Raw genomic sequence first — 72,089 nt, 5'->3', positions numbered from 1 at the left:
AAAATCCTTGCTATAATCATTGAACTATTATTATTTCCCCATTTAAAAACATTAGATGTGTATTGTTACTATTAGAAATGAAAAAGCTTTCTTGCCAGTGTGACTACATATTATTGCAATTCACCACATAACCCTGCTTCGACAATTTTTACTATATGTGTACGGTTCCCAACATGCCATCAAACACAAGCCCTAGCACAAGCCAGAGAAGATGCAGGTCATCCCAGATCATGTGTGGGAGTCCTGTGTAGTTTCCTGAAACTGGGGTGTTGTAATTCTGTGTTCATTAGATGGAATAATAAAAGAGCAGTCAACTATTAGTCTTCTGACTACTGGAGAGAACAAAATCCACATTCTGTACAATAAGTGAAATCCAGAGATTCCTGGAAACCACAGCAAGGTCATGTGAAACGCTGCGAGGGGCCTGATGGTATATATGTTGGCAGGCAGCACCTGAACATGTGGAAATTCAACTCTTCAGGCAAGAGGAGGAAGCAGAGCCATTCGTACAAAACAGGCTATTAGTCTATTGCCTTATAAATCTAAATTTTCACAGAAAGAGACACAAAATCCCATGTTAATACAAACAGATACTGTGCTCAAAAGACAATTACCTCGTAAAGAAACTGAGTGCCATCTGCAAATACTGTTATTGCAAATACTTACAATGTTCACAAATCGCATGGCCGACTATTGGACTTCTTTTACAGCCCACCAAACTGTGAAGTGTTGGCTATTAAAGCATTTAAATCCGGCGATTGTGTGGCAATACAACCTCGTGACAAATCAACGTTCCACTTACCATGCATGGCTGAAATGTGGAAAGTGTCTGGGATGGCGATGGAGATAAACCATTCTGACAAATCTGTAGCACATTAACTTGGTGTCTGAGGCTGCGGGAGTCCTTCCAAGACACGGGAGATGTTTGCACTCTATATGTTAAGAGAAAGGTCAACCGCTGTGGAATAAAAACAGTGTGAGGTCCACACGACAGAGCACAACCACAGAGATCGCCGCAAGTCTGCAGCAGCTTCGCGATGGCCAATACAAATGTATTTTCACTATAAATGGAAATTGGCTACACAACGGTGGACTGTGGGCCAAAATCATGTGTATTTTGTTATTTTTTCTTGACAGTCCATTGGGGGAAATGTGGAAAGTGACATCCTATCAGTACAACTTGGTATTGGTGGTGCATGGCGCATGGTGGGGTCTTGCGATCTTCATTTGCACAGTCTACAAAGTGATGTGTGGTTCAAATCATATGGAGGCTATTTTTGGTACACATTGGGGGGGATCATCATAAATAGTCCCATTAATCACCCAGTCTTGATTGTATGAGGTGACACTTCATAGCCTTCATTTGTGGGTGTTTTGGACTATTTTGTAATAGCGCATATATAATGATTACTAAATACATGCATACATTCAAAGCCCTGTGCTAGTTTTGTTTCTCTCTCTCTTTTTTCACTAATTTCCATTTAAACGTGGTACTTTTATCTCACCGATAGGAACCCCTTAATAAAGTTAGAAAATGTAATAATATTACAATGCCATCGCCAAACCAAATACTCGCTACACCAACTGTGCTTAGAATAATAGGTAGAAATGACAAGGTTTCAAGCTCACTCTCTTCCAGACCCCCCCAGCGCACCACCTAAGTTGTGGTTTCGGTAACAGGCCCTGGAACATCAACTTTCTCCTTTGAAGCCAGGTGGAAACCTAAGGATGATGTGGCCGTGGAAGGAACTACATGCTGAAAAAAAATACAGTTTTGCCTTTAGTTTAATACAATGTTACAGCGTTTGTAACTGACAACATTGCACCTATGCCAAGACTGGCAACTCTGCACCACTGGGACTCGCTCCAGCAAACTCGATGCTTGCATGACTCACCTTGTGCCCTTGCTGTTGGGGTGACCCGCGGAGGACTCATATTTTTGGAGGATCTTACTGTGTGCCTTGGCTCCTACAGTTCATGTCAATAAGGAACCATCCAAATGAACCAATGGTTTAAAAAAAAAGTATTATTACTGAAGAGACAAATTTGGAGCCATTCCTATGAACAAGACATGCCAACTTATTTGATATGGTTTGGAACTGTGGCAAAAAGCTGTACGTGAAATTAGCATTAATGATCACTTAACAGAAAGGAGGAAAAGCAAACGAAAGTTTCTATTAACCTGGAGATATTTTTACAAGCGACGTTCGTGCACCCGCCTGTGCTTTGTTTTTAAACAAGGCTGTGAAGTGCTTTATGTAATAGCTAGAGACCTTAAGTAGGATGTTAAGAAGTTAAAAAACATTACAGCAGCCCAAGCGCTGGCAGTGGACCAAGATGCACCTGCACATTCAATTACTCCGCACGCATTGCGATCTGCAATCGTCTAGACGCCCCACACCTGCTTTTCATTAATCTCCAATAGCCCGGCCGGATACCAGTGTTTAACATGACAGCATGAACCTCAAATTTGCAACACCTTCCTTCTCGCTGTAGGCACACGTCGCCCGGCCACATTATTAGGATCTGCGCCTTACAGTTCTTTGGTTGCAAAGTTCATGGCATAGCAGGGGTGCAGGCCAGTGCCAGCTGCCCTACAACACGCCGTAAAAAGCTCTGCATTCGATTGTGGTCGAGGATCGCATGCCATTTCTGACACGTCCGCAGCTGAAGGTTTTGTAAAGAATGGATTCTTATTCAGGAGGAATGTCTTTGAGGGGTCTGTCGGAGGGAGTTTCCTTTGCTGCAGCGTTCCACGCTCGACACAAGCCTAATGAAGACTAAGCAATCTTCATAATTCGATTACTTCAGTGGTGTTACAATACTGAAGACCAAACGTCACATTGTATTCGCCAATAAACCAAATTGTATAATTAAGGATGTAGAATTCTTACTGCCACTCATTACAGGCATTGGACGAATGCGTTTGTGGAATATGGTGTTTATGTGAATATGGTGGTCGCGTCAATGTTGTCTTCTACTAGAGGACATACTGCAGTGTCCTCTTGTTATGTAATTGGTCTTTTCATGCCTTTGCTCATATACTTGCACTTTTTCTTGTGGCAGAAAAAGCAGTTTTTGTTTTTCGCTTTGTTTTGAAATGTACAAACCAGAAGGATCATTTCCAAAATGGCAGGGCCAGGCTGGGACACCCTCGACTTGCCACTCTGTAACCATGAAACAGACGATTACATCACAATAACAAGGATAACCCCACACTCTTTTAACCTGGAACTTTATCACCGATTATTTGCTCCACAGCAGAGGGCGCAGCCCAACGATGAAAGACATCTTCTTATGTTCTTTCTTCCGTGTGTGGAGCTATTCCCATGAAAGTTATAAAAGAAGAAGAAAGCAAAAGATATGCTGAGTTTTGAAAATAAATATGAGTAATGATTTGTTTGAAACCAAGTATAGAATGACATGAAAATGTAATCATCATTTTTAAAAAGCTTCTGTCCTGGAAGTCTTGTCAGTCTTTTTCAAAAGCTGGATCGGCTTCACAGAGAGACAACATTTTCCTGAAGTGGACAAAGCCCTGAAAACGTTCTCACCACGAGGCTTGATCACAGCTTGCATTTAATTGTGGCCTATTATTGCCCGTGTAACAGGAGAACCCGCGAGGACCTCCGCAGGCTCTTTGAACGCCACCTGCACATCAGCAATACAAATGCTTTTCTTTATTTCCTCCTTTGAGGTCTTTCGAGATCCTTTTAATGTTTAAAAACATCTGCAGCTCATTGACACTCTTTGCACGGAGTTGATTTTGCATCGGTCAGCTTGTGCCGAGACTCAAACTAAAACAAAGGAATTTGGTATTGTCTCAAATGTAGTGGTCAGGTAAAGTACCCTAATGCTGGAGGGGTGTGTATAATGTGAGAGTGATACTTGGAATCAGGAGACAGCTGCACTTCTATTAGTTCGACATATTTAGTTTCTTTTCTTTTTCTTTTGGGCTATTGGCTTTTTATTTTCTTGTTATACACCAATTTGGATTTCCATTTTTAATGTCCTGTTTCGCACCACTTCAAAACCTTGTTCTAGCACCAAAGAGTTGATGAGAAGAAACACACAGCTACATGAAATGGCAACAACATGAAACTGCTAGATCTGGTGCAGCAGCCCATTTCTCTTGATCTTTTCCTCTACTTTGAGCTAAGGTTTTAAAGGTGTCATGTAGACACAACGAGTCTATATGTGGTGCTGAGAAAAATGAAACATTGCCTCAGAGACGGTTTTATAACTGACAGTTAAATGCTGTATGTATTTATGCATTTGAAATGAAAATAGACTGTGTTAACTATACACTTGTCTTAAGGATGTATTAAAAACAAGAGAAGAGTGTAACTTCAGAGAAGTTCAGAGACTAAAACAGCACAAACAATATACTAAAAATGTTTAAAAATACAGGATATTCTCACATTAATAAAGGGATTCACATCACAATTACTTTCCTTCACATGTGTATGTGTTTTTGTATATATAATATGTGTGTGTGTGTATATATATATATATATATATGTTTTTTTTTTCCTTTTCTTTAAAACAAAGCGGTCCTTTTCCACAGCTGACACACTCTCCCGTGTAACATACTCTCCGGAAACACACAAGTGCTCACGTAAATGCACGGTACCCTTTTCATCGCCACCTCGCCTCCACTGTCCCCGGCACAAAAGACACTGTTTCCAACCTTTCAGAGTCGATCTTGGATGGGAATCAAAAATGTCACTCTTGACCTTTGGAGGTTGCGCAGTAACGAAAGACTAGGTGTAAAATTATAATGGCTTTAACAGACAAGTATTCAAGTAATGCCAAAACACCAGGAGAAGTGTTAAAATCCCTCATAATAAACGTCTATTACTGTAATTGAAGCAACACTCACTTTGGCCGCCTGGATGCTTAGCATATCAAAAGCCTCGCACTGATAGAAACCAGCAGAGGAATTCGGTCCTGCCCTTTCTTTTCAGTGGCACTGACCTTATAAACTCGGGTGTAAAATGACCCCATTGATAGACACTGTTTAATCTCCTGCTCCAGATATCTCGCTGGTTGAAAGTATTGCTGATGACAGGTGAAGCAGTGATCACACTTGAAGCTGCAAACCCCCCTGGCAGCTCAGGTACAATGCTGACCAAATAAAGGGGGTCTTAACTAAATTATTTCAGTACCTGCAGGACAAATGTACTGTACCTGAAATATGGAAGCTTTCTGACATTAAACCTGTGCCCAAGAAGGCCGGGGCAGCTTAATGAATGAATTCAGACCAATTGCACTTACTTCCAACTTATGTAATACAATGGAAAGAGTCCTAGTGTAACGCCTCACCTGTTCTGTGGCAAGCTGTCTTGACCCTTGTCAGATTGCGTATAGAAGGAATAGGAGTGCAGATGTTGCAATTTTTACACTTTTAATGTAGCAAAACACTTAATGCAGCCAAAGACATATGCTAGAGCATAGAGCTAGAGCTAAAGCATTTAGATTTTAGCTTTTAATACAATGACATTGCACATTCTTTTGCAAAGGTTATATGATCTGGGGGTCAATAGTGGCTTTATTTTTTGGATAAGAGATTTTCTCTCAAATTGGCTGCAGAGAGTCTGTATTAATGGAAATGTATCGGAGCAGCTCATCATCATAGCCCACAGGGCTATGTTTTGTCACCGGTTTTATTTTCTGTATACACAAATGAATTTAGGATCCAAGATCAATGCCACAGCTTATATAAATATGCTGATGACGTGGTCCTAGTTGACCTTTTAAGGAGGGAGATACATCAAGTGAAAGTGAATACCTGAACCATGCTAATGCATTACAAATATGGTGCCAAGAAAGTGCATTAGAAATAAATGAGGGGAAAACAAAAGAGTTAGTAATTTGTGCTAAACAAGACCTTGTGGTACAGCCCGAGATGATTAATGGCCAACCTGTTGAAATTGTAGACCATTTGAAATATCTAGGCACTTTCCTAGATATAAGATTTATATTTTTGGAGAATACTGACTATATCTTTAAAGAATGTATGCAATGCCTCTACCTACATAGGAAACTGAATAGCTTTGGGGTGAGTCAGAATATTCTAGAGATGGTATATAAATCCCTGATTGAGAGTGTATTGTCATTTAACATCATTGACTGGTACGGGATCCTTAGCCAGAAAAATAGGAGTAAGCAAAAAAGTGCAGAGGCCACAATGTCAGTTAGGAGATCTATATGCACTGAGAACTAGGAAGAAGGCCCAGAGGAGTCTGGATGCTGACTCGCATCACTTGTTCTCAGAGTTTCAGATGTTACCTTTTTTATCGATTGAGACCAAAGACAAATTTCCACCTTGTGTGGACAATAAAGTGTTATTGTATTGTATTGTATTGTATTGTATTATAAAGTCAGCTGTGACCTTGAAAAGATAATTCCAGTTTATTTTAATATTCGTTTCAGGCTCCCGTTATCAAAGAAGTTTCCAACTGTAAGCAATGTGGAGGAACGAAGGGGAAAGCTTTCTTTAATCTCGACGAGACTGGGATGTAATCTGTTGATGTCATCTTTATGGTTCATTCCATGTACGAAGGCTCTACAGTACATGTAAGTGCGTGAGACAAAGTTTAGGGGGTCCCTCGTCTTGTTTACTTCTTGGAATGATGGAAAACTCTAGATGTTGGTGTATTTGAACTTGAAACTGAAATCCCACACAGAGGATCAGCTCAGGATATATTGGCCATTGGAGAACCAGACAATGCAGAGTAGTACCAGCTGGTGCACATATATGCGGAAATAGTTTTCCAAAAATGTATTAACAAAAGAATAGCCCATTTCGTTATTTGATGGGTTGCTTGAGTATTAGCACTGCTGAGTTCCAGTACACCACAACATATATTTTCATTTTTTAATCCTGGGATCCTCCTGCAGATTTCTCCACTTCTTCATTGTGAACGCAGGCCCCACAATGATGGATCGTCCCAGTGGCTGAGGTGGCAGCGGCTCTTTGTGACAGCCTCTGGTGGGAAAAGTCTCTCTGTCTAGATTCAGGTGAGACACATGAACAAGGGGAGGAGGTGAAGCCAGCATATGAGTGCTGCTGGACCGCAAGGGCTGCTTACTGTCCCACCTCTGTCACTTTCTGTTTTCCTATCTGACATGTTTATGTAACACTGTGTGAATTCTGACAAATACCTGACAATCCCAAGTAAAGAAGAAACTGTAGGAGCTGACAGACCCAATTAAACGAAGACAGAGTCCAAACACAGCTGGAAATGGAAAAATATAGAGAAAAATCAAACCCTCTGAAATTATTTCATTTTACAAACATATTGTGCTTATATGATCTCTTCCCTGAGCCCCTTCCCTGAGCCTGATGTGTCTTAACATGACAAATCAAGTGTTTTTTGTTTGATTATTTCACCTTATTTCATTTTCAATTAGCATTGCCTTGTCTGGATGTGACAGGATGTGTGGCTGACCAAACCTGATCAAACTCCACCATGGGACATTTTCCACGAGTGCTGGGGAACATTACCAGGAAAAGGAAAAAAATAGTGTTACACTGCAGGGAGCTGGCACTTGGAGAGTATCGAGTCCTGGTCCCTCAGTCGTGCCAGCAACCACTTTGCCAAAAGGTCCAAACCCACTGGCAAGGTGGTAATTGTGGGCTAGAAGCTGCTTGGACCCACACCAAGGCCATGCATATCACAATACTCAGTTTACATCACACCCACTGGAAATATGCTCTTGCCACACCCCATCTCCCCTCCATTCAGCTAAACACGCATGGGATGGCCTTCAGATGTTTCTATTCAACATGGTGCAGTTGGACGTATGCGTATATACTGTATGTATGTTATTCAGTGGAGTGACTGTGTAAACCTTGTGTACATTAAGATTCAAATGGAAATCTGCACAATACTGACTGAAGGTGTGCTTCTGTTATCCATTTGTTCCTCTCACCGGCTTTCTGCTTCCGATGTGTAGTTGTGTGTGTGTGTGTGTGTGTGTTGCAGTGAAATCCTGAAGGGACAGTGCTAGGAAGTCATTTGAGAACTCTTGGATGAGGCATTAAACTGACTCCCTATGGTCAATAAAAATCCCAGGGACCTTTTTGGAAGTGTAGGCTTTCTCATTCTGGCTAGGGGACCAATGCACATGTAGCCTGAATAAATACACGGGTAGCCAGAAGTAATAACAGTGTGTGAAATTCAAGGACAACCAGCTGAGGAGACCCACCGATCCCAGATCCCCATTTGGGACATGCTTGTGTAAGACTACCTTGCAGGGTCTGAGTTCATACAGCGGCATCTTCAAATCCTGCATGTTTGTATGAATTAGACAGGCAGGGAACTTGTTTAATAAATGAAATGTTTTGGACAGTCACACGTATGACAATAAGGGCAATGATTGAATGGCATTGAATGGTTGATTGTATTCTCCACATTGAAGCAGCAGCTCACTGTAACGATTACGGCAATCCCTTGTTTTAATAACTCAATAAAATTTGCATTGCTACATGACTTATTGACTTGGTAAATCGCTCAAGGGCTCTTTCTTTGCAGCAATATTGTCCCTGTCTTTCACCAGCTCTCCGAACATAACCAACATTGTTTCAAAGGAAAACAACAGGCAGACGAGGAATTCATCTCTGTTCAGCTCCACGGCAGATTCGAGTCCTGTCTGAACAAGTTGCACAACTTTCACTGATTATGGCTGAAACTTTCACCAACTGTAAACTGTGTTGCACCACCGGTACAGTGAAGGCACTGGGATTTGATGAGAGGTTATTACTTTGATGAATGAGCCTGCGATTTATCTAACCATGACCTTTCTAGTCAATTCAGAATGACTGTGTCTGTGTCTATCATACAGAATGACATTGTCAACTCATTCCTGAGCTGGCACTGCTGTTTATTGATTTGGAAGACTATAAAATTAAGTCTTTATTCATAAAACATCCAGTAGTAGCTAAGATCCAAACTGTATAACAATCTATGTATCTGCAGCTGGGCAAGCAATTGATAACAACATCAATTATTTAATTAAGACTATATGCATGTATTTTACTTGCTTTCGTAGTGTTGAAATAGATCGGATATTGTTCCTCCAGACCAAAAGGGCAGTCCTAACCTTATTCCTGTTAGCAGGGCAGAACTATTGAAAATGTATTTTTCAATGCATGTAAAGAATACCGACTCTATTTAATTACTTATTTGCATATTTATTTGTGTATTTAAACAAATGACATTACAAAACAGTAATGGTTGCTGTCCGGTTGTCAGGTTGTAAGACTTCTGGTGTCCCACCTCTGTGATGCTGCTCTGCCGTTCTTTGCTCAAGCCAGACCCCTCGTTTCAGTTTCTCAGTGCCGATCTCTGGGGGAGGGGTCTTCCAGAAACCTACCGCAGGCCCCAGTTTCAATTTCCTCCCTCTGTTGATTTGCAAAGCCCTACTTATTGTCACTGTAAAGAAGCATTTCAACTTTCCCACCCTCTCTTCTCAATATCCCCCCCATTCTCCGATTGTGGCTTAAGCCCGACTTGTACCGCAGCCAGCCTGTTGACTGCTGCAAAGTCAACGGATTAACTCCCCCCTAATCTTAAGGGGTTGGATTCAGCCAACAATTAAGCAAATTCTCACAAGATGTAGTCCTCTGCGTCTCTCCTTTTCTCCATCTCCTTTTTTTTCTTCTTTTTCTTGGTGGGGGGGGGGCCATAGAGTCCACACAGAGCCTCCCATTCAGACGCCAAGCCCCTCTTGCCGAGTCCTCTGTGGCCGATTTTGTAAGCACTTTTCTGCTTAACACGGAGTGGCCTTTTCTCCTCTCATTTTAATTAGGTGGGCAAACACTGTTCACAAAACCCGTCAGGGTGGGAATCTCAGCGCGGTGCACCATCCTGCATTTGCCATCAGGATTACAACTCGCATTTACGCGCATCTCTTTGCAGAAGCAAGCGGGGCGCTTGTTTCATGTAGTGAGCATTTTATTAATGAGTTCACTTCCTAATCCCCCCCTAGTCCGTTGCCTAAACATGGTTACCTGCTTGGTGCGGAGGAAGAAAAACAAGGCCAGGGCGAGAAGTTAAGCACTTACATTGATTGCTGTCTTCACGGGCCCCAGCCTTTTACAGCGAGTGGGGGATTGAGAATATACTTGGATGTTTTCTATAAGAGGGCACGGCCGACACAGGGCAAGAGGTTGCGCTCTGTGAGTTGTGGAGCCGAGGCTAAGTAAGTCAATGTGAAGATATAGGGCATTGAAGCAGGACTTTTACACACTCCTGGTTGTTCATCATCTCCTGGTTAAACTCATTCTCTGCTTCTGTTTGCTGTGCAGGCATATAAACACATATAGTATGAACAGATTTTGGGCATAGGCATGAATGTGAGGATTTGAAAATGCTCTGCTTCTAGCACGTCCCATGAAGGGTTTGTTTTGCAATCTCTTCCTCCTAGTGACAGACTTTTAGAAAGAGAAAAATGGGGGGTAGTTTTTGTTTCAGTTTTTATGAGCGTCAGATGATAGGGGGTCAGGAGGTTTGTGTTTAAGTTAATGCGTGTTATAGAAATAAAACCCCTCGGCTTTCATTAGCCAGAATAGAGTAACCTTAAACGGAAAAGGGACATAAATATCTGTGCAAGTTAGTGACACATTTAAATGAAAAAACACTCATAAATACAGAGAACACGGCGATGTACTGAAATCCCGTCGTCCAGAGTGGATTTCCAATTCAATTTCCTTCACCGTTACGAGCCTGTCTCCAATTAAATGTTAAAAATGTTGACTCAGCATTTTCAGTCAGAGGGGGGCATTTTTAAACGCATTAGTGTCCCAGTAAATACATACATCTGAAATGCTTTTCTGGCATACATTTGCTTCTGAAACCAGACACTAAGCCTCCAGATGATCAGACCAGAGATGAGCTGTACATTTAGATTTACCTGTCAAAAACAATATACTTTTAACCCTGTGTTAATGATGGCTAAATTCCGTCGTCATCCCCCCCCACCCCCAGGGCTTCTCAAATCTGGAATGTCTTCGCTGACAGTGCTCGTATTGCCTGACAGCCAGGGTCCTTAAAAGCTTTACCTTGATGTCATCTGAAACCCAATTTTAATCAGGACTATTTATTGTGTGCAGTGACAGATTACATTCCATTTGTCTGTTTCTTAATTTCCTCGAAAGATACCCTTAAATAGACCTGTAGTTTGCATAATGGAAAGCCGTAGGATGGGGACACACTGCAGAATTTATGGACCTAGTGAAATGAACACCGCACCGCTTTCAGGGCTTGATTTATTTGCCTTTAGCTGCAAATGTACATCACGTTCAGGAATGGACTGATTTGAACTGAACCAACGCTGCAAAAAGGAATAATAATCATTATAACAGAAAAGAAAAAACAAACCAGCGAGACACAGGCTGATCGTCCCAGGAGTGAGTGTTATTTAGTGTGACACACTCTACATTGCTCAGAACACAACAGCCAGCACAACCAGGAGACGCAATGTTCAACAACTGTCCCGAGAAATGTGCTGAAGCCCACAAGAGCAAATTCACATCCTTGAAGTTCAGTTGCTGGGGCTCAATGAACAAGAAATCTCAGCCGTCCGTAGCCCTGTGTGCCGATCACTCTACTGGCTTTGGATCCTGTTCACATTCCAGCCCCCCTGGCCTCCTCCAGTCTACAGCACATAATTCAATTCAGACAGGAAAACAGTGGTGTAACGGTGCTGCGATGTTGTGCGTTTTGTTGACCTTAGTTGCACACATTCAGAGGACACATTTTTTTGACAGAGAAGGCGTACTCTCTTAATCTCGCATGCATCTATAATACAGAATGGGCAGTGCAGTGTTCTTGTTGTTGAGAGAGTTACTGTTACTGCCTTAAAAGGCCAGGTTTAGACTAGAAACCTGAGAATGAGCATATGCCAATTGTAACCTAATTTCACCAGAGACATAACAACGTGAATGCACTCCGACAAGATGGACGCGTTCAGGAGGCTAGGAGGCTTTTAAAGCTACAGGTGTGCCAATGTAATCTGTTTTCTCCAAGGAATTCATAGACTCCCAGCAGTTTACAACTTTTAATAGTCTTCCTTAATAAAATGCATTTTATTTCGAATGCATTGTCCATAGTCACTTTACTTCACTGTTTACTCCCATTATAGTTTTTTTTTCCACCATTTATGTCTTCTCAGATTGTTTTGACTATTTATTTTTTCTGAAACAGGTTTTTCTATTTAATCCAATGGTCCAAAGAGATTTGATATAGGGTGTTTGTTTCTTTTGACCATGCTGAACAAATACAAACTCTCCTCAAATCCACCGCCTGTAAATTACAAACCCACTTCTCGAAGTACTCGTGTTATGAGATTGCCAGGGTTGGTCGGTGACTTGAAGTTTGGATTTACTGGAGTTTAAAACTAAAGTTTGGGAGGAGAAAAGTCCCAATCTTGCATCACTGTTGCTCCCAGCACAACCAATTAGATGCATACAAACACACAAGCGTAAATACCATATAATTGTGCCACAACCATATTTTTGTAACAAGAAAACATTGACCTGTTACTGTTGTGAATCAGTTTCATCTACTACCATATGTACCTCAGCATGTAATAAAGCAACATGATGAGGGCATTTGGCTTTATGAGCTAGAATTGAAACTAGCTGTATATCTTTTCACTGCGAAATAAGAGAGTTGAATGTCATTTTTGTGAGATTTTCCATCTAGACCTCCCTATCAACAACTTGTCTGAACCGTACAGACAACCACTGGGACGCCAGTTTGAGAAACGCTGTCTAAGCCCACTGTGCAGAGTCTGTACAGTCAATCAGGCCGTTATGGGGTTTTTACCATCACGTAACACTCAATATCCCGCTGTTCTCCCCGTCGGGTTCATAAAGAAGGTGGAGTTCATTTTGTAACGCTCTGAGAAACTTCACTGGTATTTTCTGAGCTTTTAAGTGGTGATGTAAGTTCATAGTCAACTGCACACATGGATAATAAACTATTACCAGCTCAATGACTGCTTGGCATCCTCCGACGCGCAGCACATGTTCTTTGTTACAGAGCTCCTGCATTTATTAACGACAAGAGAACCCTTAAACCGCAGCCGTGCCAAGCAGGACAGCTGGAGAGAAGGAGGCACCAGCAGCGCTTCTTTCATTATTTAAAAAATATGCTTCTGTGGACAAAAGAGCACAATGTAGTAGCTTAGCCACCTGCATGAGTAAAGTGGTGGGGGCACTGTGTGGATAGACGGTGCTGAAGCGGGGAGGGAGGGGGTGGCAAGCTGGGTGTCCGTGCCACTCCACAGTAAGTGTCAGGGAAGGAACACACACACTCACACGCTGCCATCGCCCGCCCTCGGGGAGCATGAGTTCATGGGCCGCCTCGGAGCTTTGTTATCATTCTTGTGCCCTTGAGTTATGGGCTGTGAGGTCACTGGCGCTGCGCCTCCTGTCTGGAGCAGCCGTTCCTCGTACGCGTCCAGCGGCCGCAGCTGCACCAGTCCACAGAGACCACATGGCAGCGCTGCGTGAGCCGGGCCCGCTGCAGGGAGCACCGCCACGCAGCCGGGGACGGAAAGCTGGTGTTATGGCACCCTTCAAGGGTGGTTTTATATCTGTCCTTTACAGCATGATGCATTACAGATGCATCCTCTTCCTCTCTATCTCTCTCTAAACGTGTACATTATACATAAAATCCTACATTTTAAGTATTATGGAGACCTGAATCTATCTATATGACTCACCAAATAGTATTTATCAATTTAAGATGTATACAAATCCTTCATCTATTTTAAATCTCATGAAAAATCATCTGATAAATCTATAGTTAAATAGGCCCAGTTCACATTTGAGATGTAGGCTGGCCCAGGACTGCCTTAACTCATATGTGAACGGGGTCATAGTTTTAAGGCGGCCCTGCGTGAAAAAAGCGTGAAAAGCGTCAGTGTGTGACGCAACTCAAGCCACGCCCACAGAGACAGCGTGCGGTTTCTCGCCACCGACACCAAAACAGCTGACACACTGCACAGGACAGGAGATACAGAATGAGTTCAAATGTACACAGTGCAAACTACTCGCGCAATTAAAATAAAAGTGTGTAGCGGGTAAACTTGCTATTGTTTTTTCTTCTACTAAGTATGACTGAAGTCTGAAATTGAACAGTATGCAATTATCAGGTGTGCATTGCATTGTGAAATTGTGAACAGGACCAGGTAACTTTATTAATTATCCGAATTGTGCGTTAAAACGATGTACATTTAACCGAAGCAGGTTTCCATTCAAATCAATGCATTTTAATACGAGACCAGCGATTATATTGAGCTGAGCAGCACAATCACAAATGCCGGCGCTGGAGGAAACAACTGGGACGATGCAGAAATGAAAGCCATGTTTACAATGTGGATGGAGGATAAACCGCGGGAAGGGCAGCGCTGCTGTGTGAGGATATGACTATAGACGCGATCGATGGGTATCAGCCACTCGCCCGACCAAGTTAAAAGGAAAATAAAAATGCAAAGATCAGACTTTAAAAATGACAACAAGCGCATGGAGTCGAGAGAAAAGACTGCACGTTTTTCCGAGGAGCTCAGAAGAAACTGAGCAGCTGCAGCAGGATTGCACACACTTGAATACTGCTACTGTAATATATGCACTGTATCTGTGTGTGTATGTAATACACATTTTCAGATTATACATCTCAATAGGCTATTGATAACTAATGCACACGATTTCTTGTGATTTAATGTGGTTGTCTTAATAAAGGTGCTTCGCTTCAGGTGAATTGTATAACAGCACTTTTAGACTTGCAGAACCGAAGATAGACATTTGAAAAGGGAAATATATTAATTAGATTCTCCATTGAACCAGCACATTTTTACATTATATTAGAAAGCTTTGGCTGCAAAGGGTTAAGATTACTTTAAAAGGAAATATAGGACCGATCAATAGCCTATATACATGAATATTAATATGTTGTGATTATAAATACATCGTATACACCTGTAAGCAGACCTAATGTCATGCGTCACTGGTTTGTTTTGTTAAATTCCCTGCATGCATTTCGTTTAGGCCTCCTAAACCTCAACTGTGTCAGAGTCAGAAAAAAATCCGGACTAAATTGAGGCCTAATAAGTGTGAACGGGGTCATAGATACATTATTTTAATAATAATACTCATAAAGAGTGTTAATAATAATAATAATAATAATAATAATAGACAGATAGATAAATAGATGGATAGGTTTAGGTTTTCAAATACACTTTATTTAACAGATACAAAAAACAGTTAACACTTTATAAACTTATACACCAAACCATATAAACCAACAACTCAACAAGAGATGCTAACAATGAAACATTTCAAAACCCTCCCATCCCATATATGCATGTATCCCATATATGATATATATGATCCATCGCTTATAGATAAGGGCGTCTGCCAAGAAATAAATAAAAAAGATAGACAGATAGATAAATTACACAATCACAAATTTAAATCCCACAGCTCTACCTGCACATGTGCGAGGCTGGTTGGCAGAGGATGGGTAAAGCCCAGCAGGTCTGCTGTATATCATGTTCGATGTGAGCAGTAAGTCTTCCCCAGCTGTCTGCTGGATTATGACATGATTATGTGATTTAGACACATGGCGTTGTGGTCAGCCAAGGCGCCTCCGGATCAGCGGGCGCGTGGTGTGAAGGCGGGCCCGGACTGAGTTCTCAGGAGCTGACTGGCTGTGAAGCGATCCCGGGGGATCTGCGGGGAAGAGCCGGGGCCAATCAGCTGGGTGTCAGGTTTAAACAATGGTGTACTGATGGAGTGGGGACCTCCAGCTGAGTGGGGGGGGACCTGCCCCACGGTGTGAAAGTGTACAGGCCCGGTTACAGGCATACTGGCCACGTAAGTGAGAAATTCTCAGCTCACAGGGGAATAACATGGACATGATCTGAGCTTCGGACACGGAGGCTTTCCAGCATCAAGCTAAATCCTGTTCCTGTGGAAGTGCTGAACGACAAAATGCCCGTGACATCATCTTAACGTACATACAGAAAAATGGAAGGGTAAAGAGGAGAGGGGTGAAAAACCTTGTGTCTGTTAAAAAAAATGCTGTTTCCCATAATGAATAAAGATATATTTTTAATATGTGGTGGAAGTGTGATGTTTCTATTGTTCAAAAGCCAACATTAGCCCATGATTTGCATGTAAAGATATATGGGATAGAGGTTAAATATATTTTAGATGTTTAAAATATAACCCATGTATCTTAAACATACAAAAAGGGGGCATTTGTGGCATATGGGGGTCAAACTTTTCCATTACTTATTAAAAAAAATATATTTGTTTTTCCTGAATCTGACTAATCCATGTAAAAAGTCCTCTGTGTTCGATGCAGAGCTTTCCCCTACTTGTCCTAAACACCTAAAATAAATGTTCTGACCGTTATTACCAGAACTACGGATCTGGGATCAATGTTTGTCAAAAATGAGCATTTGCTTGTGTCTAGAATCCCACTAAAATGAGGATTTTAACCTGGGTATTGAGTAAGAAAATAAACTGAAGAATGAAGACAGGGAATGTCATCAGTAGTTGTGGAGGAGGGCTCGGGACTGTTGTGAATAAACTGTGCAAAGTACTTCAGGGACATTCTGGGGCAGGGGAGACCTATAGGGAGAACGAGGGGTTAGCGACTGGCCTGTACTGTACATTTACACCATCAATCAATCATCCTCTCTTTCTCAAGCTAGCTTTTTACATGCATCACTGTCTGAGCACGCTGTGCTGACATTGACATGTGCCGTGGTACAATAAAGTCTTAATCCTTTTGATAAAGGCTGTTAAACTTAAAGAGTTGTGTGTCCCGTGAGAGTAAATTCCAGGTAACATTGACATTGAAGAAGAGATTCATTTTCACAAGAAGGCTTTACAGTTGGTTTGTGTGGGCATCTCTAGACAACTGCAGATTCCAGAATCGGAACCTTTGCTGTCGGACCTTTCAATGATTCTACAAATTAATTTGGTTATTAATAGTAGGATTCCCCCCTATAAGAAAATAATGATTGACTATTTAATGTATGGGAGTTTCTTTATGTAAGCTGGTACACATTTTCCTGAAGTTAATGGATGTAAGTTTTGTCATAATGTTTAGTATTTAACTGAAGCTTTTCTTATATATAGTTAATAGTCAATAAAATATATTGTTTAACTTTATTGGCGACCAATAAAATCTCAATAAGATATTAACTGATATTAATGTTGTCTTCACTTCAGAACTGGGTCTGCAAAACCCTTGCAAAAAAACCCATGTATGTATGTCTCCAGGACATTTTCTCAGATCACTGTGATTGTTTGTTTAATATCAATGGTATTGATGAATAACCAGCATCTTATAAGCTGCAACTTTTGTCTTAATGACAGAATAAGCAAATACATTATTAAAACTCAATTAGCAATTGATAAGGAACATGTGTAACAATAACTGTCTTATGTTGTGATTGTTAATAAACAGTTAACGGCTAATATATGCATAGTTGATTAACCCAAATATAAAATGTTACCAAAATTAACCTGATAAAAAAAGCTTTTTAAATCAGAGTAGGTTCCTTAAATTAAATATATTAAACGAATAGTAGCCACAGTCCATTGCTCAACTCTAAAGAAGGAGCAAAAGTACATTATACATCTAGAATTATTCTTTCACACTCTTGGCTCATTTTTGTACAACCTGGCCTTTTACCAATTACCCGAATTCTGCACATGCTAGACTGGTGGCGACCCGTATAACAAACAGCGTGTGCATGAATCTCTACAATTCCCTGTGCTAAAAAAACCCTACGAAAACAAAAAGGGGAAAAAAAAGACCAGTACTTTATTTTCTACAGGAAATATATCTCTGGGTGTTTTGCTGTATCCCTTCATGCTTGTTTGTAAGTGAACCATGACAACTCCATGTGATATACATTAAACAAATTAATTTTCCACTACTTGCTAAGGCATCGGTATTTTTAAAAATGGTGAAATTTAAACTTAAATGCCAAAGGGAAAGATCAGCCTTGTCAGATTGTTGTGTTTTCGTTTGTTTAGTGTTTTTTCCCCAACCGTGACAAAAGCCCAGATTACATTCGCGCAAATGTTATATTCACAAGGTTTCCTCCAGCATTTCTCCATGAGGCCGAGGATGGAAGAAGAAAAACAGTGGAGAAAATATATATAATTCTGCTGCATCAGCTGGGAAAATAGTTTCCTGGGAATACTGATGGAAACAGAAAACAACCTCCAAATATTCTCCACAACGTATCCAATCACACGTGTCATTTCCACAGTCTAAATTTCAAGACAAATAAAACATGTAATTCATTAAAATTATCTAAAAGCTGTAAATATAGCCTGTTCCAGCAATGCAGTCATGTGCTAAATATGTTGCACTGAATAAAGGAAAACAATATCGCTTTTATTTTACTTTCCCAGTGAAAAATAATTGCTTTTGCAAAACCTGCCACAGACAAAGCTGCGGGGGGTGCATTAACACTTATCAGTATGTGTCTGGGATAGAAATAAATTGCGGGGGGGGTACAATGGGAGAACACAGATTGTTTACAACGGACAAAATCAATCTATTTTGGGATGCCATTCAAAGCACTTGTCTGACCAAATGTGCTAGATATAGTAGTCTTGTTTATTGTCAAATTAACCAGAATAAATGCATCTCAGTCATGTTTTCTCATTTATTAAAACAAAATCTGTGCTTATGTGTCATATGTAGTGTTTGTGTGATTGTGTCTGTTTCTTTTTTTCTTTTTAGCTCATTTAAATTAAATCAAATTAAGGCTTTATCACTGGATACACATCTGGAGGCCACGGCACTGAACTTCAGTCGACTGGTCTTGTGAAATGTGCTGTGAGTCTCTCCAGGCCTTCGGTCCAGTCCATAATTATTCCTTAAAGATTTCTTTCACAGTAAATTATGCAGTGTCAATGCATATGGTTATTGTTACGGGCATTTTCTCTCTCTCAGTCTCCTGATTATGGCATTCTTCAAGACAGAGCTAACACCCAGGATTAGTGGTGTTTTGCAGCACATTACAAATTGGAGTAAAAAAAAAAACTGTGGCAGAATCGAACAGGGTTTGCCTGACAGCCTGCGATTGGTTTGACATTGCAAAGTGACATCACTCCTCATCACAGAGAGAGTAACACTATGATTCTGCTGTGATGGGGTTTTGTGTGACAGAGCACAGAGCATTGTGCAGGTGTGAGACGGGGCTCTTGTGTTCGGGCTGTGAGGTACAGGTGCTATAGCATCCACACCGTGGAACCCAGCGGCACTCGTTCGCAATACATACCATCCATGATGCCCTGTTTTGACCGTAATTTGGGTGTATAAAACTTGTCCAAACCAAGGACAACCCAGGAGTGTGTTTGCATTCGTGTGGGGTTGTGTGTATGTCTGTCACCCATAGCGACGTGCCGTATTTTTCGCATTCCATGCTTTTTCCTGTCATACACTACATTTACACAGTATACATTGTATCAATTCCAGTTGGGGTTCCAAGACAAACAGTGACATGCCAGATATCATCAGACTCAGAAATGTGTCTACCGACCGTCAGGACTCGAGCTTATAGCGGCTGCAAATGCCTCCGTGCCCTCCAACTCTTCGGTATCAAACCCCAAATGTTGAAATTGCTCATGTACGACATCAAACGCCCGGGGTCTACTTTAAAGCAAACACTAGTTCATACATTTTATATTGCTCAGTTGCAATTGCAGAATTAGGTGTTTTGCAATATCAGGTCACCTGCGGATGCACACCACCTGTTGTCCAGAGGAGGCTGTGCAAGGCAGGGGCTTAAGAACAGCTCCATGATTCCTGAAGAGCTGTTTTCTGAGACCACATGTTAACGGAGCAACAGATGGGCAACCAGATGCATTGACAGCCATTTAATGAATGCGGACCGTTTTTTAAAATCGTGCCGACTCTTGTAAAATCTTGCCTGCAGGCCGAAAGCAGAACCATCGCATGCACGGGCTTTTGTTTATACAGAGCCGGAAAGCTTACTTGTAGAGTTAATTATTTACAGCGGCGTATACAACGTGGTCAATAGTTAACATTCTTGAATCAACAGATGTCAGGTAGCATATAACCGTGTGATGCACTCTGAATGAAAAGAGCTGTAGTTGTGTGTTGTGTGATGTGTGTCTTATACGGATGCAGGGCATAGAAATTGTGCCTCAGCTTAAATGTAATGTGCATTTTACACATGTGACATCACACTTAGAACTCATATCATCTTCAATTAACGCCAACTAAGATTGAACGTGTAATATATATATAAAATCTATTTTTAGTGATTTAACTGTGACTCAGGTTGATGGATCGCAGAGCAATATGGGAAAACAGTGTGAAAATCACACGCTTTATATATACACAGAGAGGGAGAAAGAGAGGTGTGGGGGGGGTGGGGGGAGCTGTACATTTGCCACATCCTCCTTGGTTTTCCTGGGAATCCTGGTGGAGCTGTACTCATCCCTGTGCCAGGTTCAAACAGGAAGGAAGTCCCCCTGTCTACTGGTGAAGCCTGGTGGAGTCTATCATAATTTATGAGTCACAAGCTGTTATTTCAAGATGTTAAAAAAGGAAACCTGAAAGCATTTTCCCTGCCAACAACATAATTGACATGACAGCTCAGGTCACACATGACGCAGAAGAATAAGTCGAGAGAGAAGAACCCCACAGGAAGGAAGTTGAAGAACATGGAAGACAAAAAATAATATTCTGCTATCTGTTTGTGCCTCTGATGGTATAGGGCAAAGAGACCGGGAGCAATCAGAGGAGTGGAAGCTATTTAAAATACTCATTATCAGAAATGCCGGTCAGTTGCTGTAGTTTATGAGGTTACTAATTGAGCATTATTTAAAGTGAAAGGTTTGTGTCGACCCATTGGTAATTTTTTTTTAAAACAGGATGGATGTTTTTACTTTATCTGTAGCTGTTGGCAATAAACAGCAAACAGACGCCAAATAACCTCCATCGATCACTTTCTCATTCAAAAGCACACTTGTCCCCACATCCAGGAAAAAACAACCAAAACCAAAAAGTACCCTGCATACCCTTTGAAAATATAATACCTAAAGCATATCTGAGATCATGTGAGTTTGTTTTATTTGTTGTTTCGTTGTTTTTTACTTAGCTGCAATAATAATAATAATAATAATAATAATAATAATAATAATAATAATAATAATAATAATAATGTGGGACCTGTTTCGTGTGCTGATTTATTATATATGTATGTATAATAAAGCTGAAGTATATGAGATTTAAAAAAAAAACAATTCCCTACAATTAAGATCTATGAATCACTTAATTTGTTTTTCTTGACAAATTGTTCGTTATTTAATGGGTAACAGTGATGGAATGAGGAAAGAATAACAAGCAGGTTTGTCCAGGTCCACTTTTTTCCCCTTTAAAACCCTATTGCTTCTCCAAATGTCAAACGGAGACACATTGGTCTGGCAGTGTTTGTAATGCAGGGAAGTCTCCAGTGCCAAATTCAAGTTGAAGATACACAGAGCCCCAGTCTTTTTTTCTCTACCCCAGCCTTCTTATATAGGCACTAAATTCATCAGTGAAATGCACGGTTACATGTGTTAATGTCTGCCCCTTTACAAAGACCACATGTCTGAAAAGAGTGCATTTTTCAGGCCTGAATATTTAATGCCTTGATGTAAAACAAGGCGCATATATGGGCCACCTGTGTACATAACCCTGTCCCAGGGGCCACCTTTATAGCCAGGTTTAACTGTAATTCAAAAATAGCCAAAGCACAAACTCCAGGCTAGGCTTTCAGCACTGGTAAAATGAAATTGGACAAACACAAGGAAACAGGCTGTTTTTCGCAAGTGTTAACCCTTCGGGTAAAGTTACTGGGGATATTAATTTATATCAGGTTATAATGATTTTGTTCCACACTTTAATCTGTATCGTGGCTGCATTGGTTCACTGGCATTAGCTTGCCTACCACTGCGAAATTACCATTTCTTATTCGTATAGGGTCGTTTTGTACCCTCCATTTAATTTTCATTGGCAACTGCGGTCAGCTTGCAGGTTACAGGTAAATGCACTTTAGAGGTTCATTTCTGGGGATCCGTATGTCTGCACCTGTTTGGAAGGCACAGGATCGCTGGGATCACTGAATTTAATCTGCATCGTAGTTGATAGACACTGATCTTTTTGTTTTCAAAGTGAAGGCTGTAAAGTTTAAATAAAAAAACTATAATGTCTGGCGTTTGATCAATAAGGACGAGCATACGCGTCTGTCCTGACAGGGAAATCAGGGGCGGTGAACGCACTGATCGCAATATGTACGATTTTGTATCAACACATCGCTAACCCTGTGGCTGCCGTGATTGGTTGACACAGCAGGGAAAGGGACGGGCAGAATAATCTTTGATAGTGATTGGTTGAGAGAAGACAATACGTAGCCTATTCCGATCATCAACAGCCAATCAGCGCCGTGCTTGGTGGCGCGAAAGAGCAAGAGCAAAGCGCGACATGCGAATGCGGAACTAAAAGTTATAGTGAAGGATAAACAACAGTAGTGACTGTGAGGTCGATAACCACACAAATAACGTCGCAGAGAGCAGTAGCACCGATGTAGGTAAGTCGTGTTGTTTTTTACAACGCTACCGCCCATCAGGGTGTTTTTAATGTGATGCTATTGCTAATAAGCACGCTTTTCAGTTCATGTTTGTGTGGGTAGATGGCAAGTTCGGATTGGCTATTGTGTGTGTAAAGGTGGTGGGTTAGCCTGTAGTGTTGTGTGGTATGGAAGCGAAAGATGCCTTGTTTTTGTCCAGTGTGTGGTTTATTCTCACTGTGCTGAGGTGTGGCAGGTGTTTGCATACACGTTTATGCAGTAGTACTAGGCTGATCTGTTTTTTCTCCTCTGTATGTGACCGTGCTTCGTGTGTTGTGTGGTTGGTTTATGTGTATTAGATACGACTATGCTTAAGCTCCTTCCTGCAAAATATACGTGTAAAGGAAATAATTGATGACGTTATGATCTTTCTTTCGGTCCTCAGCACCCCCAGCTCAAAACATCTTCCCGCGCCTGTGCTGGTGGTGCATTTCAAAGCACAGACTCAACCAAGAGTTTCAATAGGACAAAGTTGTTGAGAGTCACAGATCAGGGGATAGCTATACAAACAAGTCAAGATCAAGGTCACTGCAGATTGTATTTATGTATGCACTATATCCCATTCACAATGTGTTATATGGACGGCCGTATAATATTGAATATGGAATATTGTTGAAGAAAGTTGAAACACGAACAATGATTGCCAACACACCCCTTCCCGACCCCCACACTTCAACCCCCTAAGATGGGGGATACAGTAATGCTATTTTGTTACTTATTTTAACTCAGTTTAGCATTTGTATTCCTTGAAATAAATTCAGCCTGACTTTTTAATAGTGTAAGTTGTGGAATTCTACCATTATTGCCTTTCCGTGAGAGTATGCATTAAAATGATGAAGTTGTATTTTTTAGTATGTCCATCTGCATATTCACTAGCCCATAAAATTGTGTCTGCAAGGAAGAACCATTTTATTATAACCCATATCTGCTAAAGTCTTCAGTGCATTCCATTCCTCGGAGATCCTAATGAATAATGGAGTAGCAGAAGGTATTTCCTTTTTAAAATAGAATATCATGACAACAATTATGTTAATAACAGAGCTATAAAAAGAAGATAAGGCTAACAGCCCTTGAAAACCAACATTTTATGTTTGTGTTCCTTGTGTTTTATTGAACTTGGGTGTGATGTAAATGTGCAATATCAGTGCACTGCTTCCGAAAGGGACAATGCAACTTCAGTTCTACCAGCTAAGGTGCGCACAGATGAACCCTTGTCCTTCCCCCCCACCCCCACCCCCACCCCCACCCCCACCCCACACTCAGCAGTCCTGGGACAATGAACTCCAGACAGTGAGCTCCGAAGGCAATCCTACCACAAACATCCTTGGCTGAGAGTCTGGAGTTTTCTTCACTGTACGCAGGCAATCGAAGACAACCCTCCTTAACGTTTGTGGTTTTAAGTACATTTTCTTGCCGCTGCCAATTGCTGTTGTCTTGGGTACACTATTATGGGGGTCACTAGAAGCTGATAGGCTTCATTACAGGGGCTGTTGACTTTGAAACTTTGATCTGGCACATTCTCAGTCGAGACTATTTAAGTATAGCCAGTATTCCAGTGTGTTCTTTAACCTCCTAGGAGCACCAACCATGTAAAGATGACTGATGTTCGCAAATAATAGGTGTAGAGTAATGAGCTAACATGGTTATCGGGAAAACTGGAAATTTACTGACAATTTGGATTCAGAAGGTTTGTAGTTTTATATATGTGTACATAGATACGCAGTGCCTATAGGAAATATTCACCCCCCTTGGACTTTTTAACGTTTTGTTACAACCTGCAATTGTGATGCATTTAAATTATATAGTTTTTACCTTTTAATTACACAACATATGCAATACTTCTATGAGGCAAGAGATTCAATTTGAATGAAAATAAAAAAACTGAAATGTATTCACCCCCCTGAGTCAATACTTGTAGAACCAACTTTGGCAGTGATTACAGCTGTGAGTCTTTTGCTGTCAGTCAAAACCAGATCTACCAAGTTTGCACATCTGGATTGTGCAATGTTCACCCACATGTAAAATTGTTTAAGCTCTGTCAAGTTGGACGGGGATTGTTGGTGGACAGTAATGTTCAAGTCTTGCCACAGATTCTTAGTCAGGTTCAAGTCCGGGCTTCCACTGGGCCACACTAGGACATTCACTGTCTTGTTTTAAAGGCACTCCAGTGTCAATGTGGCTGTGTGCTTGGTTTTCCTGCTGAAAAGTGAATCTCCGTCCCAGTCTTAGGCCTTTTGCAGAGTGAAGCAGGTTTTCCTGCAGCATTTGCCTGTATTGAGCTGCATCCATTTTGCCCTTTAGCCTGACTAGCTTCACAGTCCATGCTGCATGCACCTTCCACTTCTTAATGATCGACTTAACTGTGCTCCAAGGGATATGCAGTGCTCTTCCCCTGATCTGTGTTTGTCCAGAATTTTTTTAAAGCTCCTTGGTCTTCTTGGTAGTCTTCTCTGAATGCACTTCCCAACTGTGGAACCTTACAGAGACAGGTGTGTTAATACTGAAATCACTATTTAACAGGTGGTGCCACTTAACTTGTGTGATTTTGAAAGTGATGGATAACTAAGGTGAGCTAATTTAGGATTGTTATTACAATGGGTGTGGACTTATCCAACCAAGCGATTTCATTTTTTTATTTTTAATAAATGTTCTACAAAGTTCTAGAATATTCTTTTCACTCAGAACTTGTGGGTAGGTTGTGTAGATAAATGAGAAGAACAATGTATTCCAGGCTGTAAGGTAAAAAGAGGTGACAGACTTTCTATAGGCAATGTATATAAGTATATACAGTATACTCATACATATGCACACAAAATCGCCAGCAAGGAAAATTACATATTAGGTATTTTAAAGAGGAAAACAAAAGTAATCTAAAAACTTGTCAATGGGTTTAACACAATGAAATTAATTAAAACCAATGCAACATCAATTAAAAAGAGACCTCTGAGGGCTTGTAATTGTTACCCTTGGTTGATTTTGAAAGGCATGCACCTCACACTGCGTCTGGAGCAAAGAAGAGAGAAGAAAATGTCTGGAATAGAAAAGAGCATTTAAACCTGTTGGCGAAAGGGCACCTTGAAGGAGCCAGAGATTAATAGTCTCTTCCTTCGCTCTATTTTCTTAGCTGTTTCAGCCATCCTCGCTTGCCCGAGCTTTCGAGCCCACAGTTTAAAGAGCTCAGTATCATTTAAATCACTTTCTAGTACAGCTTGCAGCTTCAGATGCCATCATCATCTTTATTTTACCATTCCCTTTCCTGTCCAGTATATTTACAAGCAGTCTAAGATTTCTGGATTCTCACTGTTCTACAGTTCTACCGAACTGTAGCCCAGCACAGACACACTTGGTATATCAGGAATTTTCAAAGGTGCTGGAAAGGCAGGAATGGAAACTCAGTCCTGAAGTGAATCTAGTTCTGGCAATAGCAGGTCCTTCCCTGAACTTCCCAGTTGCATCCGCCATCCTGAGGAATCAATCACTGGGGCATGACTGGGTAGTTCCACAGCCCAGACCATATATATTTACAAAGCCCTTCACTACACACATTGTCCTGATTTATTTTACTTCGCTTCATATGGAATCGCCAATTGTTATTTTGTTTTATACCACCAACCTTGACACCAGATTGTAGACTCCAGATTTAAACTATTAAACTCTATTAACTGGACCTGGTTCAGTGGGGCCCACAACCACCTCCCTTTATTTACAATAAAACACGGTGAATTTGTCAAAACAAATTATCATACACGTTTATTAATGGGAATAATTAAGTGAATGGATTGCCATGATTTATAGCACAGCTAAGAGAAGCGAGTTGTGCCCATCCAGCAAAAACGGATGGTTATGGTTAATATCTATTCATATTAATCTCTTTATCTTGGATATAAAGTTGGCAGTGTTTCCATCCTATATCACCTATAAGCACACATTAAACCTCATGAAATAATCCCTGACTGAATACCTAAGGATTTGTTCCACCTGGCCAATCTTATTTTGCTCTTGTTGTGAAAGATTCTGAGCTCACATGTTTTTACTGGGAATGACGAACAACTCGGGGCCTTGACAGGTACCTAACAACAATCAAAAACAGAGGTAAACAGGGCGAATCCTGGGGTGGGAGCAGGGAAGGCAACCGAGCTACAAAAGCAATCCAGGCGCTTTCACACTTTCCAAGAGGAACCTGCCGAAAATAAACTGACGATTTTTGTCTCGGCTACGAAAAAAAGAAGTCACTGTGAAAGCACTCTGAGCTAACTTGTTTGCACAGTGCCGGGAGAATGTGTATTTCATTAGCTTTCCTTTCTGTTGTGTCAGCCCTGCAAACATTTCCTCAAGAAATCTGTAGAAAAAGGATGTATGGAAATTATAAAGTGCCTGGTGGCACCGTTAGGCTGGAACACTGGCTCGTGTCCAGAAAAGGGATAGGAAAATATAGGTTATCTCCCTGTACATAAGAGCTATTAAAATGCGTTCACAATGGGCATGCAAAGTACCTTTTGAGCCAGACAGTTGGTGTTGACCAGTGGTCGATCACTGTATGAAGTATGTTGACACTTTTCTATTTCAATGAGCATCAGTTTATACTTCTTAAAATTTTGAGTTATCCATGGATGAATCAGATATGCATCAAGTGCATCCCCAGGATTGTATGGTTTGGTTATAGTACTGTACACTACTGATAGTTACAAAACAACATTTCCCAGGGATACTCTGGGGAGAAGATTAGTTTCCCTATGATTAAGGATGCATACTACTTGAGTGTCAAGGTAGGCATTGGAGCTGGCAGTGATAATTAAGGTAAAAGAGCTCCCTGTAACAAGTGCTTTAAGATGTTTGATCTGAAGATTTCTTCTTGGGCTGTTGAGAACCTGGTGCCTACTAAAATGTCATCATAATCTTAAGAATATGTCCTTGGTTGGGAAAAAGTCAGGCAAAACCCCAGAAAATCAGTATGTTGTGTTTGTTAAGTTATTTTACCTTTGTTAGCCTTGAGAAAGACTTGACCAGTCACCTGTTAATGGGTTCTGGCCCTTTTGAAAAAGGACTTTTGGTCACTCCTCAACACAGGACTTCTCCAGTTCCTTCAGGTGGCTTGACTTGCACTTTTTCAGGTAATATGATTTGAGGTCTGGAGATTCTGATGGTCATTTAGGGATGTTGATATTGTGCTCCCTTAACCTTAAATGTGTGCATCAACCAAGCACTGAGCTTCTTGACATCCTGGAGAATCAACAATTACCCCAGAACTGGATGATGAAGAACAACCCAAGAGCAAATCAGATCTGCCTCCAGGCTTTTCAGAGCTGGAGACTTGGCTGCATACAATATACCATGCTGTGTGTGTCTAACAGACTCAGGAGTCAATGACTCCGTTCTTTTAATCTTGATACTTTGGAAGAGGTTTTTACAGTGGAACTTGACCAGGGCCAGCAAACATGCAACCGATGCTGAATGGTAACTCTGGAGAATTTCTTTCCTGAAGATTGAACTATCTTTTTGATGACTAATGTGTGGTTTACTACTTTATTTGGTCCTATCCCTGGTAGGATAATGACCATCTCATTTGCGAAAAAGACAGCTGCATAGAAGTTTGTATTGTATCAGTACATTAATGGCTGCCGAGCTCTCTGTCCTTAAATGTAACAGGAACTGAAGGAAAGAGAAAACCTTGATGTCTGTAAGGATGGTTGTGATCGATGATCTAGTCAACATCTAGTCTACTTCCTTTTGGCCTGTAGCTCCTTCCTATTTAGCTCTTTGGCTGAATTTCTTTTCTCCCTGCGAGACCATTTAAACAAACCATCTCCAGGTCTTTAAACAAAACTCCAGTGAAGAATAAGCAATAACATCCTTTCTCGTCAGGTTCCCGTTGCCCCGATCTTGGACTCGCTGTTCTCTTTTTGTGCTGTTTTCAGCAATTCCGAGCCTAAGTGTGCAAATTATCTCATGCTTTCGGTTTGCTCGGCCGCCCTATTTGATTGTACAGTATGAAAAAGAAAGAGGGAGAAGAAAAAAAAGTCCCAGATTTTTTACAGTCCGTGCTCCAGTTGCACCCACTTCCTCTGTGGGAACAGCTGTCAAAACGCTACAGGATTACAGCGTACCGCAAAGTTACGGCTCACATTAGAACCTGGCACAGGGTAGTAAATAGGGAGGGGTTAGGCGTGCTGGGAATATTCAAGTGACTTGATTCCTTTGGGCAAGAAGAGTAAGACCCGAGAGAGGAATAGCTAACACTAAAGGCTTCTGCTTTAATTCCAGTAATTCTGCTACATGTGTATAGGATATAATGGGCTTATGCCACACTGTTTCAGGCATTAAAACCGATGTACCGTAAACTGCATTCAGTTTTTCAGTCTGATGCCAGGTTATTTTCACATGCTTGGGAGGGGAAGGTCTTTGTTTTGGATCCAGCACAAAGTGAAGATCAAGCCGGAAAGCCGGTGTCCAAAGACATCTCGGCAAAACAAAACTCTGAACGCTGCTCTGAAATATTAGGCAGTGAGGTTTCATCACTGCAGTTCTACGTGAAATAATTAACCCTATGTGTAATTAGGCCCCGAACATGATTAAACCCAGAATATAGTTTGCCTATTAACAAACTCCCAAAACCATTTCAACTCTGAGTCCTTAGCTGACCATTTGCTGAGTTTAGTTAATTCTTGATCAGTTCAACACCACAGGAGAAAGCAGCAGAGTGGATCTGAAGGTCCTATAGTATGGAGCCTTTCATGTGAAATGTTGCTATCATCAATACAGTAAAGACTGTATCTGAAAAGTAATAGGTAGCAAAAGACATCCATGCCATGCTGCAAGCTCTGCTGGAGACCATGCACAGAAGGTTATTCAACAATTAGCCACTTTCTCACGGGTTAAGCTTCCATTTTCATGTATATTTATATTACATACATGTGCAGCTATGCACAAGTCATGTAAGCTGTAGTTCCCTCCTTCAAAAATGTTGAGCAAGAGTTTGTATAGCTGTTCTGTGTTAATAAGGATATGTTCCAGGAGAAACTTTTATAGCCTTGAAGTTGGGAGGTGGAGTTTGTCACTATTCATTTGGGCTATGATGTATAAACCTGGAATAGAGCCCTACCAACTACATTTATTCCTTGTATTCCTTCTTACAATTATAGTAACCATTAGAGAGTTCAATTCTATAGTCCAGTTTGAGATTTGTGTATGGTTATATAAGCAGCCATGAGTTTGTGCATAGTGTTTGATTTAAAAAGAACATTAGTAATTGCCAAACTGAAACATCAGTATCCTGTGTGTGAAATTTGCTTTTCCCATAGTGGCACATCAAAACATTAGCATTTAAATGGATTGGAAACTCTGGATTCTCTTCACTGAAACCTTAACTTCTTATTCATTACTGAAGATAACTAAGGCCATGGATTGTGAGCATGAAATTAATGCCAAAATGTAATAGGTAATATCCTGCCTCATTTAAAAACTGTAACAGAATATCTGTCACTGTTGTCCTGATAGCATTATTAGGCAGTGATTATAAGAGGAGTTTATAGAATGACCTTATTGTTTGTCTTTGATTGTAAAGCCCTGGAGACTTTTGCCAATGAATACAAATTAAAGACAATACCAAAGATTAGTGACGCTTTCAGAAATAATTTAAAAATTCATTTATTATTTCCAGATTTCCTTGCCTTTGTTATACAAAGATGTTAAATAACTTAAATACATTCTTACCAGTCATTCAGAATCAGTTTATATACCTACAAGCTATACACATGAGGTAGAGGAAAATAATTTAGGTTCCCATAAGACACTGAAAAATAGGAAAAGGACAAACATTTGTTAGTATTTCATCCCCATAAAGGACAATTAAAGGACAACAAATGTTGTTTCTTTCAAAGTAGCACAAAACAAACCCTGACATTAAACAGACCGTGAATAATGAAAACGTGTTGACTAAGTTAAAATAAAATATTTTGGTTGTTCAGCGATTAGAAGAAATTACAAATTGGACATAAAAAACGTAATAATATCCCTCTTCTGTCTTTCATGATACATACAAATTAATTCCTGTATTTCAATACTGTTATTGTTGCTTGATAATACACAAAAAACTGCTTAAAAATATTTTCAAGAAACAATAATATATACATATATATATATTTTTTGTAACAATAAATATTCCTCAGACATCAGGAAAATTCAAACAGCACAGAATTTATTTGTCAAAAGCAAAGGAGTGCATTGTATGTCACATTTTATTTTTCTTTCAGTAACAGACAATCGTATTTTCCAACTCTCAGACCAACATTTGCCGCAGTAGGGATTCGTGTGTAACAGGCGAGTGACCCATGCCATGGTAATTCACTTGAGTTTAAGATCCAATGCTTTGTAGAAATCTTGACTTATTAGGATTTGTTTTGTGCTGTAGTGGCAGAAAACTACAATCTGTTGAAAAAGGAGAATTAAAAAGGAGGTGCAACAGTTATTTTTTTATACTAAAAGCCTCAGCTGCTTTAGATGAGTTCCCTACCCCAGAGAAACTAAACCCCGTGGGTCTAAAGTAGACCTTTGTAAAAAATATACAGATACAACAGTTCTGACTTTACAGTATTTACATTAATCTCACCCATGTAATTTTTAAAAAATAATTTAACTTTCTTTTTTGTTTTCATTTTCCTTTAAAAAAAAACAAAACAAAACAAAAAAAAACACATTTGAAACACGACTCAAACAAATCTCAAAACAAATAGTGACAAAAATCTCTTAGCCAGTACAACCTAGTCTGCTGACCATGTTTTGTCCTCCAAGTTGGTAATCACAAAGGGGTCTTGCAGGAGCACACAGAGTGAAGAGCAATGCTTACAACATAGTAGTGATCTACATTAATTGTATAAACAGCTAAAATGACACGTCGTTGCTAGGTCATCAGATCAGATCAGATCAGAGCAATGGATTTTCTCGTAAGTATCGCACATACGGGCTCCATCATAAAATGACAAATGTTTCTGGAGTGCAAGTCCCAGACAGCCCCAGACATTTGCTGAGTCTTATAACTAACCTGGTGAGTCTGTGTGAAGACTGTGTTAAATTTGTTTTGATAGCACTTTGAAAACCAAAACCTTTTCAGATCAACAGTTTACAGGCTGTTTGTATGAGTATGCCAGCATTGCTGCAGAAGTTACACACCCAGCCACAATAATTTCTGTAAAGTGCAATGTCCCTGTGCATTCTGGGAGTGAGGGCCATATTGACTCGGCTCGGATGTGCATCACAACACGGTGTCAAGTGTCTCTCACCTGGAACGTTTCCCAGTAATTCCCTAAATTTTTGGGGCATGTGTGTAGTCTGGATGTTTGTACCATGGCTGAGATAGCCACTGTCAGCCGTGAGGTTACCGCACTGTGCGTATACTGAGGTCTTTATGACGTGAGCACACGGCTGGACTTTTGTTTCTGTTCTCATCTTGTTTCATATGAAGATTTGGTTTATACAGTTTAGCAGAGTATAGGATGTGCAAACTGTAGTCCTTTTAAAAATAAAATCACCGGCGAAGTGTAGTGCAAGGCATTGTTTTCTGAGATTGGGTCATTATAAAGGCATTCATAAGTAATCTGGAAGCACGTTTCCCTGGCTTTGTATCGCCAAGCAAGCCCAATGTGATTGTGTCCTTAAATTCACTAATATTGAATGAGTGATAAACATCTGGGTTGTAGATTTTGCACATAACAGAAGTCAATCCAATGAGGAGCCGAGAGGAGGGACACCCGTGCATTAGTCCTTTTAACTTTGCAGAACACACAAGTGTTTTTGAAGAAACATCGTTACTCCTGCGACTCTTTTTGGTTCCAACTGGATGCAGACAAAAGCTTAGAAAATAAATGTTGCACCACATTACCCCCCCATGCCCATCCTCCCATCCCCACACCCACTCCCCACTGAAGCCCCGATGTCCTCCTAAATTGCCTGTGAGTTTAAAGCATGTGTCTCACTCTTGTCTCTATACCACAGGAGAATAAACCGTAACTATTTACAATACAACACAAAAAAGCAATATATCCACATATATAAATACAGTTCTATAAATACTCAAAGAGAAAGCTTTCAGGCTTCAGTGCGTGAATGGGGCTATAGTACATCATAGGGTTTCTCACTCAGTAGTTCACTCACTCGCGCCTAGAACAACACTAATAAAGTATACACACACATATTTTTTTTGTTTGTTTTCATATGCTAATATATATATAGTGTTTTGTTGTTTTCATTTTTAATGTAGTCATATACTCAGTTTTGCATACAAAAATACTTAAACCTTGAATGTGCAGATACATCTTCTTGCTCACCACTGTGGAGACGATTAGTTTAAATAGCCTCGCTTTGTGTGAGCTGTCTGTTCGACGTGTAGCTCAGCTCTGTCTGACATCTGCTCTGATGCAGGAGGGCCGGCAGAGGCAGTATTTTAAACCTCAACAGTCCCCTGTATATTGGATCAGACGCAATGAAAGCAGTCTTTCATTGAAAAATATTATTGTTATTGTACGGGTCTAAAACAATCTTTTCGAACGTGTTTGTGTTCATTACAATATACGCGGCACCACAGAATCCTAAAATAAGTAGTTATCTGTAATTCAATGGCAGAATCAATATATTCACACTGGTAGGTAGGTGAAACCTTGGCCGAAAAAATAAATACAAATAAAATGGGTCAGTCTGGAGTGCGGAGAGCAGGGCTGGAGGCCAATGATTTTTTTGGTATACTGAATTGCACTAATCAGAGCTGTGTGCATTCAAACCTGAAGAAATACATGACATCACTTGACTCCACATACATACATACACACCTCCACATGGGTTAGGAGAAGCAGACTCAGAAAAGCTAGTATTAATTTGGCCCTAGTTTGTTTAGATTTAGCAGACAAGTTGTGAATGGTAAAAGGCCAGGCATAAAAAGGATCCCAAATGCAGTCCAGGCACACAGTGTACTGCTGTCTAAGGAAACAGTCAGGTGCATCTCTAGTTTATGGTAGACACAAAGGCCTTTATATTCGATTTACCAGCACACTTAAAGTCACTGGATGTTTTGGAGGCTTTTATAATCAGTTCAAAAGTGACATTTCTGACCTTAGTCAAGAAAATGAATAAATACCATCTACCTTATATCGGAATTCCTGTAGTTAAAATAAACCCTGTTCAGAATAAATATTACCTCTCAAATGCACTGCAGATAGAAATATAGACAAATGGAGATACTGGGTACAGTACACTCTCCCAAAAAACGTAAAAGCATAGAGAAATGGCATGCATTGTTTAGAATGAAAACAAACAAACAGTTACAAGTACTTAAGATTAGTAAGACAATATTAAAACTATATGAAATACCAGTTTTGGCTATCTTGATATTTGTTTAAGAGGTGGTACCCATATCTCCCGTTTTATTTGTTTCCCCCCAAACAATAGTATCTGGGAACAGGATATCCTTTGAACTGCATTATCAGTATATTTCAAGTTAGAGAGCTTTAGGTAAGCTTTGCTAGATAACAAGCCCTAACTGAAATGGGAAGATAACTGGGCTTGATTAAAAGGGCACACTGCGAGAGAACTGCTGTGTGGGTGTGTCTCACCTGTGTTACTCAAACGAAATGGTCTTAAGGAACACATATACAGTGGCAGGACAACAATTAGACATGCATTAAGTCAGGGAAATACAGTTGGTAAGTTAAATGGAGACAAAGCGATTTTTTGTAAAGCCTAACTATGCTTGCGTGTGCATTTCCGCCAGAGTATTATTTCAGCCAGACAAGAGCAAGACAGATACAGCTCACGCTTACATCCACTTATCCATGTCATCGGCATATGTGCACACCGACACACATTCACTGATTTTTGTGCCAAAGTCGTGACATAACTTGCTTTGGTCTGCTGCATTTACAAATCTCATGTTTAAGCTGGAATGAAGGTATCTTATGCCCACAGGGAAAGTGGAAGGACTGGCCTTAAATGATCAGGAATTCCCCTCAGGATAAAAGACCGGGGCTGATTGGCATGTTGAAAAATATTTCTACAACAATGTGTTATTAAAGAGCATCGCCTGAGACAATGATCTTTTGATGGCATGTTTTGTTTTTTTCCAGCTGCGGATACTTTGTAATGGTAGAGATGTCTTTTACTGCGATTTCTGTGATACGATTTCCCCCCTGACTTTCCAAGTATGCACTGTTGTTGTTATTTTTTTTTTATTTTTTTTTTTTCTAGTACAGAAATTGTATTTAAACATGTACTCAATCTCTGACTTTAGACCGCCACAGAAAACATATGCCTTTGTTAGTTAACAGCAAGGAGTCAAACCAAATAAGCAGCTCTAACACCTGTTCCTGACATCATATGTTGTGTTTCTAGGCATGCGGTAATTGCTTAGAATGATGTGGAAAGTGAGGAAAAACGCCAATCATTAAAAGAGTTAATAACCCTCATTATGATCCAAAATGTGAACTTACTGCAGACGCACAACCAAACTCCCATTGCTTGCGTTACTTTTTGTGAAATATTTTGGTTCTGAATAAGTAATTGATCTCAACGCCACCTTGAAATAATATAACAGAAAAGATAAGTCCCTGGTATTTCAGGGCCTTGGAAAAAATATATATCTATCCATTTTCAGGAAGTTTTCTTGCCTCAGATGTCTCACAGCAGGCAGATAATACTCTCCTGCTGCAGAAACTGGGTCCCTTCGTCTCTGTCTTGGGCTCTAGCTTCGGTGTGGCTGTCGACAGGGGTGGAGAAAGACATGAGCACAGGAGGGCTATTCTCAAGTTGTGCTCCTCCCTGTAGTTCGCTAACCTGAGTCCTCTTCATGGTCATTTTACCAGAAAACTGGCACGTCAAAGAACTAGGCCAAAATTCGCCTCTTGCAAACTCACACACGGCAGAAAACCCCTCTGGACCAGCGTCGGTCATTGAGATTGGAGCCGAAAGTAGTTGTTTACTCCCAGGTGTCAGCTGTAGAAGACATGGGCAGATGTGTACACTAATGGCAATGTCCTATTACAATGAGAAGAACATGCTACAACAATTGCAAATGGTGGGGAATTGCTGGTGAAAGTACTCGTCAGTCAGTCGTTGACAGCCATTCGGTGTAATCAACAGTCCACTTTAGATCCTTATCATGAGGTATCCTCTTAAATCATACAGGATTCATCGTGGCCATAGCTGAAGACTTTCAAACCTAGTGCAGTCAGGGCACGTTTCCCTCCAAATGTGATTTCTTCCCAGTGTTGCCACAGCTTAATTAAGCATGGAGTTCAAACGTAGTGGTTTCAGTCGTTCCCTGAATATGAATTGGTGAATTAATGTCAGGCCAAAAATAAAAACAGCCTTAAATTTGACTGGCAAGAAAATAAAAATAATAGCTTTGTTAGTTTTCTTCTACAACGGCCTTCAGCGCTACAAGGATAAGTCCAAGAATGCTAAATTCTGTAATCTGTGTCTTTTCCACATAAAGGAGTAGTCACAAAGTTGTCTTTTTCGAGAGTGAAAGATCAACCCTGGTCATTATGAAAGCTAAAACATTTATAATAATAAAAGAAAAAACATAATGTAAATCTTAGTTCCATAAGTTATTTCCACAGAGAAAGATAGAGAGCATTAGAGCATTAGATTAACTGCTTTCCAAAAGACATTGTCAGAGACAATTGTAATTGAAAACTACACAAACTAGAACAGTTTGTGTAGCTAGTGGTTTTCTTTCATATCAAAAGTGGTAAATATTATACACCCTGTTGCATCAAACAGTTTCTTAACTTATTAAAAGAACTTTCAGTTTGTCATATCCTCTTTTCCCCTCGCCTGTACATTCCAGTCAGGGTAAGTTTCCACCAAAGTATAAGTCAGGCTTTCACTTCAAGAGCCCTGTATGGTCTTTGATACTTTCCACACACCGTCCAATTAATAGATCAAAATCTCCTCCCTCCTGGACCGAGATGGCCCATGACTGGATGTGCCTTGGTTTGCTCCACATGGCCTTCGAGGGATATGGGGAATGGAGGACAACTCGTTTCCCTCGACACACTCCCTGATGTGACCGTTCTTCAGACGTTCCCGCTGCAGGCTTGGGACCCAGCGGATGGACGTCTCGCGCAGCTCGTAGAGCTCTCTCAAAGTGCATACTTCTCCCAACACCAGCTGGATCCATAATGCCTGAAACCCCTTGTTGTTGTGTGTCTGCAGGGAGAAATGCTCTCACTTTTAGAGAACAAGTGTCCCCTTACTCAGTCCAGTCCATAAGGGGGGCAGGGGAGTGAGCTCCAGCCCGTGGCTACGCTTTACAGGTATAGACCTCTTCTCTCTGGGTGCACTGCTTGCACTCCACATAGCAGCACCAGCGCACCTGGCACTGGCAGGGCCTGGTCACCACACGGCTCTGGGTGTTGTGGCCTCGGTCGCAGCAGATGCTGTCGCAGTTCTTGTCCTTGTAGCACTTCCTGCCCCAGGTGCCTGGGGAGAACTTGCTCATCTTGCAGAAGCTGGGCGAGTCCTCGATGTGGATGAGGTCCATGGTGCGGGGGATCTGGTCGCTGGGGCCCGGTGAAGGCTGCAGCCGGGCAGGAGAGATCTCCCCCTCGCCGGTGGCCTCGTTGGTAAGGCTGCCCACCCGGATCGAGGTCTCATATCGCTGCTTCAGCTGCTTGCCGATCTCGTGGAATGGAGAGAGCTGCCGCCAACACGTCTGCACGGTGCAGGAGCCCGAGACGCCGTGGCACTTACATGTGGTCTCCACCCCGGCCTTGATCACCTGGGAGCAGATGACAGAAATACAGAATGGAAGAAAAAGAAGAATAAGTTGTATAAACCAGTGATGGTGCTTCAGTCATGAACAGAAAATAGTTCTGTTTGGATACTGGGTTGACTTTTTCAAGATGCCCATCGAGAAGCACCAGCGAAACTGCTGTAGACTATAAATGACACATCAGCTACTGAATGATGTTAGATATTTGAATAAACAATGAGATGCAAGACTGATATTTCATAGAATCATACATCATATAATAATCATAATTATAATTGTCATATAATGGATTCCTAACATCTACCGAAAACATTTTTAAAAACTATTTCACAGCAATTTCACAAAATCTCTTACTTTTGATTTTTAAGAAAAGGAAATATCAGTGCGTAGTAAATACCCCTAACGGTGCCATGTTAGTTAACCTCATGTTGGTGTTTATCGTTACTTTGAACTAGAAGAAATTGTCCAGCCAACCGCCCCAAAGATTAATGACCATGTCAAAACAGAAAAAAACAACTGGTCAATCTTTGAATTAAGCTCCTAACAAAGTCCCTTTGGTATAATTTGAAAAGCAAGTTTAATAATATTCTGCAGAAGAACACAATGGCTCTTAATTTAATGATCCTACCCCCGAATAACTCATTCAGCTCTTTAATATTACCCTCTTTAATTAATGGACCACATAAAGAAAGGAGGGCAGAGAGAAGGAGGGGTGGATTTATGCTTTAATCATCATAATCTCAGTTTCTTCCATCTTATTACGGGCATTAGGGGGGCTTGACTGAGCCCACCATTCCCTGCGAAGAAAGTCCTGAAAGAGCATTTCTTCAGGAGGGGAAGGGAAATTGCTTTTTTAATAAACGTCCCATTGAGCTGGCCCTCGTGGATAATGGAGGGCCTGCAGAGATCCTTGTTTTAATTACCGAGCCCAGGCCCTGGCCAAGTCCTGGCGTCCTGTGCCAAGTCTGATTGAAAACATGCGTCGAGACCGAGCGAGGGTGGATCTCGAGCCCTCTGCGTGGCCCGGGCCAAGCTGGGGTTTGGCCAGGAGTGACATTGGTTTCAGCCTAATTGCTCCATTTGGAGGTATCTTATGGCAGTTTGAATGAAGATTGACAACACTAGTAATGATTTTATAAAAATACAGCTTGTGCATCCCGTAAGTGACGGCAGGGTCCCATAAAAGGGCATGTTTAAATAAAATGGTTTATTTTCCCAAATTTCTGTTCTCCTGTTGCTGCTGGCCTTTTTTCCTATACACACACACACATATAGTGAAACCCTGCATGTAAGGATCAAGTATTTCAGATGCACAGAAGTTGAAATGTTTTAAATCTGCATTTTAGGTGCTTTATGCACTCCTGTCCCTACTTAGATTTATACTTAAATACAAAAATAAAAAAATACCATACATATGTGTGTAATGCATGCAAATTTGAAGTTCCTTAAATGTCAAGGAAGTATGTTGCATGGCAAACAAGCCCTTGATCTACTCCAACTCAGCCACTCAGGCACAGAGAACAGCAGCCTGTGAAACGTTATTGCAAGAGGAAAACCTACAGAGAATGGGCTCGGACAGGCAGGACACACAGGGAAAGATAGGATTTTTATTATTGGCCCAGAGGGAGCTGTTGATGTCTGGTAACATTTGAGCTGTATTCTTCAGTATAATTTATATGTGTATTAAAATGAAAATGGCAACAATATGAGAAAATATGAGTAAAAGCAGTCAGTGCCAGACCTGAAGTTTGTCTTGGCTCTCACTGTATGACCTTTAACTATAACTCTTAAACACACATCCAAACCTGCCTCCCTAACCCTACATAATCACTACATACAGTGCAGTTGTTTTTTCGTCTTTTCCTTTTTAAAGGAAGATCAGATTTGTGTGTGAACTTCGAGGAAATGTGCAGGTTTTTATTTATTTTTGTTCTCTATCGATCTGACGAGCAGGGACTGAATCACTCATGTGGAACTATTGTGGAAGGATTATCATCATTGTAAACTCCCCAAAACAACACGTACCACCATTGTAATTGTACTGCATACTGGGAAATTTGTTTAAAATTTTTACATATAGTCCTAACTGTGGTAAGATGTGACCCCTAACCCTTTAAACAAGACCTAGAGAAGTGCAGACAGAATTTGAATCCAGCTGTAGACATATGAAAGGTATAGTTCTGCACAAAATCAATTCAATATTTTGTATCCAGTTTAGCTTTGTTAGCTTTTGTTTCTGGTTGGTATATTCCGTACATTACACCAGTGAGTGAAACCCAGGCCTGCATTTCAGTAGTGGAAACCTGCGTGTGGCAATGAGGAGCAGAATTGGAAGGAGATGTTGAGTGTGTTGGAGGAAACGTAAAGAGGTTTTCAACTGACCATGCACACATATCTAAAGGCTCAGTCACAGGTCTCTGGTGTTAAAGGTCTCCTGAAAACAAACTGCCTTCTGACTTTCCCTAAACTTTCACCACCTAAGCTGCTGGAACTTCAAAGAGGACCTCTGAGATCCAGATCGTCAGTTTCCTACGGAGAGTTCACCTGCCTTATAGAACCTTGCCAGAGCACCCCAGAGTACTGTGTTTTAGACATGTTTAGACTGGTCCAACCACAAGACGAGGATTTCCCCGTCGAAGAAACTATACTTGGCCAGTTAGCACAAGCCACGGCATCCACTGTCAGTTTATTAAGTGTTAATCTTAAGGTACTTATAGAGACCATAAAGCATGTAGAGAACGCTTCACAACACACGATTTCCATTGCCTGTTTCCAAACTTTAGCAAGGTCTCCATGCGAACCAGACAGAAAAGAGGAGGGGAAGGGCTTGAACTAAATGAGAAAAACGGTCAAACGTTTCTCCCCAGCCATGCGGGGGTTAAATATTTCCTGCCATTGTTTCGCTAATGCAGCATGTGGATACTGATGTGGGACAAAAAGCTCTCTGCTTTAAGCATCTCCTGCAGTTTAATTTATATCCGTTTACTCAGTGCTAGACTTCTGGGAGTAGACACTCTCTGGTATATATAGTTCTGGTGCTTATTAATAATACTAAGGAAGGAAGATGAATGTGCTTTTCTAGATCAACAGTGTGTTGAGGAGAGCAGCTCACCTTCATGCCCACGTTAGTGTTGTGCATGTCCACGCGGCCCCGCAGGTCCTTGGACTTCTTGCCCAGGAACTCCTTGACAAATTTGTTGCTGTACTTGAGGTTGTCCCCACAGCCACCCCACTGCCAGGCCTTTCTGTTTTCCAGGTCTGGGGCCTCATCGCAGGTGCAGCGCTCCATCCTGCCAGCACTGCAGGCCTTGGCCATGGCATGCGTCAGGCCGGCTGAGGAGATGGCGAACAGGAATGCCGTCTCCTTGAACCCTGTGGAGAGAGAAGAGCGGTCAGTGAGGTGTGCGGCCGGTGAGGGCCACCAAGTCTTCACATAGAAAAGCAACTGGAGCTGATGAAACACAATTCAAACATTGGAAGTCGGAGGAACTGCAGCTCTGAGGTCCGAAGGAGTCAATGTTTGGAGACTTGTATGATTGCTGTTCAGCACAATCTTATCCCTAATGTGTACAGTAGTGTGTCATTATTAGAATCTCCTCAATTTGTCATTAATTTGTAAAGAATTAATACAATAATACATACACACATTATATAAACACACAAACGAATACATACTTAAATACTACAGAAATAAGGTATTTTGTAAACCTGCATGAAATAAAAAAAAATAAAAGAACAGCTCGCCATCTCCTGCAGAAAAAATAATTCGCTCTTTTAGTGTTTTGTGTTGCAATCCGGACACGTTTGCTCTGCAGGACAGTGGGTACCTATGATCGCCGCCCTCTGTGAGATGCACCGAGCTGTGTGTGTGTTTCGGGGGCTTTCCTTTACCTCTCTTGAGCATGCTGGCTCGGTAGCGCCCCTCCAGGGTGCAGTTCCACCTCTCGAACCGGAACTGGTACTGGCACTCCAGCGCGCTCATGCTAATGGCCTCCATCAGGGTCTCGGCCACCCCGGGGTCCCGCCGGCACATCCTGCGCTGCTTCTTCTCCAGCTTCAGCCGGTCACACAGCTTGTAGTGTGCCTTGCCCACGGTCTCCTCAGGCTCCGCGTTCAGGGGCAGGTTGGAGAGGGGTTCGTTGCCTGTCAGCCTAGGAGCAAGAAGACAGACCCATATATCAGTATCTATAATGGCTTGCTGAGGCAGTGTTGGTTTTGAAATAACACAAACGTCACCATGCCCACCCGTACTGCCTTAATTCCTGGAACCTGTGTTTGCCATTTGGCGGGTGAAGCACCGAACCCGCCTTCTGAGGTTACCCCGAGGAGAGCTGCATGTTACTTTCACAAACGCAGACAGACGACTCGACTGTCAGCTCTTAACCATCTTCGCTCCCACTGACTGACAGGATTGGCACAGCAGTGGCTAATTATCTGGGAATTGTGGATCTATTTTCACTTTTATAGTGACACTGAGGTGCCTACAGCGAGAGCAAACGCATTCACAAAGTCCCCTCACAGGCCATTTCACAGGCACACATGTCATTAAGGAAAAACAGAATACTGCCATTTTGGTTTATGGAAATAAAATAGATACAATCATTGTACTTACATAGCAAAGGCTAAATATACAAGTAAAAACATGAGCTGAAGAAATGTGATTGCGCTGTTGCAGGAACTCTTTAATGTAGGGAGTTTTTCGCTATCCGCTAGCCTAACCTTGTGAATCTGAAGTGAGGAAACTGCACGATAGAGAATGCATATTCTTTATTTTACTGAAGAACAAATTGGCTAACCTGTAGATGACATCTAAACGAACATTTGACAAATGCTTTGCTGGCAAATCCCCCACACCAGTCAGTAGTGAAAATGCAATATAGGAGCCCAATTCCCAGAAATCTTTTAATAAGAAAATCTGATGTTTACTGCATAACTCAAGGATGTCTCCACAGGGAAAGCTAAGGGGATACATTTTAGGCTTTTTTAACCTTGTCTGATGTTTGTAAGTTAATAAACTGTGAAGGTATTTTCAGTGTCAATTGGAAAGCTCTTTTTCTCCCTGAAAGGAACATGACCATAGTATATTAAATATTTATTAAAAAATGTTGGCAATAAAATATATCTGGAGAGCATCAAAGTCAGAAGCTAAGATTTCGGGCATATTGGGACACCGGAGAAGTTTGCTGCGGCAATGTCAGCCATAAGAGAATGCAGAATATGGCCTGAAACAGCTAAAGCAATGTAGGGAACGTGTTATGGTTTCAGATACAATGACTCATTCAAGTTACAATAGACGTCTGTCAAAACAACTTTTTGTCAAAATAAATTGTCTGCGCCAAGAAGGTTGTGCTGAGATTCACAATGTCGAGGTAATTAGAGATTCAATGTGCATAGTTTACATTCTGAGACGTTCACACTTCGTCCTCTTCTTGACATGTAACACTTAGGGTTTTCTATGGAAAGAAAGGGTAAATTAAATGAACAGTATGAGCCTTTCAACAATGCGTCTTGTTCGGTCTGTGAAAACACACACTTCTAAAATAAACCAAAGCTCCCAAGCAGTGACATCAGAAAACACAGAGCAGTCATTATCTGATTTTGATTTACCTGTATTGAACACTTAATTGAATATAGAGAATCATCTCTTACTCATTGTAGCTCCAGTAAATGCAGAATATTAATTTTGGTTTGTTATGAGGAGAGATTCAACACACAAACCGAGGAAAATATACATGTGTCCAAAAACCAATGCAGTTTCTCCATATCGCTCATGCTGTGACCTGCTGTGATCGTAGCCGCAGACCAGTCAGGGTGCCCATGCTGACCCCTGTCCACTGCTGAAAGCACCTACAATGGACACGTGAGCATCAGAACTGTAGCTTGATTGGATAAAAACAAGAAATATCGAGATATGTATCGTGTATTGCCAAAACTTCTAAAAATATTAAGATATTATTTTTAAGACATATCGCCCAGCCCTACCCAGAAAGTATGTATGCATCTCCCTACTTTTGAAAAAAGTGTAAAAACTGCTGTTCCTTGCTGCTAAATTAATTTGACCACTGCCTATTTTTATGATGGCTACCAAAGAATCAAAGCACTACCTTTGATTCCTTTTCACTAAAGGGTGGAAAAAAGACACTGTTTGTTTGTCTCCTCAGGAAAAGAAGTGTAAGCAAAAAAAAACTCCAGCTCAACAGGTCACTTGTTTAATTGAACAAAAGCATTCCTTTCCAGCTTGGTATTTAGGTTTCATTTCTGATTTTAGCTTGTATAGAGTCTATTGCATCTTCACTGTTTGTTTCTTCCTTGAGTCCCAGTGTGTTGCGTTGACCATGAATAAATCAGAAAAGAAGACAGCTGAAACACGCAACAATCCACCTTAAAATTCCCCTACTAAATTCTCTTGGATGTCTACAGATTTTATGACAGTAAGTCTGCTTTGAAACTGCGATGTGCTCTAAAGCCTTTATTGGTCTTTTGACAGGAATTGATGCAATATATATTGTTTCTTGGCAGTCTCACGGTTTGTGTTTGTTTTTCTTTTTTCCATCCCTTTCGTTTGTAATAAAGGAAAAGCACCCCACATGCTCCGCTGACATTCTTACGATACACTGATGCTAAACTGATCCAAGACAAAACAACAACCCAGAGGACTGACAGGTAAGCTGGCACGTATTACTGAGAGTCAGGAAGGTGGCCATTCTAGCAGTGTAGCTCTTAAATAAAGGTTGAACCTGAGCACAGCCTCGTGGAAAAGAAAACAAGGAAGTCAAAACCAATGAATGACAAAAGCAGCACACCCACTCCACAGATGAATGGGGTTAGCGAAAGACATAAACAGAGGTTGTGCAACACTATATCTTGCATATCTTCTGTAAAATCTACCGACATTTCATCCTAAATCACCTTTGTATCTCGGTTCCAATAAATTACTGAAGGACAAACGGGATTGTTCTTTTCCTTGTAGAAAATGGAGTCTGCAGCCCACACACATCAGTCACAATTTTAGCCAACCTGATCTCAGATAAGACTATAAGGAGACCAGCCACAATTCTTTGAAGCCTTTTCTCATGTCGAATTGTTCACTGTGCCCACTTACCATTGCATTCCCAGCTGCTGATTTCAACAGTGGTTACCTGAATTGCTAAATAAAGATATGCATGAATCAATAAGCCAGGGACACAGCACAGATGCAATGTATTACTTATCGAATCTTCTGGGAACATTAACTGCCCCAGAAGGAAGCACCCCTCTAACACCCTGTGTGCGTCCCATGCCTGTGTGTCAGTGTGTGTGTGTTTGGCGCCGTGGCCTCTAACTCTTCAGTTTCTGTGTGCCTGTCTGTGAAGAAGTCGAGAGGAAAACTAACTCAGTCAGCCTGTTGAATCTGACCTGCCCTGTTCAGGAATTCATGCCTTCAGGACGACACAGTGAGCGATGGCTTGTTTAGCTCTGCTGTGCCACCTTTTTCTCGTCTGTTTGCAACTCATTGCCGAGTTTCCTGAATGACACCTGGCAAGCTGAGTCTTGACTTTCTCCACATCAGACTGGAAGAGAAAGTAAACCACATTTTTATTTTAAATATTTATTTGTTATCATGAGCGGCCCGAATTTACGAGTGTTTACCCACTTTTTTCCACTTGTATTTTAAGTGTTGTGGATATCAGTCTCCCCTGGCTGTATGCTGAAAAGAAACCAGCTCAAGACAGCTGACAGGAAGGCTAAAATATAGATTTTCTGGCTTCTTTATCTTCAAGGTCATTGAAGTGCACTTTCAACTGTTTTGGCATGTGAGAATAGAAACATCGACTTAATTTGTTTTCATGCTTTTGTACAAAGGTTGTGCGATCATTTATCTGAAATGAGACACGTGCTTCATTATTATTGCTACACCAAGACAGCAACTGTTCTTCTCCACAGAAACATCAGTGTTGATAGCAAGACCTTCAATGGGAATAATTTGCTTTTTTTACTAAGCCCATATGGGCCATAGCGTACACTTGGCATAAATGTAAAAGCCTTGCCTGAACAAAACCCTCTCAAGTTAAATATACAACAGTGTGTCTCACCAGAATGTGTTTTACAGCATGCTTATCGCTTGTGAGATAAGCTGGGGTATTCTCCCTTTATGCGCACTGTATTTTTTTTTTTTTATTGCATATATTTTATATCTGTAGTGTTACATTGGCAATAAAGTATACGATGTTCCAAGTCCCAGGCAATGGGAACTACAGACTGGATGAAAAGGAAAAACCTGTCAGTACTGATGTCGACTGTAGTGGAAATGTACGAAAACAGTGCCAATTCCAACAACACGCTGGCGATTGTTCGTGGAAGCCAAACAAAGCCTGTCCTTGCACTGTATGATTGTAAATGCAGGGTTGAATCAGTGTATAGGTGTGCAAGAGCTGTATGTATTTTCAGTGAAGACTGTATATTTTGAGAAAACAAACTGCGTTAAGTACAGTGACACTCGCACAAAACAACCAAACCAAAAGCAACCTTTTTAAAGGCTTATTTCAGTTCATTAATTCAACTTTGATTATGCTGGGATGCCCGTTTAGAAGGCAGTTTGTAAAATGGTGAGAAGTACAAACATATACACCTCGAACATCAGAAAGCTAGATCTTGATGCTGTCTGGCTTAAACGCAAGGCACCTGCAACAGAACTCAGTCGCACATGAAACGTTTGGGGAAACCATCAAAACACAAAGCAATTTCTACGAAAGTCTTTCACCGCAGAGCAGGAAAAGCACTGATGGTCTCTTAGGCATGAAAAGCAACAGAAGCCCTACATACTGTCACTCATAAAACCCGTACAGCTTCAGCCTCCACAACAACAAAAAGGACATTGTAGTGCTGGCAAGAGTCCCGAGAAGAGCAACTACACTAATCCCTGGGATGCAGGGTATGAGTTACACAGAACTGAATATTTTTAGCCTGTAACAAAGAAGGCTTGGGGGGAGATTTGAGAGAGGTCTTGAAAATCCTGAAGGGGTTTGAGAATTTCAACCCTAATACAAATCAGCACAGACTGCAGTCATGGAAGCTTGTTTCTCGCTTCCTGTCATCACAGATGTACCTCAGGAATGAATGTCCATTTGATAAGAAAAAAAGACCAACTAAAGAGACACCATAATAGAAGTGGGATTGAATTTAACCAATGAGGTCCTTTTAATTCTGTATATTTTCATGCATTCAAATCCCTCCATCTCAGCCCTGCGAACTTCAAGCAGACCTTCTGTTGACTCTTATTTTATATCTGTGCTCAGTGAAAACGTGTCCAGCTTCAGAAATGTCAAGAGATCCGGCAGCAAAACCAAACTAAGCAGAGTTCACAGCAGTCGGGTAGAGTTCAAGTTACTTTCTTCACACATCGGGTTCTTGGCATGGTCTTGGCAAAGTCCTACCATTATTCCTGTAAATGCAAATGAAGGCAATTCTGTCTCCACACAGTGGCTGGAAATACTCATATCAATCCACACATTTTTATGGTCTTCCAAGGCTGCTATTGAGACCAGTTACATGTCTTGACAAGGGAGTAACACACAAGCAAAGTAAAAACACCATACCTGCCTGTTTAATAAATAGTCTGGAAGTGAATGAAGAGAAGGTGCTTTTAAAACAAACAAAATAATCCCTCAGTGGAATGGACGGGCCAATGGTTGACAGTGCGATACCTGTTTGAACTAAGTTGCTCAATCAGATCAGTCAAAAAGATTGACTTAAAGTATTTTTGCATCATGATTGTTCATCTAGGGCAGGAGTGGATAACCCTGGTACTGGAGAGCCGCAGGGTCTACAGGCTTTTGTTCTATCCAGATCGTTAACTTCTTAATTGAACAAAATTTTGAGTCTTAATTAGGCAAAATGTCCCTGTGTTCAAGGTATCCATTAATTGGTAATTTAAGGAGACCTGGAAATCCTGCAGGATTGCGGCTCTCCAGGATCAGGGTTAGCCATCCCTGATCTAGGGGATCGATTTTTCAAACTAATAAAGCTGTAGCAGACTTGAGCCACTTTGTACATCTGTCACTCAAAGCATCAGCTCAATACTCATTGTTTGTTCAGTACAAGAGGATAATTAGGTGCTATTCCCTAAATATTATAACAATGACATACTGTTACCTTCAACACTTGGCATCTCTGTATCTCCCTTCAACACAATAAAGATATGTAAGTACAGTATTCAAGTGAAAAGAAACAAACACAAGAACATATTTCAGTTTCTGTTGTTTTCTTGCATTGACGATTTCTGGAAGGGTTTGTGTTCACCTTAGGGATCTGACAAATATCTGCGAATGAGCAGTGTGGTGTGATAGTTTGATCAAAGAAAAAAAAGAAAAACGAAAAAAAGCAGGTAGACACAAGTCTCCGTGGCCCTCCATACCTGACGTTCTGTCTCCATGGAGAGGGCTTGTATTATTCAATTAAACCGCTTAACCTGCGGTCTTCCCTTCCCATCTTTACTGCAGCGGATCAGCTACTATGTTAAGCTTAATTGTTCCAAAAATATGTATCACCTTCAGGTCAAAATACCTTGGTATGCTATGGAGCCCTGGTATGACTCTCCGGTAATATGTCATTCTCCAAAACATCTCTTGAAACAGTTACCCGTCTGTGTACGTGCTGAAGTGCACCTCCACGTCACTCCACAAGAGCACTGATTGACAACGCAGTCTTATCTGAGGCCAATTTAAGATGTTTCTTTTAATACGAGAGAGTGTGAGCCAGTTCAGTTCATGTACAATGGCAGGTTTTTTTTTCTTCCCAGTTAGATCTCCAGATTAAAAGTCAGACACAAAAACAAGGCATTCCCTCAATTACAAGAGCAAATACAACTCCACAGCTGTCCACTCTCCTGGGACATGTTTCCCATATTGGTTTTGGCCCGGCTCCAAACTGCAGATTCAGCACAGATTGTGTTGGAGGAAGCTGTGTGGGACCCGACGCTAGGTGACAGTTGTGCACGTGGCATGGCAGAGCAGAACGTCGGTTAGCGGTGCAGCAGCAAAGGGCAAACTCTGACCGAACATCTGTGGGATGCCATTTGCTATGCATTTTAATTTTAGGGAGAGACAATAGGGAGGCCTTTACCATTCTGCACACAGCTTCAAGAAGAAGAAGGAGAAAAACACAGCTCAGCTGCCTGTCCACTTCTGTTTCTCTCTCATTTATGACATGAAACAGTATCTTTCTTTAGTGACCACAATTTGATCTGGAGTATTATTAGCGTAACCTACCAAGGTATGCATTTCACTCTTGGCACTGCGGGCGTCCGTTCTGTTTACCTTTATTGAGAACAGTCCCATACCTACGGGCCCTGCTCTGTGCGCTGCCGGAGTCGAGACAGTTCACGCAGTTGTGTATATGTTTTGTTGTGGCCTTCACATGCACATGCTTCCCTTCATATCTTTACAAACAGACCTCATTTATTTCTGGATAAACCCAAGGTGGCCAAACAGCCTTGCTGCTAATAGCCGTTTCATTAGCAGTACACAGGGAGCTGTACAATAATATTAATAACACACTGTTAAACGAGTCTCGTATTTGTATTTTAATGCAAGACCGAGCTTGCCAAGAAAGTAATTACAGGGATACCGTTACGCGATAATAATAGCAAGGATTTGCCGTTCAAGGATGTGTTATTTGGATGGAGATTTCTGGCTTAACTGTGTAAGATCTGGAATTCATTTTGCATTCGGTTGATACGGATCAGTAGCGCTCTTGGGTCTGAGGTTAACTGTTCAAGGCATGCAACGCATCCAAATGCTGCTGTTCGTGAAAATAAGAAAATGTCTGAGAGTCCCAGCTCTTGGACTGCTTGTGCTTTGAGTCTGAGGTTTTTGTTCTACAGTTTCTTAAGTGTTTCATTTCATCTCATCTTTTAAAGCCCCCAGCTGTGTTATCGAGCAATTCACTTTGTTAAACAAAATTTTATTAAAAACTTGTGAAATACTGACTTTCTTCCTGGAAGTATAAGGAATGTGTGTTACAAACAAGCACAATTTCAGTTATTTAAACTTGTTACAGGAAACCTGGAAGCAAGACTATATTATAACATCTTCATCAGAGCTTCTATCAAAGCAATTCCATGATGTTAAAATGAAATACAATAACCAATTTAAATCTGACTGGAGGCGTGCCATGTTTTCTTCTATCATTTGTGCCACTCCAAATATCTATACATGAGCAAGCGGTTCAGGGAGGAGCTCCTAAATAAACTAAACCATTCATCAAAGGAGATGTTTTGAAACCTTGCCAGGTTGAGGCTTTTTCTTGTAGGTATCTTTAAAAAAAAAGCTTTTCTTTGCCGAGTACAGATGTGTCTTGCTGTTTGCTTGTGGGAGCTCCCTTCAGGTAGTCCTGCGAATCCCATCCGTGGTTGTTTTCCTAACCTGTGTGCTCAGCACTGAGGGAAACCAGGCGGAGAGACAATCACATGGCTGGAGGCATGATGCTGCCATGTGTGCCGACATGCTCTTTTACACACAGATGCTCTCGTTTTCTTTGCCTGTCATTCACACCTATCCTAGTGTGTTTATCCAGGGGTTTGCTGGCTTATGTTTGCACAGGTTGTAAGTATGATTTTATTGTAACTGCATTCCTGGAAAAATAATACTAACACAGAGTTCTTATTCTGCAGTCTTGTTGTCTGAGTCGTGTCATTTAAAGGTGCTTAACTCTGTAAATGTGGGTTCAGCCTTAATAAGGAATACCTGTAGTTGAGTCGAACTACTGACTAAAAGAAATGTTCTTGTTGCAGCCGGACTTGTCCCACACTGAGAAATTACACCACACTGGTAATTATTACTGGTATTTTTTTTCTCAACATTTAATCTAAACTGACAGTCGTGTTTTTCCAAATGACGTCTTTCTTACCGGTTCTGTGCACTGTAAAAAGGGGGAAAAAAGCCAAGTTCTAGAAACTATTTCCTGAAATGGAGAAAGGCGGTTGTAGTTCGTTCAGATAACTTAGCAGGATAAGGACAAAACATGAAATATACCATATCTATGACTGTGTAACGTTGGAGTTTTGTGGCCTAAAACCACTACATCATATTGATATCTTTGTAATTAGTAAGGGATGCCGCCCACATACCATTGCTTCTCCCAGGGCATCACAGGGGGATTGTTCCACATGTTCCTTTCTAATTCTCTTAGACATGGTTTCATATTCCCTGGAAAATATTTCGGCACAACACATAGCACCTTGACAATGTCTTTGAAAGAACGACAATGACATAACATTACGTGTGAAATGCACACGTAAGTTGCCCAAGATCAACAATAAAATCAGGCATACATGCAGTGAAAGCATCCAGAGCCTTCAAGCAGACAGGCCGTGCTGTAAAGATACCAGTTCCCTCTCTCTTCTGCAGTATGTATGGTTTAAGTTGCTGAAACATCGGTGCAGTTAATGATCGGGAGTGTAATACGACACGTGTCATATGTTGCGAGATCCTCACGTGTTTTAAAGCAAACTGCAGTCCCTTATGCTGTTTATCAGCTTCCCATGTTCTCTTTCAAACCCCCTTCGAGCATCATTGGATTTGCCACAGGTTAGTATTTCTCATCGCCTATCTGATGTATTTATTTATTGTGTGTGAGTGTGTGGGGGGGTGTACTGAAAGAAAAGAAAACGTGTAACTGCTTTCAGATATTTGCAATGACCCACATTCAAAAGAGGAAGAAAAGTCAGTGTGTGGCTCAAAAATCTTGATTTTGTTTCTCATATACAATTACCTACAATATATTTATTTGTAGACGTGAGGTGTGGGGAGGTGGGGGGCAGGGGACAAAAAATCAGGTGTGTTTTAGGGGTGGAACTGATGCATAAAACAGAAAGCAATTTGAATAGGCTTGAATCAATGCAAACTCCCAGAGCTGTGAGAATACATACACAACATATTAATTCAGGGGGAACTTTTTACTTTGGGGATGAATAGCATATGACTGGACGGAAAACCTCCTAGTCTGGGCTTCTGATCAACGGAATACATTTCAGTGAGTCAGTCCAGCAGATGCCAGATGATCATAACATCTGTCAATAAGACAACAATGAAACCAAACGTTCACTATGCGAGTCCTTTCCAGGGCTTGTTTCCCGCACTGCAGTGAAGCCGAATGAGCAAAACTTAATCTTGGCAGCACATGAACACAGCCGAGTGACAGCCGAGCTCAGCGAAATTCGATACTCCGAGACCTACAGAGGGATGCAAAGGACAAACATCATGCAGTTTCCCTCCAGCTCATTGACAGATAATTGCAATGATACTTTAAAACACCTGACCTTGTCAAATACGTGGGAGTAATAAACACATTTGTTTCTGACTGCCCTGCTGGTATAGTTTCAGTCGGGATGATTTTTACTTTGGAAGTGCCTACTTATGGTGAGGACCAATTGAAATGAGTTTCCAAAAGCCAGGTATGATAGGGAGATGGGATAGCTATACCGAGCAATATGGCAGTGCCCTGTACAGAAGTAAAACAAACGACTGCAAAAAGGAGACATCTGAAACCATTACAAACACTTTTAGTAAGTTCACCATTTGAAGTACTGGCAACCATAAGAAACAGGCATATGACATCAGTTGCCAGAAAGACAACAGTTTCAGGGTTGGACCCCTCTTGGTCACAACACAGTAACCAGTGCAGTATGAAGGGGGACACAGTCCTCAGTCACAATCATCCACTGCAGTCCAAAAAAAAAAAAAAAAGTGAATTGCTACTCTGGGTCTTCACAAATGGCCATTAAATACCCTGGCTGTATAGGGCTCTCTGTCTGGGCGCGGATGAGCACAGCTGAGCTGCTCTGCATTGCCAGTGCTCACTGAGGGAAAGCTGCCTCAGATACAAGTCATTAGACTCAAAACTCCCTCGAAGCAGAGTTTGATTCACTTGGAAATACGCTGACCCGGGGCCGGCACGTACAGCAACCTCTCCATGACTGGAAGGCATTGTACTCCTCAGCTGTCCGCACTGCACACTGTGGATGGCAGGAACCTGCCCAGAGGAGCAGTTTCTCGTGAGCTGATTCTTTAACCTGTGAACAGTGCGGTGACCTACAGTTTGTGCTTTTTAGGTTAAGCTCTAGCAGCGGTACCAGCCTCACAGCTCTGACGCTTTAATGGGCAAGATGCAAAGCACTCGTACCAGACAGAAGCACAGATGCACACACACACACAAGCATGCACACATCCGGACAGACATACACACACACCCAAGAACATGCACACGCATACAGACATACAGACACACACGCACACACACACATGCTCGCACACACACATGCAGAGATAGATGCACACAGACACATGCACGCACACAGACACATACACACACATGCACACACACACAGATGCACACACATATGCACATGCACACACACATACACACAGACACACAAGCACATACACACGTACGACTTTAAGATAGCAAATAGCTAACTTTACATCAGATTAGCAGCTGCTCGTGTCTCACAGGGGAATCTATGACATATTTTCTCAAGCTGAGGATTGTAAGACTTCAAAATGGCTTTTTAAATATAGTTTATAAACTGTTCACGTAAACAGTATAAAGCTCAAGGTCTCCCCTGTGGATGATTGCAGAGAAGGCTAAATTAGCCCAGCAGGTTATTCAATTAACTGGTTGACTTCTTCACCTCTACCAGACTGCATTCAAATTCAGCTGAGGCTCTGCATTTTATCTTTAAAAAAAAAAAATTCACATTACCGAAGCACGGTTGAAATATGCCCTAAATAGAAATCTCTGTAATCCCTCTTAAAGAATAAATGCAAGGAAAAGAGATCATATAATCCTTTCATGTATTGGTTGGCTATTGGAGACATGCTTAAGGCATATTTAATATCAAGAAAGACCTATCTAAGATCTGCAATCTCTCTACTTGTATTGAATATAGTAATAACTTAAACTACTCACATTAAACAAAATTGAAATGTAAATAAACTGATTAATTGTATTCTATAATGACACAGTACTGCCTGCTTAATAATGTCAGGAACAAAGTTAAGGACCACTAGATCACGCTTTCAAATGCTGAGATTAGCTGGAATCAGAAAAATAAATTGAGGGAATTGATTGGTACCAAAAATTCCATAAATATATAATCCCTTAAGAGGATCATGCAAAAGCGTGCTGGCGGGTTGATGTTCATAATCATTGGTAGGGGACACCAAAACTAGCTTTCGGCCACCAAATAAAAATAAAACAATTGCGAGTAAAACTGCTGAAATGAAATGTAACAGCATGAATGGTCACCTGCAGGCTAATTTGTCTCCATGTGGAAGACAAGAGGGGTCAGTATTCAATTAACACAAAATGCGCAATTGCAAAACCGCACATCCTGAAACAGCACAAATGTTCAACAGAAGAGAAGAATGCCCAGCATCGTCTCCTCCTCATGACCGAGGGACCATGGTATGGACGAGGAGCTGTGGTTTCTAATCTATATTAATGATCTGGACTCTGGGATAGTTAGCAAACTTGTCAAATTTGCAGATGATACTAAAATAGGTGGCTCAGCAGATACAATCTCGGCAGCACAGGCTATTCAAAGGGACTTAGATAATATTCAGTTGTGGGCGACACCTGGCAGATGAAATTCAATGTGGACAAGTGCAAGGTAATACATGCAGGTAACAAACATGTCCACTATAATTACACTATGGGAGGAATAGCGCTAGATGAAGTAACGCATGAGAAAGACCTAGGAGTCTATGTGGACTCCTCACTTTCTCCATCCAAACAATGTGGGGAAGCAATAAAAAAGGCAAACACAATGCTAGGGTATATTGTCAAAAGTGTAGAATTGAGAACAAGAGCAGTGATGTTCAGACTGTACAATGCACTAGTTAGAGCTCATCTGGATACTGTGGACAGTTCTGGGCTCCACACTTCAAGAAAGATATCGCTGCTCTAGAGGCAGTTCAGAGGAGAGCAACCAGACTTATTCCAGGTCTGGGAATGTCCAAGGGAATGTCCTACTGAGAGACTGAGGGACCTGAACCTTTTCACCCTGGAACAGAGGAGACTATGTGGGGACTTGATCCAAGTCTTCAAAATCATGAAAGGCATCGACCACATCAAACCAGAGGAGCTTTTCCAGATCAGCAGGGACACACGCACCCGGGACACAAATGGAAATTGGGCTACAAGGCATTCAAAACAGAAAACAGGAGACACTTCTTTACACAGAGAGGCGTCACAATCTGAACAAACTCCCCAGCGATGTGGTAGATGCTGAAAATTTGGGAACATTTAAAAATAGACTGGATAGGATCCTTGGATCAATTCATTATTAATGGACACCAAATGAGTACGATGGGTTGATTGGCCTCCTCTTGTTTGTAAACTTTCTTATGTTCTTATGTTCTAATGTTCACATTAGAGGCCAAAACCTCAGACACAGATGGGCTTGATGTGAATTAGGCAGAGAATACAGTGCATCCTTTAATATGCAGAGATATACTCCAAAAAGTCCCGAGCTCGTTTGTTTATAATCTCCAGGGGCAGTTAGTTAAGTCTCCCCAAGGTCTCTCTGTGTCAGTTTAGAAGGAAAATACCATTGAAATGACCTGGTCCAAAGGTGACCTGCTTCAATACACTGGAGTCTTTTCTTTGATCCTACCACCAACCCTGCTCAGAGAACCCCCCCCTTCCAGGCCTGGCCTTACAACCTTCCCACTTTCCCCGAAAACATGAGCACTGGAACAGTAACATCTACACTGACCGCAGGTTTTGTTTTGTGTCTTTTACTTTCCTGTTCTATCTATAGTTTTTTTCGGCAGCAGCTGGCTGGCTGTCTCTGGTGACCATTTTTACCCGCTTCACACTTCACACAACGTCTCGCACCGAAGCTGTGTGATTCTCGCTCAGATGATTCCCACATTCATTTTTAAACTGTGATAATATCACGTTACTCAGGAAAAAGGAACATCCAACAGATAATCTGGATAGGGTCCTTCACTTCCACTTGAATTTATATAACTTGTACTCTTGAAATATTGGCTTGAACCAATACTAAGACTAATACTTTTAAAAGCAAATAGAAAGATGTCAGCCTCAGTCAGTTGTTGTGTTGTTTCCATCTTGTTTGTCATGTATTTGTGTGTCCCACAGGAGAGAAAACAACGCTAAGCATGGAACAGATATTTTAGTTTGGTAATAGTTTTAGAATCCCCACGACCCTCTCCAGGATAAGCGGTTTCGAAGATGGATGGATGGATGGAATAGTTTTAGATCATTGGAAGTGGTTACATACACACATTTTGTCAGAGCCTGTCTGAACTAGCCAGGAATTGCTAACAACTGCAATAACCATTACATTACCTTCTGTCAATTACTTGTCAGCAAATAATTATGTATGTAAGATTTATATGGTTCTAGTTGACACCATTCAACTCCTTATTTAATCATTTGAAGTTGCAACTAGGATACTGGCAAATCAAGATAGCAACTATTGCCAAGTTCAGAATGACCTTCACAATTAATGACAAATGACTTTTTAAATAAAAATAGAGAGCGACAGAATGAGAGGGAGACATAGAGGGAACGCCAGCGTCCATGGTGTTGTCATGAGCGATGAATCATTTCACCTAATCCAAACAAAATGGGTTTTTTCGGGAATTAAAGAGAAAAAAACAGAAAAGAAAAACAACAGCGCTTGCATCTTCCCACGCAGCCGGCCTGGAAGGACCACGGCCCGCTGGCTCGGACGGGCCTCGAGTAACAGGGGACTAATAAACAGCAGATGTGACCGAAGGAAAGCGATGAAGGACTCACTCACCCTGGCAATAAAAAGCTGTTATATCTTTAAAAATAATAAGACACCCCAACGAGATTTACAGATGTTAAAATATATGTGTGTGTGTGTGTGTAAGTCTCCTCTTTAATTAGGAGTTTCAGGGCTCTGAACGAAATGCTAGCCATGCCTCTTGAGCACGCCGGCACACAGATGATTAAACCTATCACCACAGGGCTCTTATTAAGCACTTTCTTGTTTCAATTGGTCCCCTGTGTCTGTAAAAGAGGCAGTAAAGCACACTATGGAGATATCAAACATTAAAGGAAACTGCTGCTTTTTCTTTTAGTTTCTATATGCACATGAACCCTCAACCAGTTTTGTTTGAGGCACAAGAGTAGGTGTTTGACACTTATGCTGAAGATTGAACGGATGGCCTTATTCAAGTATGGGTAGAGGTTGGGTGTGGCAATGGCACTGTGGGTTTAAATCCCGGCTGTGCCACTCCCCAGGGACAGCGCAGTTAAGTTCCCACTTTGGAAGCGCTGTGAAGACCACAGCCATCTGTTTTATTGCACCTGGAAATGCCACGAAGTGAAGACATGAGGCACTTCTCAGGAAGAGTGGGGGTGTATGGAACAAATTACCAACTCTGTGCATGCTAATGTCATATTACATTATTATACTATATATACATATATATTTAAAAAACAACGCAAAACATTGAACACAATACTTTCAGAATCCTGTGAATTGAGTGTAGACTGCACATGTAACTCCCCAAGCCAGCAAATCATTCGATGCAATCGGCAAAGCTGGAAGAATGCAAAGCCTTACACTAATGCAGCACCTTGAACCACTCACTTCTAAAGTGGCACAAGAAGGCTAACAAATGATACAGTGAATTAGTACTTAAAGGTAGAATCCTCTGCATAATGTTAACAGTGGTACACATGCTCTGTTTATTTTTATTTCTTTCATAAAAGACCTTATGTCACCTTGCAAGCTAGAACAATACTCACACAATATACTCCTACGATACACAATCAGAGACGGACAACCGTCAGTGCAATGCCCAGCTGAACCAAGGGAAAAGTATAGTAAGCTTTAAGGGCAGCTTCTCTCTGCACATTCATCAGCGCGCAGCCTATTAAAATACACGTATCCATTACAGCTTTCTGCTTGAAGAATGTCTTTGTGTTTCTTAGGAGGTAAGCCAACATCCAAGCGGTGCAAGAACAAGCCCCACCATCCAAAATGCACTGTGTGCAGGAGAAATGCCTGTCTGCTGTATAAAATAAGGTGACATATAGTAGTGGTCTTTACTGCAGCATACATGATGGGTCGTACAGAATATGAATCAAAGCCGAAGTACTGAACACACCACCGGCCTGCATTCCTTCCCTGAAAGGGTTAATGGGACCCCTGGTGGAGAGGAGCAGCAAGCAGCTGAAAAATGCCAGCAACAAGTGTAGCACAGCTCCAGACGACAGGTGCTGGCAGTGTGTACGCAGGGCAGCATCAACACATCTCCAGAGCGACCTCGATGAACCCCAGACAGCAACCAAGACACGGCAGCTTTAAACACCGTCTACTCCGGCTGGTTGTGTGGTCTGAGCTGCGCCAAGGCAAGGCCTCCAGCAAGGCAATTACGCCGTGCTAATGGTAGTCATTCTCCACAGCTGTTGACCCAAAACTATCGAGACACTTGGCGCTCCTTAGCAACAACTGCTTATTATGTATTATAATTTTGTATTATTGATTAAAGGGTTCATTCGTGTAAGAAAGAATGGGGAATTAAAGTGTGCTAATGGCAAAGAACAGAAACAATAAAATAATTGTTTGTTGGAGAATATAACGTATTACAGACAGGTTAGGTTTCTTCTTTCCTACAGGATCATGCTTGTTGTTCGTTTTCTTCCAGGTGGTCTACTCTGTTGTGAAAGTGGAGAGGTGATCCGCTCCCCTCAGTTATGTTAACATAATTTAATTAATTACCAGCCACATATATGTAACTAAAGAGCTTGCTATGCCGAAACCTGGCAATGGAGTACATATTTAAATGGTTTGCCATGCTCTAATAAGGGCTCCAGCTAAACCAACAGAGCAGCTCTCGAACTGGGAATCTACACAAGATGTTTTGGTTTTATTCCCCCCATTTGAATTATTTAAATGATCTCCTGTAGTCGCCTCTTTCTCAGGATTTATCAGGTGCAAGAACTTCAGAAAAGCTCTAGTCGGGTTAGGGAATTACAAGTAACCTTCACTGTGTTGGACCTGCCACTACAAACAAATGTCATGTTAGTGCACCTACTGTCAGATAACATCTTCAGTCCATCCCAAAACAACGACCTCCCCCTGCTGCAGCATCACTTCAATGCTAATGCGATGGCACAGTAGGTAAGACTATATACTTCCCAACTGCTTATGCATGTTCTAGAATAAATGTTTAAGACTTTCAGAATATCTTTATGAAGTTATCCCAAAATCTCCCATTTATTCACACCAGCAACTGATTCAATACAGTCTTCATTTATATTCTTTGTTCTCTTTTCCTGTATCCCGTTGAATTCACAGTTGAAAACCGCAGCGTGTCTCTGACAGTGCCCCTCTCCGGATGCATGAGGGAGGTGTTAATACACTCACTGGAGTCATAAAGCCTCACATTCAGGGAAAATCCTACGAGGGTCGGGGTTCTTTCACAGTGACGTCTACAGGATGTGACCAATGTAAGAGTCAGACCCTGACCTTTGTCCAAATACTGAAACAGTGGCTATTGAGCAAGTATCGCCGTGTCCCACAGAGCCTGCGATTCTGTGAAACTTCAACTTCCAGAGAAGAAAAATACTGTCGTAAATAATCAGAAACCAGTGACTTCAGTCAATTTGACCTCACAAATGAAAGGAGCATGTGTCATCATTCTTTGCATATATATTTTGAACTAAGAGCGTATTCATGTCACGGTCCCAAGTTAGATGCTTAGTGTAGTGTCACCCATTCAAAAGGCTGTGGTCTGAATCTTATAACCGGATTGCACTGAAACTGATAACCAAAGAAACAGTTCATATCATCTTTTAATTGGTCATTAGAGATACTCAGAGCAAAGGTGTATAGAAGAAACACCATGAAAGAACTTGTAAATGTTCAGCATCCACAGAGTGCATACCATTCAACCGAGACATGCAATGCGGAAGAGCAACAGGAAACCCACCTCAGCCTAATATTTGATGACTTACTCTACTATTGAATGTCCAGGATTTTACTCCAGCACCGCTGTGAGTAAAGCAGATTAACAAGCTCAAGAACCCACCTGTACATTGGAGAACAACTCGTATATCTTTTTGTTTGTTTGTTTAATCTTTCCATGCAAGAGAAAGTTGATCCCCGCCGGGCAATGCTACTGCATCTTTTACAGTGTGTACTCCCCGGGCATTTGGAATCAGAGCATCTGTGCACTGAGCGTTAAATGAACCGCTTGACTGGGATAAGAACAGAAGTCCTTAAGAGGGTTAGCAGTGTCAGCTCCTACGGTTTGCAGCTCGGTATCAGTCAGCGTGTGACTGGCACAGGTCAGGGGTCCGATTGCTGTCCACATGACATACTAAAGCTCACACAATAGCACACATGCACTGGACACATGCACTGTGAAAACAATTGCAGTAACTTCCTGGCAGTAGATTTGTCAGTATTACAGTAGCAGGGGAGTGACTGTGAAGTGTCACACTGTACAGTGTTACAGTACAAATGTGTTCATTGTAATTATCGCAGCACACTGGCCGCTTTGGGTGATTTCTGAATCATTTCCGACATTTTGGAAGCCAAGGCTGTGCTCTGGTTCAGCTCAGTGTATCACTGAGCCCGTTTACACAAACATTTAGTGTTGGTACAACGTGGGCTGCCCAGGATTCAAACCTACAATCTTCCACCTTACAATGAGTGTCATCCCCACTGAAAATGCTATTCAGCAAGTACAGTCATTATTTTGCACTACCCACCAGGTATCCAGTTAGGTCCATAAATATTTGGACAATGACACAATTGTCATCATTTTGTCTCTGTTCGCCATCACAATGGATTTGAAAGGAAACGATCAAGATATCTTTTAAGTGTAGACTTTCATCTTTAATTTGAGTGTAGACATCCAAATTGGGTAAACGGTGTAGGAATTACAGACATTTTTAGATGTGGTCCCCCCAATTTTGGCTCAAAAGTGATTGGACAATAATCATGAATTAAATTGTGAGTTTCAATACTTGGTTGCAAATCCTTTGCAGTCAATGACTCCCTGAAGTCTGGAACCCATAGACATCTCCAGATGCTGGGTTTCTTCCCTGGTGATGCTCTGCCAGGCCTGCACTGCAGCTGTCTTTAGTTCCTGCTTGTTCTTGGGGCATTTTCAAAACAAACCAATCAGAGAGATAACAAAAACATTAGGTGTGGCCAAATCAAATATTTGATACATTCTTAAAAAGAAAGAACGCACTGGTGAGCTCAGGAACACCAAAAGGCCCAGAAGACCACGGATAACAACTGTGGTGGATGACAGAAGAATTCTTTCCCTGGTGAAGAAAAACCCCTTCACAGCAGTTGGCCAGATCAAGAACACCCTCCAGGAGGTAGGCGTATCTGTGTTAAAGTCAACAATCAAGAGAAGACTTCACCAGAGTAAATACAGAGGGATTACAACAAGATGGAAACAGGAAACAGGAAGACCAGATCAGAGTTTACCAAAAAACATCTGAAAAAACCTGTACAGTTCTGGAACAAAACTCTATGGACAGATGAGACAAAGATCAACTTGTACCAGAATGATGGGAAGAGAAGAGTATGGAGAAGGGAAGGAACTGCTCATGATCCAAAGCATACCACCTCATCTGTGAAGCATGTTATGGCATGGGCATGTATGGCTGCCAGGGGAACTGGTTCCCTTGTATTTATTGATGATGTGACTGCGGACAAAAGCAGCAGAAATAATTCTGAAGTGTTTAGGGCTGTATTATCTGCTCAGATTCAGCCAAATGCTTCAAACCTCATTGTACGGTGCTTCACAGTGCAGATGGACAATGACCTGAAGCATACTGCGAAAGCAACCCTAGACTTTTTTAAGGTAAAGAAGTGCAATGTTCTGCAATGGCCAAGTCAGTCACCTGACCTGAATCCAACTGAGCAGCATTTCACTTGCTGAAGGCAAAACAGCCCAAGAACAAGCAGGAACTAAAGACAGCTGCAGTGCAGGCCTGGCAGAGCATCACCAGGGAAGAAACCCAGCATCTGGTGATGTGTATGGGTTCCAGACTTCAGGCAGTCATTGACTGCAAGGGATTTGCAACCAAGTATTGAAACTTTCAAATCTTGTGGTGGCATACAGAGCCATAATGATGACAATTGTGTCACTGTCCAAATATGTATCGATGTAATAAAGCTGCTTAATGCTTGCTTTCTTACCAGAGAATGGGTGCTCTAGAAACCCAGGCAATGTACAGTAACCTACCATATAAGACACCTGCAGCAGTATATAGCATGTTGTAATAGTGCAGTTACAGTTCAAGAGCTTCCCTTTTTCAGCTTCATGTCCCCTGCAGTGGAGTGCAATATAGATAGATAGATAGATAGATAGATAGATAGATAGATAGATAGATAGGTAGATCTCAAAGAAAACCACACCAGTGTGCCCCTAGTACGTTGCCAAAGTGTCTTAAACTAGCCTCGCAGACTCTAAGGAAACTTGGCATCAAGGAAATCTCACCATACATTACCCCCACCATCTGACCCTAATCTTTTCCAACGCAAATGTCTGCCAGGAAAAACAAAACAAAAACTTCCAGTAACCACTTTGCCATTCTGTCTGTATCTCTGTCCCTACCAGCCATGAAAACATAAACTAAGTAACCAAATATGCCATTATACTGCAACTGTGTCCATGACATTGAAAATATAATCATTATAATAATATGCACTAAACAGCACAGTTGGAAAGAGACAGTCATTAGTACAGGGAGGTAAATGTGCATATTGGAGTAGAAAGACTGTCAAATGTCTTTAGTGTTAAAAACCTTTTTCTTAACATAGACACTTCTACTGGTGTAATACGATACGCTATTTAAATTCCTCCACATGAACTAAAACACAAAGATATCTTCTATCTTTAGTAACAGCAGCTATTTACAACCACCTGCATCCCATTAAGTCACTGTATCATGGAGACTATTGAGTTTTATTACTTTATGTGTGTTTAGATGAGTATCCCTGATCAATTATAAATTGTTTAAGCAGAACGTTATCTATGCACAGCTATTGAAAATAATCTACCAGTAATTAAAGACAACTAATCTACACTGAAGTGTGCATTTGCAAATGTGTAATCAAAATGCAGGCATCAGAGTTTGAAAGAAGAGTATATAAATATATATATGAACAGATATGACGCAGAGATGGCCATTGGCATGTTCTTCATTCACTGATCTAAACTACACCGTTCTAGAGCTTTCGAAACTACTCACTAGCAAAGAAATGCCCCAACATTTACACACAATACTATACAGAAAACAACTATAGAACAACATACAGAACCATCATCTATCCTCTACTATCTGTTTCCATATAAATAAATGTCCACGAATTAACCTTGAGCAGAAGACACAGCTGTTCTCCCCAAGACCCCCAAGGGTGACTCAAGCAGAGAAAAGTTCCGTCAAACCAGACAGAGTCTTCATCTGGCAAGGATCGTGCACTGAGTGGCACATCGAAATAGACATAACAACTCATTGCTCTGGACTGTCCACACTGTTACAAGTGGCTTGATGGGTCTATACATAGGCAAGCATAATAATACAAATATCATAAGAATGTATTATTATTTACTCTGAAGGTGTAGTCCTGCAGTGTCTTTTTTCCACATTCAACAGATAGCAGAAGCATGTTAGTTGGTGTTGAGTGAGATCGTTACACAGCAGTATAATGTCTTGCAGGTGGCTGACATTGGCAGGACAATCCAAGTAATATGTCTCCCAATAGAGAAATAATAAATTATGATCATTAAGAAGAAGAGGATGAAAGGAGGAGTATTTGTCAGTGCCTCCTTTGGACACAGAGGTTACTCATAATGTAATGCCTGTGGTGACTTAAGATTTCCTTCCTTACATTTAATTAGAGAGGGGAAATATTGGAGGTGACATAGAGTAGGCACATGCCAGTCCAAGAGGGCCGTAGATTTAACTATGACGTATCTCACCTAGTGTGTGTGTGTGTGCGTGTATTGGGCTCGGATAGTTGAGGAGAGAACAGGATTGATTGAATGGTTCTTTTTAGAAATGACTTTGCCAAGTACTGTAACTAGAAAAGACTCGTTCTCTTGAGCCGTTTAACATGATATTGTGTAAAGCAGACATTTCCAATGTGACTAAAACTGTGAACTACAAGGCCAGGTGGCTGGTTAGCCTGTTACTCCGAGGCCCTTAATGGCAAAGCTCAGAGCTATTAATCCCAGCTTGCGTGTCAATTGGAGAGCCGCTCTTCCTTCACTGCAGATGCTAGATACATTTACAATTTAAATAGCTGCTGTAAGACTTCATAATGTTTCAGTTTCTTTCTTACGGGCTTCACTTTGTTTTGTTTCTTGATTATCAGTGACATGTACGACTGCCATTCATTGTGACTGACAGGTCTCTAATTGCCCTGGAAAAAGCCTGTGCTGACTTCCTTCCAAATCTCAGCTGAGAGCCACACTCAGGTCAGAATCTACCAGCTTTCACACTGTGTGTGTGTGTGTGTGTGTGTGCGTGTGTGTATGCGTGTTTCTTTTCTGTGCAAACTCAGGAGTGTTTCGGCAGTGAAATGTAAAAGAAAATACACAATCAGCTTGAGGATTAGAGTCTGCGGTGATTGTGCAAAAGGCGGTACTGCCAGACAGGTGTATTAGGCCACCAGCCAAGCATCGGACAACAGAGGTGTTTAAAATTTAATCCTGAGGAGAAAAAAGTGCATGCAATCCCACTAATTAATCAAATCTAAATCTAAATGACCTAAACAAAGTATTATCATTTCCTATTGTCCTTCCTAGATTGCGTACGGATCTCCAAAATTCCAGATGCAATGAGCTTCACTCCATACCTTCTCCCCAGTGAGATTTTCCCATCTCCGAAATATGATCCCCACAAGTAGCCGATAGACAACTGGAGATTTATTCATGGAGCCGTTCTCAGTCAAAGAGCCAATATTCCTCACTGTGGTCCCCTTGGCAGCGGACAATCCCAAATTGAAACCTTAACCAGGTCAAGCATATTTTATAACCATTTGCACTGCAGTAATAGCCTATAGTTCAGCTGCTCACAGATTCAAGTCTCAAAATCTCCCGTGATATTGACTGTAAATTGGTTTGGCAGATTAGCACATCACTTGTACTGGCTATGATTCGGTTGGCAATACTTGAAAATATTTACAGTACATACAGGCAGAATAAGGTACAGTTATTTCCATTTAAGTTAGTGTTTTTGGTTTTTGTTTTTTTCCCAGCAATAACAACTGTGAGACCCTCCTAGGGATCACACATCTGGATTTAAAAACAGCATCTTGCTACTGATGTGCCTGAGAATGAGTAAAAGACTTCAATATATGTATTTAGGGGAAAATGAAAAGAATACAACATAACATGTCAGGCAGAAATAATCAAAGTTTGAACCGTTTTTCAGTGAGCATCTCTTGGTATTGATTCATAATCCTGGCCAACAGAAGAACTGAGCCTCTCAAATGAGCGGAATTATGTGACGCGGGCCACGTGATATTGAGTGTCATAAAACACCACAACCCAGACGTTTGCTAAAAAGTTCCTTTCTTCCGTTAGAAAATGTTTTTGCTATTGTAACAGGCATTGAAAAGCTACCGCAGGCGATGGAGACTGGAGTGGTTAACAACTGCTGGATTTGAGGTGGAACTGGAAAGATGTTTTTCTTTTAAAAATTAGGGGTTATTCTGAAGAGACTGGATGGGATAAAAAGGTAAATAGATTTTTCCTTGACTTCGGTGACCCTCACAGTTGTTATCAGTTTCCTATCCACACATCTCTCTCTCTCTCTCTCTTTCTCTCTCATCTGTGTTTTTGGGAGCAGCAGATAACTGGCTTCCTGGAGTCGCAGTAGTGGCCCTGCAGTATATTCAATTAGCAGTTCCTTTACAGTGTCAGACCTGTTAGTGCTTCAAACGCCAGCACACCTGGTATTAATTGATCGAATCTGTGAAGGGCACTATACCATACTGAATATAATGTGATGGATTAATTAACTGATTGATTCATAGTCATCTGCGTTTATAAGCTTGCAGAAGACTGCAGACAGACCGTCGTCGATGACCATTGAACAGAACCCAATCTGCACTGAAAAACAAGTCCCGTTCCCAGGCGGTGAGGTCCAGACCACGGAGAGCTGGGCTGCTGTACCACAGGAAGAACACAACCATGCGACTAGGGAAAAGGAAAACCCCAGCAGTCTGCAAAGTTAGAGAGCTGAGTATATGAAAACCAAGCAGAGACGGTAAACAGTAAGCGGGGATCAAAGGCATTTCGTTCTCAAAACGCGTCTGACCACAACTAAAGAAACTGGAGACTCATTTCCCCCCACTGTTTATTTATACTGGGCTTTGTGCCTTTCGATCCGGTTGTTTTTAAATTTCACTTCCCGCTCTACCGAGGTTACATAAGAGGAGGAGAAGACCGCACTGAAGCCCAGTGCTAGTAAAGTGGGGTGCTCCCTCTGGTGGAGAGGGCTAATATTGCACTCACTCAATAACACCTAACCTTAGCGTGGTAACTGCATTTGCCTGGCTTCTTCAAGGAGGGGAGGGGGGGGAGTTAGAGACATTTAGTTTAGGAGTCAATACTCTGTCCTAGAAACTAATAAATTACAGCTATCACTCACCAAATGATTTTGAATTTCTGTGCTTCATATGTCTTAGAATTCAACTGGAGTGGAATATATATTAATTGAAAAAGCAGGTGGAAATTATGTGATGTGCGTGTTTATGTTGTTGTTTTGGGGGGGTAACAAGGGTAAATTACACATCAGTCTCTTTATCCAAAAACTTTCCAACACCTTGTTCTTATGCAGAGTGACATGGAGTCCATGAATCCTACAAAACTTACCACACATGCCATATGTGTATTGTGCCATTACCATTTTTTGCAGTAGCATCCAACAACTTTGTGTGTCTGTGTGTTTTTCCTACATGTGTCTCTTGATCCTCAGAATGGGGTTCAGTTGGCTTCTTCCCAAGGGGGGTAACACCCTCTCCCAGTGTCAGTTTGGGAGTCTGAAACTAGAGTACAATTATATTCTCCAGGTGTACTTAAACCAGATTGGGTTGTGTGCAACAAATTAACTTGCACAAAGTAACGGTCGAGGACATGTACCCAAGACTCAGATAAATCAACCAGCATGTCTTTAATCTAGGCAGGTCCAGTATTTAAGGGGGCATTTAGCTTCTGAGTGGCTCAAGATGACAGATTGAGTCGCACTCTGCTGTAGTCTTTTCCACATGGAGTCCCACTCCACCCTTCGCTACGCAGTCTATCAGCCACAGACACAGTATTTAAATTACTCTCATGCTCCACCACACAAAGGGAAATGGAGTATGCAACATTTAAGGTCTATTTTGAGTAAATCAGCACTGAGGAACGTCTCAAATGCCTTTCACTCATGGCAGATATTTATTTGCACAACTTTGTGTTAGTTTGAACATCCATTAAAAAAAGTTAGGTCTGTGTTTTTTAGCACTAGGTTTACAATTTCACGGTCATCTGCTTCAATGCACACACATGTTGAATGAGTGCACCCCCCTCCATCGTTCTGCTTTGTGTTTTGTTTTGTTCTTGGCCTACCTGACAAAAAGAGGCCAGGTCTGTGTACTGCTTGAGCCTGACTGATGGTTTGATCTGAACCAACGAGATCATTCATGTTTACCTGAAGAACTTTATAGGGAGAAAGCTCTGACTTCTGGCTTTAATAACCCTAATCTTTTCTGTATAACCAAGGACAAACTCACTTCCATGTCCCTGACGTCGGTTACCCAAATGATCGGCTAGTGTTGTGCTGAAAGTCACCAACCATGAACCAAGATCGCATCACTCAATGACACAGTAAGTATGATTGGACCTTAAAGCACCCAGTGTCGCTGAATCGAGCAGCGTGGGTTCCCAACGCAGACGTGTTAATTCCTCAAACTGAAAGTGGATGCAGGCCTTGGCAGTCAGAGGTAATCCAATCCTGATGGGAAAACTGCGGCCAACAACTGACAAGCCATCAAAATAGAGTTGAACAATTGCTAGGGCACTTTCCCTGCCCTGGCTGGGCACTGCAGTTCATAAACTCCCAGTCCTGTTTTACATGGATCGGCCAAAATGGATCACAAATTCAAAAGGATACTTCCTGTATTCACGAATCTGAAGACATAAGCAGCAAAGAATATAATCAGGTACACACTTCCCTTTATAAATGGGACAGAAATATTTTGATTAATCTCCAGACAACCTGCTAATCCAGGACCCAGGACAGAAGGAATAAGTAGGTGTGGGACAACTCCACAATCAGCTGAGGCCCCACCACATCAGTTAGGGTCATCCCAGAAGGTCTACACAACTCCCTGGGATCATTTATAAGAGCTTGAAGAACATAAAGACAATTTTATTACTATTTACGATATATATATAGATTCATCTTTAATAATAAAACCATAAATAATAAAGAAAACACTTTGCAAAATGAATGTCTCCTTTATGATTGTATCCCACGCAGATGACGCAATCGTTTTGAATCCAGTGTTCGCTTTATGAGAGTGAAGTGAAGCAATCAGAAAGCCTGATCCTCAGATCTATACAATATCTCAGTAGTCGACATAGTGTCCTGTGAGCGCAGGTCTGTAATGCACACAGAGCAGTTCCCGTGTGTTTTCACTGGGAATTATGTCACGTTGTAACAACATGCTATACTGACACACCCTGTTGCGTTCCCTCAGAACAACAAACCCACTCCGCTGGTTAAGTGGACTGGACTTGAATGGCAGCTTTCCAGAGCCGAATGCTGTGGACCTCGACTGCTGTGCAGGGCTTATTCTTATTTTTTCAGCTTTGCATTCCCTGCAGAAAGTATCTCAAGTAGTCTGGCTGCTTGTAAAAACACCTTTTCATACATTCTTAAGAATCTCAGAAAATGAAGTTGTCTTCTGCAATGTTGTAACATGTTCTTTGAGAGGAAAAAAAAACATACAAGCTTGTCTGGACTTCACAATAGACGGCTCATACAACAGCACCTGAAGTCCTTCTACTCTGTGTTAGTGTAAAACCTCAGACCAACTATTCCCACACACTATGTGGACCAGTTATGAAGGAGTTATGAAGGGCAAAGTCACTGAGACACTGGGCACAACTTGCTAAGAGCTTGTCTCTGCAGCAAAGTCATCACTTTCCAAGGGAAGTCATTGCCAACCCCACTGACTCGCTCTGAGTGGGAAAAGCTGTCTTATCTGCACCGATGTGTTAAGCTCTGCACCAAAGCTCAACAAGATAGAGACTTTGAATTGCACTTGTCTTGGTACACAACATTTAACCTCTCTTCCAATGACTGGCTTCACAAATGTTAAATTAACCCAGATGGCACGGGACACACTAAACTAAGGTGCTACACAAGTGATCATGACTGCTACTTACAATTGGAAATAATTATCTTCAGAAAAAGAAATAAGTTGATTACAGTCTTCTACAATATCGGTTAATTTGAACTTTTAGGTACAAATGTGAATAGGCTAAAATAATATTAATATTATTCATCATCATCATGACATTGATTGTAAAAAGTCAGCTGGTGTAACATTATAGTTGTGTTGCAGTCACTAAATTCACTAAATCCAAAGGTGATGCCTGTTTTTTTTTCCAATTCACTCTCAGTGCTCAGTATAACAGAGTTCAGTATAACATTCACATTGGCTAGATCAGCAAGGGAACTCGACTGCCTGAACACACTTTTCACACATTTAGTTTTGTTTTAGTGTTTTCTCATGGGTGAGCGCACATCCAGATCCAGTATTCATATTCATATTCATTCCCCCTTTGGCAGGGTTTTGTGGAGTTTCTCTCACACGCCTCTACAGAAGAGAGGGGATTGTTTCATGTACAGCCGTCACCGATTCTCATTTCTCTACCGAACAAATGAAACCAAACACGAATAGTTTAAACTGTGAGATTTTAACTTCACTGCATGTCATGTTGAAACGGACTGGCAGCGTCACACAGCGACGGGACGGAGGCGTTTGGAGAGAGACCGGGTCTGTGTACCGTGTGCATGTATGTATGTGTATGTAAGCATGTTTGCACGATTACAGGTCAGACAGTCCACACTGCCCAGCTCCACTTCAGATACCTGTCTGCATGACCTACCGCCTATCAAATTAAATACACCCTATTTCAATAATCATAATCAGCATACTCATAAGTGCCTAGATTTCACGTTGAAGCCAATCAAACACAATGCAATGACACTAGGCTGAGCAGTGGGTTAGCTAATGCAACGTACAGTACACAGAGACAAGTTACACTTCATACCGGCACAGTAGTGTCCCAAATGCACACAATAAGTGGTCATAATGAAATAGAGCAGTCTCAGGCAGGCAGCGTTGTATTGCCGATGCGCTGCGTTTTGAGGTTGTTAGCAGGTCTTGAAAGAGAGAAGTGCGCCGGTGCTGACAGCGCAGTGTGGGTGTAGAGCCGGAGCACCGCCGGGTCGAGAGCAACCTGCACCTAGGACCTGCTGCCCATACCCCTACCACTACTACTACTACTACTACTACTAATAATAATGCACGGCTGTGATTGAGGAATACTGCGATTACACGTGTAGTAACTCTGCCAGAAACACTGCAACATTGTTAACGTTTATAAATGTTGCATTACCATACAAACGCTACTATGACTACAGATTATTATGATTATTAGTGTTGTTGTCTAAGACGTGTATTCCTAGTGCTGCTCCATTGCACGACACTCCTCCGCAGTGTGTTGTAAAAGAAAGAAGCCAACAAGTTGCGCTGAGCAATGATCCTATTTGTCCAGGGCCGGCAAGCAAGCGCCAGGAAGAGAGAGGGCACCTACCCGAAATAAGCAGTGGTCGCTCCAGGCAAGCCGAGCAGGAGGACTATGACTGTGAACGATACCCATCCCAGGAGAAGGTGTCCATCCAGCATTTTGCTGCGGCTCCAGGGCAGATCATCTCGTTTCTCCTGAGTTGCTGTGTAAAGGTCTTACTTGTGCGATCTGCACCTCTTATACAGAGAGAGTCCGCTCCTCCCATCAGAGAGAGAGAGAGAGAGAGAGAGAGAGAGAGAGAGAGAGAGAGAGAGAGAGAGAGGTGGGAACACTTTCCTAACATTTATTTAGATAACGTCGAGGAAATCTAACAGGAGATTGCGCTCCCCATTCAGTCAGCCCGCTGCAATGAAGTCGGTCTTCAAAACGATAACAGAGCAAACTTGGCCAGGGAATGTCAGTTTCCTCTCTGAACAAGACACTCCTGCTTATCTGCCATTAGTCTGAAGACCAAGAAATGACATGAATGCAATGCAGACACAGGGAAACGCTGCTGCGTGCTTCTGAGACAGTTTCGCTTTTAGGGGTGTGTAGTGTCAAGATTGATTAATAGGAAACCTAATAAAACACCCCTATCGAGATGGGTGGATAAATAGTTTAACTCCTCAAACCCCACTGTTAGTAGTGGCTTATAGTTGACAGGGAAGAGCTGTAGCTTTAATTGTAAAAATAGCAATACAGAAAAAATAGAGATTTACATAACAAACCAAGCTTTGGAAAGAAAAATACTGGCTTGTGTTAGTAACGGGGAACCAAGATTGCTGGATCACTGATACTGGGTCATTCTCTCAATATGCAGTGTCCCTGTGGCCCATGGTTGATACCTTTTTAACAGCCAATGTTGAGCCAACATTGTTATAGTGTTTTTAATGATGTGAGGGAGGCAGCTCCTACACAGGGATGCCTTGGTTCTACAGCCCACCACAGAGATGCTGTCGTTCTACGCATGGCAGATCTCACTCGCAAACCGCCACTGAAGCTTTGAAGTGATTGTGTTTTGCGGTCGTACAGTATGACATTGTAGGACACCCCAGGGCTGTCCTGCCTTGGTCTCTCACATTCTACGGCAGTGATTAGGCATGTAACTGTTGAAATAGAAATAGAAGATGAGGGAGAAATATTAGGAGAAATACAAGTATGATGTCAACCTTGTTTAAGACAGACAGATAGGGAGATGTCTGGATAGAAAGACACAACTATACAGGGTCTGTCATACATAATATTGCTTATAACTGCCAATGTGTGATCTGTTTGGAGGTAGAACTGACTGTAAAGTCATACAAACGCATTCCCAGAGCTCACACCAGGTGGTGCCATTTTGACATCATATGTGTTCAACACAGACCAATTTCCCCCGATGAGGAAGCTGGCAGAGCTGTCACTTGTGTTCATTTGTCAGCAGAGTTTCTCCTTCAGATCGTGCAGTTCACGGTTATGCATTTGTCCAGAAGTTGATGGTGCAACCTCTGGGAATTCATTCGACACAAACGCCTGTCTCCTTAAACATGCCAAGTCTGACTCCAGACAGAACAATACTTATTGTTCATGCACATCGCACTGGTACACGGGAAATATCAGAGAGTAAGGGTCTGGTGATACACTGGGATTCTGCTGAAACCCTGAGAGCAGCAGTCCACTCCTCCTGTGTGGCCTCCACGTCCGCACCATCGCTGTGATCCACTTGCAGATTAAGTTGCAGTGTTTCAGAAGATTATTACATCATAATTTCCAGTATTTGTTTATTCAAAGGCCTACCT

The 72,089-nt window shown here is 41.4% G+C and overlaps 1 protein-coding gene across 1 annotated transcript; it reads right to left on the bottom strand.

Annotated features, from left to right (window-relative positions):
- Window positions 1-30,314: 30,314 nt before the first annotated feature.
- wnt9a (wingless-type MMTV integration site family, member 9A) lies at window positions 30,315-70,771 on the bottom strand. Its single transcript, XM_066716264.1, has 4 exons — window positions 70,339-70,771; window positions 41,336-41,595; window positions 40,557-40,816; window positions 30,315-37,450 (listed from the first exon to the last, which is right to left on the bottom strand). The coding sequence occupies exons 1-4, from the start codon at window positions 70,428-70,430 to the stop codon at window positions 36,974-36,976; spliced, it is 1,089 nt and encodes a 362-aa protein (XP_066572361.1). The 5' UTR covers window positions 70,431-70,771; the 3' UTR covers window positions 30,315-36,973.
- Window positions 70,772-72,089: the final 1,318 nt, after the last annotated feature.

This window comes from Amia ocellicauda, chromosome 2 (assembly GCF_036373705.1).
Source record: "Amia ocellicauda isolate fAmiCal2 chromosome 2, fAmiCal2.hap1, whole genome shotgun sequence".
NCBI lineage: Eukaryota > Metazoa > Chordata > Actinopteri > Amiiformes > Amiidae > Amia > Amia ocellicauda.
Note: the sequence above shows the minus strand (reverse complement) of the source record. Positions and strands in the feature narration are given on the sequence as shown.

Bases quoted from the DNA above. Each gene is read 5' to 3' on its own strand.
- wnt9a (XM_066716264.1), bottom strand. From the start codon at position 70,430: ATGCTGGATGGACACCTTCTCCTGGGATGGGTATCGTTCACAGTCATA. The intron at 40,817-41,335 runs GTAAAGGAAAGC...CTCTCTCCACAG, and splicing joins AGCCAGCATGCTCAAGAGAG to GGTTCAAGGAGACGGCATTC. The intron at 37,451-40,556 runs GTGAGCTGCTCT...ATCTGCTCCCAG, and splicing joins ACACTAACGTGGGCATGAAG to GTGATCAAGGCCGGGGTGGA.